This window comes from Eutrigla gurnardus, assembly GCF_963514095.1.
Source record: "Eutrigla gurnardus genome assembly, chromosome: 14".
Classification (NCBI taxonomy): Eukaryota; Metazoa; Chordata; class Actinopteri; order Perciformes; family Triglidae; genus Eutrigla; species Eutrigla gurnardus.
In genome coordinates, this window is record NC_139937.1 from 17,422,305 (window position 1) to 17,483,252 (window position 60,948).

At 43.0% G+C, this 60,948-nt stretch overlaps 6 protein-coding genes and 1 pseudogene across 7 annotated transcripts; 4 read left to right on the forward strand and 3 right to left on the reverse strand.

Annotated features, from left to right (window-relative positions):
- Positions 1-1,426: 1,426 nt before the first annotated feature.
- LOC311024565 (trypsin-1-like) lies at positions 1,427-2,813 on the reverse strand. The gene is made up of 6 exons (XM_084027021.1): positions 2,682-2,813; positions 2,356-2,506; positions 2,010-2,260; positions 1,769-1,905; positions 1,568-1,669; positions 1,427-1,489 (listed from the first exon to the last, which is right to left on the reverse strand). Exons 1-6 carry the CDS (start codon positions 2,719-2,721, stop codon positions 1,442-1,444), a joined length of 729 nt encoding a protein of 242 aa, XP_083883147.1. The 5' UTR covers positions 2,722-2,813; the 3' UTR covers positions 1,427-1,441.
- A 2,090-nt stretch (positions 2,814-4,903) lies between these two features.
- LOC311024818 (trypsin-1 pseudogene) lies at positions 4,904-5,485 on the reverse strand (annotated as a pseudogene). The gene is made up of 3 exons (XR_014599329.1): positions 5,345-5,485; positions 5,119-5,220; positions 4,904-5,019 (listed from the first exon to the last, which is right to left on the reverse strand). The product of XR_014599329.1 is annotated as a trypsin-1 pseudogene (transcript).
- A 1,874-nt stretch (positions 5,486-7,359) lies between these two features.
- On the forward strand, positions 7,360-8,627 carry LOC311024567 (trypsin-2-like). The gene is made up of 6 exons (XM_084027023.1): positions 7,360-7,461; positions 7,548-7,698; positions 7,794-8,044; positions 8,149-8,285; positions 8,385-8,486; positions 8,565-8,627. Exons 1-6 carry the CDS (start codon positions 7,422-7,424, stop codon positions 8,610-8,612), a joined length of 729 nt encoding a protein of 242 aa, XP_083883149.1. The 5' UTR covers positions 7,360-7,421; the 3' UTR covers positions 8,613-8,627.
- A 4,736-nt stretch (positions 8,628-13,363) lies between these two features.
- LOC311024566 (trypsin-2) lies at positions 13,364-14,694 on the forward strand. The gene is made up of 6 exons (XM_084027022.1): positions 13,364-13,465; positions 13,554-13,704; positions 13,800-14,050; positions 14,155-14,291; positions 14,391-14,492; positions 14,571-14,694. The coding sequence occupies exons 1-6, from the start codon at positions 13,426-13,428 to the stop codon at positions 14,616-14,618; spliced, it is 729 nt and encodes a 242-aa protein (XP_083883148.1). The 5' UTR covers positions 13,364-13,425; the 3' UTR covers positions 14,619-14,694.
- A 3,737-nt stretch (positions 14,695-18,431) lies between these two features.
- On the forward strand, positions 18,432-23,143 carry LOC311024860 (uncharacterized protein). Its single transcript, XM_084027435.1, has 12 exons — positions 18,432-18,488; positions 18,577-18,727; positions 18,823-19,073; positions 19,178-19,314; positions 19,414-19,515; positions 19,594-19,629; positions 21,556-21,631; positions 21,851-22,001; positions 22,090-22,340; positions 22,430-22,566; positions 22,665-22,766; positions 23,054-23,143. Exons 1-12 carry the CDS (start codon positions 18,449-18,451, stop codon positions 23,099-23,101), a joined length of 1,482 nt encoding a protein of 493 aa, XP_083883561.1. The 5' UTR covers positions 18,432-18,448; the 3' UTR covers positions 23,102-23,143.
- Positions 23,144-24,431: 1,288 nt separating this feature from the next.
- mrpl17 (mitochondrial ribosomal protein L17) lies at positions 24,432-26,099 on the forward strand. Its single transcript, XM_084027024.1, has 3 exons — positions 24,432-24,810; positions 25,448-25,516; positions 25,604-26,099. Exons 1-3 carry the CDS (start codon positions 24,637-24,639, stop codon positions 25,856-25,858), a joined length of 498 nt encoding a protein of 165 aa, XP_083883150.1. The 5' UTR covers positions 24,432-24,636; the 3' UTR covers positions 25,859-26,099.
- Positions 26,100-26,905: 806 nt separating this feature from the next.
- tmem145 (transmembrane protein 145) lies at positions 26,906-60,748 on the reverse strand. Its single transcript, XM_084027015.1, has 15 exons — positions 60,613-60,748; positions 49,523-49,597; positions 49,028-49,105; positions 47,331-47,417; positions 46,545-46,646; positions 40,409-40,493; positions 39,893-39,964; positions 36,849-36,917; positions 36,100-36,180; positions 35,726-35,804; positions 34,257-34,350; positions 32,360-32,532; positions 31,530-31,650; positions 31,020-31,208; positions 26,906-29,515 (listed from the first exon to the last, which is right to left on the reverse strand). The coding sequence occupies exons 1-15, from the start codon at positions 60,721-60,723 to the stop codon at positions 29,255-29,257; spliced, it is 1,677 nt and encodes a 558-aa protein (XP_083883141.1). The 5' UTR covers positions 60,724-60,748; the 3' UTR covers positions 26,906-29,254.
- Between the last annotated feature and the right edge of the window lie 200 nt (positions 60,749-60,948).

Here is a 60,948-nt window from a genome sequence, read left to right on the forward strand (position 1 = left end):
CTCAGCAGGGGGAAAAAACGAAGAAGCTGATGCAACACGAGCTTGAATCACACATTTTTTGAATCGATCATCTGTTACCAAAAAAGAAAAATAATCACGTTAAGCTATTTTCACCAACAGGATGATCAAAAACACTGCAATTACTCTTCAACAAGAAAGGACATAATGGACAATAATGGCTTCGATTTCTTGTCCGTGAAAAGTTTGTTGAAGCTGTTGGTTGAAAACCAGCGGTCAGTTGCAACAAGAAATAGTCTACCTGACATAAATCATTAGGTAGTTGCACAGGAAATATCTCCCATCGGTTTGGCCCAGACAGGAGTGTGGATTATCCCTCATCATCATCATCATCACCACCATCATCATCATCACCACCAGAGTGAAACGAGATGCAGAAAGAAATGAGATGATGAAACATGACAGAGGACATTATTAGTTAAATTAGTTAAATGAATTACTAAATGTAGAAAATTAAAGCCCCCTTTTAAAAAATCATTTTGCGTATGCATTCATAATTAATTTATTCATAGTTCAAAAACTGGGGAAATTATGTTGAATTATTTATTGGCAACCAGCACCACAGACATCTCTCCTCTGAGTTGTGAGATTTCTAGTGGGGTATAATGTAGAAGTACCTGCCGTCCGTCCACCTGGGGCTCTTCCAGCTTCTTAGAATTCCATTGGAATACTGTAAAAAAAAAAAAGAAGAAGAAGAGTTTAATCCTAATGTGGGAGGGGTTTATAGAGGGTAACACTCTTTACACAAGAACCCAGATCGGCAACATCATAACGGACTCAGTGGTACATGAATGTCATTTTCAATTAAGCATTGATTTGAAACACAGCAGCAACGGGAGTAACATGGAAAAAATTAAACCCAAAAATAATTCTCATTTAAAACTTCATCAGCGCAATCAAAATAACATGTAAATGTACCAAATTCAATGCGACGCTTCAACGCTGCGGTAAGTCTGCGGCAACAGCAACCACGATATTGTTATGGGAATAACCGAGAAGGCAGTGTGTGATACACACATTTGATATGTTTGTGTGTGTGTTTTTTAGCTGTTAATCAAGTATCCTGATATTTAATAGTAATTCATAAAACACATTTTAATGAAATCGGCAAGCAACAAATGATGCAAAGTGAATTCCATCTTAGGAATCTTTATCCATCATGTGACTTCAAACCGGATAACAGAGAGCAGTCAGTCATGATAAAACTGAAATACCACACACACACACACACACACACACACACACACACACACACGCTCCACCTTAGTGAACTATACTCTAGAATCTGTTATTTTTAATGATGTCACACAGCCCAAATACTTTGCTTTGAATTCTTTATTCGTCATATAGTTCAGTGCGATGGATGGAACATTAACAGCAGATGATGTTGAGCTGCTTGACTGAACTTGCTCGTTTGGATCACTTAGTAGGTGGCCATGGTGCGCTCCAGCCAGTCGTTGAAGAGGCAGACCTGAAATATAAGAAGACCAGAGTTAGAGGAGTGAATCGGCACAACAGTGGGGGAATAAACTTTCATTTTTAAAGTTACCTTGGCGTAGACACCAGGGTGGTCCCTCTCGGCACATCCGTAGCCCCAGGACACAACACCCTGCAGCTCACCGTTGCAGACCACAGGTCCACCAGAGTCACCCTGACAGAGAGAGAGAGTGTGAATGTGGAGGAAATTCTCAGTATTCCTGATTTGTAATTGAGGTGCAGAGGTCTGGGACAAAGTCCTCTTGTTACGTACCTGGCAAGAGTCCTTGCCTCCCTCCAGGTATCCAGCGCAGAACATGGCGTTGGTGATCATGCCGGGGTAGGAGTTATCACAGTCTTCCTCAGACAGGATGGGGATGTCCAGGCACTGCAGCTTGTTCTTGTCAGCGGCTACAATACGTTAAAGAAAGCTTTTAGAATAACACAGAGGAGAATAAATGTTGCAGAGGAATATTCTACAAATCCGATTTGCTAAAAATGCAGGTATGACTCACAGGCGCTCTGGGTGCTTCCCCATCCAGACACCTTGCACATGGTGCCAGCGGGGGCACAGCTGGTGGGCAGAGCCACGGCCTGCACGTACTGGTTGATGGTGGCGGGCTCGCTCAGCTTGATCAGCATGATGTCGTTGTTGATGTTGTAGGAGCTGTAGTTGGGGTGGCGGATGACGCGAGAGGAGCTGATGGACTGCTCGCTTCCCTCGGTGACCCTGAGGTTGTGCTCTCCGAGACGCACCTGAATGCGGCTGTAGAGGAAAGAGGGGCCAAGTGGCAGCTGAGTTTCACGACGCCCGTTAAAAGCAGATGAATTATCGTTTCCACAACATGACATGAGACTTACGACTTGTAGCAGTGAGCAGCAGACACAACCCAGTTGGCGTTGACCAGGGAGCCTCCACAGAAGTGGTAGCCGGAGTTCAGGGACACCTGATGGGCCTGGGAGTGTGGCGTGCACTCATACCCTCCGACGATCTTGTCGTCCTCCAAGGCAACTGAAAAACATCAGTGAGTTAGTTGTTTGCTGCAACAAAACAGTGTGCAGGGTGTCCTTTAATGTATTTCTATTCAAACCCCATCATCAGTGTGTACTGATGATGGGTGCAGATCAATCAGCTGATCTCTGATTAGAGAAAGGAAGGCAATCAGCTGGACAGGAAGTTCACTCACAAGCAGCTCCGATGAGCAGAACGAAGACGAGAGACCTCATGGTTGCTGAGTGATCCTGTCGATGATGTGACTTCACCTGCAGCCCTGGTTTATATCTGCAGACGGCAGAGCTGCCCAGTCTGCCTCCATCCTCATTGGTCAGCGAGGGGCCAATCTCTGTGGCGGGATGTTGGGGGTTAAGGGGTCGATTTCCAGAATTACGTAAAAAAATATTCTCATGGTAGATGTAAGGATCGCTTCATTGTCAGCAAATTTGGAAAAGCATGTTATGTATTTACTCGTATATTACAGTACAGGTAAAAGTTATTATTCAATTATCTCCAAATATCTAGAAAATGTCTTTTGTAACGTTATAAAGATAAATTAAAAGGATTGTGCCAAAACGAAACAAAGTAACATCATTACTTTGCATTTAATGGCCACATATGCTTGTCTCATAAGAGTAACACTCACAGCCCAATTCATTATGTTATTTATATTAGGGAGGCGGGGGGGGACTTTATCTTGATTAGTATGACGACGAGGTTGAACATTTTTCAATATAGTAAGTTATGTGCAGAAATACAGTAATAGCTTATATACCAGTCTAGTTTTTATATATATAACTATTACATTTCAGAGAAAAACTGTTTTTAATGCACTTCATTTAACTTTCAGCCGGAGTTACTCAGCAGAATTGTGTTTCAGATGCTAAACAAATGATAAATCAGCTCTAAATGATGACGTATTGCCATAAACCAGCATATGGAGTTTGACTTAGCACCACTTTGTCCAACTTAACTCTATAAAATCATCAATAAATTAACTGCAAGTCTGCAAAGGGGACATTTATTTCACAGCGAGTGGGGCTACTACCAATGCAGTTTCTCAAGCAATACTAATATTGCTTCGTTTATTTTGGTTAAGGTTTGAAGCCAACACCTGAAAGTTGGCTCATGTTTCTCTGGTCAGATTGTACAGGTACACAAGTCACCTCTATACTTAGATGGGTGTCAACACAGTATCTCACAGCTGTGGGATTCTCAGCACCTGTTACCTAGAAGCTAAATTCAGATACGAGGGGCGAGGGTACCTAGAAAAACGAATGATAATCTTCCCAATAAAAAGTGTTTAGATGCTCAGAATAAAGAATAAAAAACACTTTTCAATACATAGGTAGAAAGCAGTGTGGAAGGAGTGCTTTACTTAAAAGTGAAAACACCACAAATTAATTAATACTCTGTGGCAAGAAAAAGCTAAAAATCTGCATTTTAATCTGAAGTAGAAGTGGTGAAATATTAGTATTAAAGTATTAAATTGTAGCAGGCGGATAAAATGTAGCAAAGTTTAAAGCAAAATATTTGTCACTAAAATGCAGTGAAGTATAAAATGAATGTAATGGAAAATATTAAAATAAAGTAAATGTAGATTAACAGTGTACTTCATTAGAGTACTTCAGTAAATATACTTTATAAGTTAGATTTCACTGGTAGAACGAACGTTGCAACAATTAAATGTTATATTGTTTAGAGCGTGGGTCATTAAAAAAAAAAAAACAGAAAGTAGGCAGAACAGTTACAACACCAGCGGAATACAGCATGAATATTAGAAATAAAGACAAGTTAAAAAGAATATATATATATATATATATATATATATATATATATATATATATATATATATATATATATATACGTAAATATCTCATAGAAGAATTATTAAAGAAATGCCTACCGACACAAATGTGCTTTGAAAAATGATTTAAAAGATAACACGTAGTCGTTTCACAGAACATTTCTCATTTAATAATAAAGTTAATTTGTTTTTTCTTTCAGTCCACACTAGGCATATAAATCACCCAAATGGGAAAAAAACAAATATACTTTAAACGACTAATGACTTGGACTTTCCTGAAATTATATTAGACTTCTGTCCTGCTGGTTTCAGAGTGAAATATTTTGTCTTTTTAGGCGAGACATAGTGAAGTTAGCATTCATTTAGAAATAATAGCTTTTATAGAAACATTTTGGATGTATGTGACCAAATCGATAAAAATACTTTTCATAAAAAATTAAAAATCTTTGTTTACTTCCCCCCAAATTCTCTGTAATTGCTGAAAACCCTTGTCTAGATAAGTCCTCTATGTCACAGTTGCATTCATTAGACGCATCTTAATAAAAAGACAATCACACAGAAGAACCAATGATGAATTTCAAAAGACTTTTATTTGTTTTACTTCAACTCCAGCAAATACAACTTGGTATTTGGACAGTCAATAACGTGTGTCTGATGTGAAGCTTGAATGAAGAAGTTAATAGCTGGCCATTGTGTCGCGGAGCCACTCCGTCTGCACGCACACCTGAAAAGGAAAAGATATTAGTTTGTTTGTTGTACTGGAAAATTAAATGCATTAAGGAAGGCGATGGTAATATTTTTAGGTGATGCGGTGAAATGTTACCCTGGAGTAGACACCAGGGTTGTCCTTCACGGCACACCCGTAGCCCCAGGACACAACACCCTGCAGCTCACCGTTGCACACAACGGGGCCACCAGAGTCACCCTGAGGGAGAGGAAGTCATTAAACTCACAGCGGGAACCTTTGCAATACAGAAACCATTGATGGAGTTTTGAATATGAGAGGACAAAAAAAAAATCTGTTTGAAAACACAAAATCAGATGCACACCTGGCAGGAGTCCTTGCCTCCCTCCAGGTATCCGGCACAGAACATGGTGTTGTCAATCATGCCGGGGTAGGAGCGGTTACAGTCCTCATCAGACAGGATGGGGATGTCCAGACACTGCAGCCTTCGGCTGTCGGCAGCTGCAGCAAGACGGCAAAAAGGGGAAGTGAGCAGAAGGGATGGCGTGTTGGAGATCGCAGGGCAGATTTAAATAACTTTCACACTCACAGCTCATGGTGTTGCCCCAGCCAGTGACTTTGCACATGGTGCCAGCGGGGTCACAGCTGGTGGGCAGAGCCACGGGCTGCACGTACTGGTTGAGGGTGGCGGGCTCGCTCAGCTTGATCAGCATGATGTCATTCTCGAGGGAGTATGGGTTGAAGAAGGGGTGTTCGATGACACGGGAAGACTGAATGAACTGCTCGCTGCCCTCGGTGACGCCGATGTGGTGCTCTCCAAGACGCACCTCAATACGACTGAAAAAGAGAGTGTTTATTTTATTTTTTTAATGTTTGCATATTCCTTCATCAGATGAATATCTGACACCTGAAACTAGAGTGTACGTACGACTTGGCGCAGTGAGCAGCAGACACAACCCAGTTGGCGTTGACCAGGGAGCCTCCACAGAAGTGGTAGCCTGCATTCAGGGACACCTGATGGGGCTGGGAGTGTGGCGTGCACTCATACCCACCGACGATCTTGTCGTCCTCCAAGGCAACTGAAAACAAATGTAGGAAACGGTTGGTGAGTTTTGCAGCGGAATAGCAAACGTACAAAAGTGCAAACTGCATTAAAAGGCGACCATCACTAGAAGAACTGTATCACACTTACAAGCAGCTCCGATGAGCAGAACGAAGACCAGAGACATCATGGTTGCAGCGTTTGATCCAGTTCAGCTGAAGCCTTGTTTTTATATCCAGGCTCCTCCAAGCGGCACGATTGATCCAATAAATGCCAATCAAAATAAATACTTGATAGCGGGGTAGTGAGAAATGCCAAATGGGGGTTCATATCAGGTGACTGACCAACAGGTCGAGGTCTCACAGGCCTGTGAGTGATGCAATAATATTCAGCCCAATATGACTTGAACAGCTGCATTTATTCACAAAATGTCTTTACTCACTGATCTAAAGTAGCTGAGATACAATCAAGAGTCCATGAAACTTTACTTACAAGCGTAACATAATAACTGGAACATGATGGAGTTGTTATATTTTAGAATTAAATTAATACATTCACAGACTTTTTTAATGCGTGTTCAAAATAATACTGGAGTTAAATACATTTTTGAAGTGTTGCTTTACATTTATGATTGACATTCAAAAGTCACTGTTCAGAGTTTTTGATTTGTATGTAGTCAGATACTGCTTTATAGTGATTTCAATTGTTCAATATCCCTTTTAAATTGTAACAGTGTTATAAAAAAAATAAAAGAATGATTATTTTAAAGACACACTATTCTCTGAGAAGTGTCCTTACTCATGATTTCATATAGGAATTGTGCCATTTTGTTTCTCGGTGTCACTTGTCTCTTGCCACTTCACCGAATCACCTTTTATCTTATTTTAGGTGCTCGATCTTTCTTCCTGTGAAAGCCGCATTCAACAACTGTGGTTGTGAACAGAGCCATCTGCAGAGCTGACACACACACACACACACACCCACACACACACACACATTACTTAAGAAATATGCATCATGTAAACAAGTTAAATTTAAAAAAGGTATGCAGGGATTATGCACTCAAAGACAAAATGTGTTCGATGCATTCTGAAATACATTTAGTCTGTTGTTTCCCCAGTGTGCCTCCTTTACAACTGCATTTATCATGCTTCTTAAAAGACTTGCAGATAATAAATAATAAAAGAAATGCCAGCCATGCATATGAGAGTACAGAGCACCACATAGCCAACACAATATTTGACTTTCCTAAACCCGTTATCATTTCTTTTCCAGGTTTGACCCGATTGGTCAAAAGCAACCTTGGGGGCGTGTTCAACGAGGAAAACGGGAAAGGGAGCGCTCCATATAAACCAGGACTGCAGGTGAAGTCTTTCATCCACAAGATCACACTGCAACCATGATGTCTCTGGTCTTCGTTCTGCTCATCGGAGCCGCTTGTAAGCAATTCTTTCTGCCTGTGCTCTAATAACAGAATTTTAAAAAAAGCAACACTAGCTGACTATTTGGCCTCTTGTGTTTTCAGTTGCCTTGGAGGACGACAAGATCGTCGGAGGGTATGAGTGCAAAGCCCACTCCCAGCCCCATCAGGTGTCCCTGAACTCCGGCTACCACTTCTGTGGAGGCTCCCTGGTCAACGCCAACTGGGTTGTGTCTGCTGCTCACTGCTACAAGTCGTAAGTCTCATGTCATCTTGTGGAAACGATAATTCATCCGCTTTTAACGGGCGTCGTGAAACTCAGCTGCCACTTGGCCCCTCTTTCCTCTACAGCCGCATTCAGGTGCGTCTCGGAGAGCACAACCTCAGGGTCACCGAGGGAAGCGAGCAGTCCATCAGCTCCACTCGCGTCATCCGCCACCCCAACTACAGCTCCTACAACATCAACAACGACATCATGCTGATCAAGCTGAGCGAGCCCGCCACCATCAACCAGTACGTGCAGGCTGTGGCTCTGCCCACCAGCTGTGCCCCCGCTGGCACCATGTGCAAGGTGTCTGGATGGGGAAGCACCCAGAGCGCCTGTGAGTCATATCTGCATTTTTAGCTAATCGGATTTGTAGAATATTCCTCTGCAACATTTATTCTCCTTGGTGTTATTCTAAAAGCTTTCTTTAACTTGTTGTAGCCGCTGACAAGAACAAGCTGCAGTGCCTGGACATCCCCATCCTGTCTGAGGAAGACTGTGATAACTCCTACCCCGGCATGATCACCAACGCCATGTTCTGCGCTGGATACCTGGAGGGAGGCAAGGACTCTTGCCAGGTACGTAACAAGAGGACTTTGTCCCAGACCTCTGCACCTCAATTACAAATCAGGAATACTGAGAATTTCCTCCACATTTACACTCTCTCTCTCCGTCAGGGTGACTCTGGTGGACCCGTGGTCTGCAACGGTGAGCTGCAGGGTGTTGTGTCCTGGGGCTACGGATGTGCCGAGAGGGACCACCCTGGTGTCTACGCCAAGGTAACTTTAAAAATGAAAGTTTATTCCCCCACTGTTGTGCCGATTCACTCCTCTAACTCTGGTCTTCTTATATTTTAGGTCTGCCTCTTCAACGACTGGCTGGAGCGCACCATGGCCACCTACTAAGTCTGATCTTGTGGCTCTGCTGCTGTTCTTCTGTCATTATAACTCCATTTTTGTTGTTGATTTCTGAACAATGTGCAGTCGTTTTCCATATGAGCCAATAAAGTCTAACATCTTGACTTTCAAATTATGTTTTTTTCTGCCCATTTTCCTACATCTTCACATTTGCATCATAATACTTGCAAATCAAACTGATTTTTTCACAACAAATATTCGTTTTAACCGGTCTTCATAATACAGTATAAACAAGGCAATTACTTCTTGTCTTTTGACATACAAAATATTGAAGTAAAAGTATGCTTTACAATGTGTTGCATGCATAGAATGAAAATTGTTTTCACCAATATGTGACACCTGAAACTAGAGTGTACTTATGACTTGGCGCAGTGAGCAGCAGACACAACCCAGTTGGCGTTGACGAGGGAGCCTCCACAGAAGTGGTAGCCGGCATTCAGGGACACCTGATGGGGCTGGGAGTGTGGCGTGCACTCATACCCACCGACGATCTTGTCGTCCTCCAAGGCAACTGAAAACAAATGTAGGAAACGGTTGGTGAGTTTTGCAGCGGAATAGCAAACATACAAAAGTGCAAACTGCATTAAAAGGCGACCATCACTAGAAGAACTGTATCACACTTACAAGCAGCTCCGATGAGCAGAACGAAGACCAGAGACATCATGGTTGCAGCGTTTGATCCAGTTCAGCTGAAGCCTTGTATTTATATCCAGGCTCCTCCAAGCGGCACGATTGATCCAATAAATGCCAATCAAAATAAATACTTGATAGCGGGGTAGTGAGAAATGCCAAATGGGGGTTCATATCAGGGACTAGGGTTGGGCGGTGTGATGGTATTATACTGTGTGACGGTATAAAAGTGTCTACCGGTAGAGATTTTGCAATACCGTTTATACCGGAGAAAGCGCAGATGTCTGCAGCATCGCTCTGAGTCACTGTAATTACACCGCCTCGACACACGGGGCACTGCAGGCATTGCAGCAGACTGCTTGTATGGTTGCATGAGCACGACGAAGAAGAAACAGCTTTACCTGAGTAATAACAATCATGGCGGAGGCGGAGAGTGAACGTCACGAGGAAACGGAGGCAACGCGACCCACCCATGACGAAGAGGAGGAACTGAGAAGGGGTTGTAGCCGATTCCGTGGTCTGTCCAGGGACCATGGTCTCTGGCACGGACCAGTGGTCACAACCACTAGGGGCGCTAAAGATACTAGTCTGTCTTGTGGTCCTTGTCATCTGCCTGTTGTCTTACCGAGTGGTCTTTGGAGTAGTTGTACATTTAATACACCTTCTCCCTTTTCTCATTGTGTTGGCAACACTGTGCTGAATCAATGTAAAAATAATTATTTTGTCTGACAAATATTTTTACTATCAATAGAAATCATAACGGAATAGAAATAACTTTGTCCCCGAGGGGAAATTTGCCTTGGGCACAGTGCTATAATTGTTGCTTCACAGAAACAACACAAAAAACAATTATAAAAACATCTCAAAATATGGAACACAATACATTTTAACAGTTTAGTTGTTCAACAGCTTGGTTGAAGTCAGGAAAAATGATAACTTCAGTCAGTATGATTTCTATTGATAGTAAAAATATTTGTCAGACAAAATAATTATTTTTACATTGATTGGTTGTAAAAATAATGATTGGTTGTGACCACTGGCCGTGCCAGAGACCAGCTGGTCCCGACCACACGGATCTTCATAATCAATAATAATAACAATATTAATCATAATAATTCTATTTTATAGACAAAAGATTATGATCTCTGACATTTATCCAGCTGACAGTGCTGCCAAAACGAGTGTAAAGGGGAGAAAATACTAAAGCTGCTTCACAGACCACAGGTACCACAGGGCAGATCACTGAGGAGCTGGTCGGGACCAGTGTCTTTAGCGCCCCTAGTGGTTGTGACCACTGGCCGTGCCAGAGACCAGCTGGTCCGTGCCACAGAGCTACTGGTCGCGACCACTGAGGAGCTGGTCGGGACCAGTGTCTTTAGCGCCCCTAGTGGTTGTGACCACTGGCCGTGCCAGAGACCATGGTCCCTGGACAGATCACGGAATCGGCTACAACCCCTGCTGGAGGAACTCGTTCCGAAAAAGGGCGCTACGTCTGTTGTGTGGAACTTTTTCGGATTTAGAAAATCCGACAACGAACAAAAAGCGCTACTCTGCAAAGAGTGTCGCGCGACTGTTGCTACTGCAGGTGGAAACACCGGTAACCTCTTCCACCACTTAAAGCTAAAACATGCGAAGCAGTATTATGAGTCGTTCGCCAAAGGCACCCCGTATGACAATAAATCACATCGATGGAGGGAGATAACGGAGGCCATCACGACGCATACTTTTTCTCATTTGTTATTTTTATTTCTTATTAAGATGGAGCTTTGTGTTTACATTTGCACACACACTGTAGCTTAAGTTAAAGCTGGAGTTGAAATGTTTACCACACATTTGCACACTTTGTGGCTTATTATTTATTATATTATTATATTTTCTTTAAAATAATGTTATGCTACTGTGAGAAAATTAAAATAAAAGAGGAAAATGATCAAATGCGACAGTATGGTTATTTTTAAGCCATTAATTGAATTTACAGGGGCGAAAACCATACCTTGATATATACCGTTACCGTGATATGAAATTATTCATACCGTGATATAAGATTTTGCTCATACCGCCCAACCCTACAGGAGACTGTGGGTCACAGGTCGAGGTCTCACAGGCCTGTGAGTGATGCAATAATATTCAGCCCAATATGACTTGAACAGCTGCATTTATTCACAAAATGTCTTTACTCACTGATCTAAAGTAGCTGAGATACAATCAAGAGTCCATGAAACTTTACTTACAAGCGTAACATAATAACAGGAACATGATGGAGTTGTTATATTTTAGAATTAAATTAATACATTCACAGACTTTTTTAATGCGTGTTAAAAATAATACTGGAGTTAAATACATTTTCGAAGTGTTGCTTTACATTTATGATTGACATTCAACAGTCACTGTTCAGAGTTTTTGATTTGTATGTAGTCAGATACTGCTTTATGTTGATTTCAATTGTTCAATATCCTTTTTAAATTGTAACAATGTTATAAAAAAAATAAAAAAATGATTATTTTTAAGACACACTATTCTCTGAGAAGTGTCCTTACTCATGATTTCATATAGGAATTGTGCCATTTTGTTTCTCGGTGTCACTTGTCTCTTGCCACTTCACCGAATCACCTTTTATCCTATTTTAGGTGCTCGATCTAAAGAGACACGTGGGTAGGGCTGCAACGATTCATCGAGTTACTCGATTAACTCGATTATGAAAATTCCTCGAGGCAAAACATCTGCCTCGAAGCCTCGTTAAATTCCTATGACGCGCCTATGTGCAGGGATCCGATTGTTCCACACGGACCGTTGTTCAGGAAGCACCAGCGCGTCATACACGGTCATTCATTCTGAATTTAGTTGGCGCGATGGCGGAAAGTCAGACTCAGAATGTCCGTAAACGACAGAGAGTATCGGGGCTAAACAACGGTATCCTGCTTGTCCATGTGAGCGATTTATTTCTGACAACAAAACGAATGCGTAAAGTAGTAAAATGTGTGACTAGATGTCTCCTCGTCTCCGTGGCGCATTTCTCCGTTTTGTTGTATATCGATCACTTCTCATCCGCCATCTTGCGAGTGACGTATAGAGTTACGTTTATGCATCGGAGGCTCGTATTGGCTCCCGTAGCAGCTTTTACAGCCAATCGGAAAGCCTGATTTACGCTTGGCCGTGAGTTGTTGTGTTTGCCCAAACGGACGGAGGAGTTCAAAGCAGAGAAAAGAACGGTCAAACAGTTACTGTAGTGATAGAGAAAGCTAAATACATAAATGGCACAGAAGAAGTACACTATATACACACATATTTAGGGCAGGGAGAGGAAAGGGCCATTGCTGGCAAAACAAAACGTAAATTAAATGTTATCCATGTTTTATCCAAGTTGATTTAACTGTATTGTTGTTAAATTCTCACTGGCACTTAATAAATGGGCTTAGTTTTGGAGCCAGATTTTGGAGTTGGAATGAATACCTCTGTTTATTTTTTTTAGAAATGCTTGATTATTTTACAGCCACATCATTTTCGTTATGCATTATTTGTTTTGTTTGTTTAAAAACGCTATTTTTTTTTATCCGATTCCTCGATTAATCGATCGATAAAGTGCTAAATTAATCGATTACAAAAAGAATCGATAGCTGCAGCCCTACACGTGGGTGAGTTTTCCTGTGAAAGCCGCATTCAACAACTGTGGTTGTGAACAGAGCCATCTGCAGAGCCACACACACACACACACACACACACACACACCCACACCCACACCCACACACACACAGTTATACTTACTTACATATTACTTAAGAAATATGCATCATGTAAACAAGTTAAATTTAAAAAAGGTATGCAGGGATTATGCACTCAAAGACAAAATGTGTTCGATGCATTCTGAAATACATTTAGTCTGTTGTTTCCCCAGTGTGCCTCCTTTACAACTGCATTTATCATGCTTCTTAAAAGACTTGCAGATAATAAATAATAAAAGAAATGCCAGCCATGCATATGAGAGTACAGAGCACCACATAGCCAACACAATATTTGACTTTCCTAAACCCGTTATCAGTTCTTTTCCAGGTTTGACCTGATTGGTCAAAAGCTACCTTGGGGGCGTGTTCAACGAGGAAAACGGGAAAGGGAGCGCTCCATATAAACCAGGACTGCAGGTGAAGTCTTTCATCCACAAGATCACACTGCAACCATGATGTCTCTGGTCTTCGTTCTGCTCATCGGAGCCGCTTGTAAGCAATTCTTTCTGCCTGTGCTCTAATAACTGAATTTAAAAAAAAAAGCAACACTAGCTGACTATTTGGCCTCTTGTGTTTTCAGTTGCCTTGGAGGACGACAAGATCGTCGGAGGGTATGAGTGCAAAGCCCACTCCCAGCCCCATCAGGTGTCCCTGAACTCCGGCTACCACTTCTGTGGAGGCTCCCTGGTCAACGCCAACTGGGTTGTGTCTGCTGCTCACTGCTACAAGTCGTAAGTCTCATGTCATGTTGTGGAAACGATAATTCATCTGCTTTTAACGGGCGTCGTGAAACTCAGCTGCCACTTGGCCCCTCTTTCCTCTACAGCCGCATTCAGGTGCGTCTCGGAGAGCACAACCTCAGGGTCACCGAGGGAAGCGAGCAGTCCATCAGCTCCTCTCGCGTCATCCGCCACCCCAACTACAGCTCCTACAACATCAACAACGACATCATGCTGATCAAGCTGAGCGAGCCCGCCACCATCAACCAGTACGTGCAGGCCGTGGCTCTGCCCACCAGCTGTGCCCCCGCTGGCACCATGTGCAAGGTGTCTGGATGGGGAAGCACCCAGAGCGCCTGTGAGTCATATCTGCATTTTTAGCTAATCGGATTTGTAGAATATTCCTCTGCGACATTTATTCTCCTTGGTGTTATTCTAAAAGCTTTCTTTAACGTATTGTAGCCGCTGACAAGAACAAGCTGCAGTGCCTGAACATCCCCATCCTGTCTGAGGAAGACTGTGATAACTCCTACCCCGGCATGATCACCAACGCCATGTTCTGCGCTGGATACCTGGAGGGAGGCAAGGACTCTTGCCAGGTACGCAACAAGAGGACTTTGTCCCAGACCTCTGCACCTCAATTACAAATCAGGAATACTGAGAATTTCCTCCACATTTACACTCTCTCTCTCCGTCAGGGTGACTCTGGTGGACCCGTGGTCTGCAACGGTGAGCTGCAGGGTGTTGTGTCCTGGGGCTACGGATGTGCCGAGAGGGACCACCCTGGTGTCTACGCCAAGGTAACTTTAAAAATGAAAGTTTATTCCCCCACTGTTGTGCCGATTCACTCGTCTAACTCTGGTCTTCTTATATTTTAGGTCTGCCTCTTCAACGACTGGCTGGAGCGCACCATGGCCACCTACTAAGTCTGATCTTGTGGCTCTGCTGCCGTTCTTCTGTCATTATAACTCCATTTTTGTTGTTGATTTCTGAACAATGTGCAGTCGTTTTCCATATGAGTCAATAAAGTCTAACATCTTGACTTTCAAATTATGTTTTTTTCTGCCCATTTTCCTACATCTTCACATTTGCATCATAATACTTGATTTTTTCACAATAAATATTCGTTTTAACCGGTCTTCATAATACAGTATAAACAAGGCAATTACTTCTTGTCTTTTGACATACAAAATATTGAAGTAAAAGTATGCTATACAATGTGTTGCATGCATAGAATGAAAATTGTTTTCACCAATATGTGACACCTGAAACTAGAGTGTACTTACGACTTGGCGCAGTGAGCAGCAGACACAACCCAGCTGGCGTTGACCAGGGAGCCTCCACAGAAGTGGTAGCCGGAGTTCAGGGACACCTGATGGGGCTGGGAGTGTGGCGTGCACTCATACCCACCGACGATCTTGTCGTCCTCCAAGGCAACTGAAAACAAATGTAGGAAACGGTTGGTGAGTTTTGCAGCGGAATAGCAAACATACAAAAGTGCAAACTGCATTAAAAGGCGACCATCACTAGAAGAACTGTATCACACTTACAAGCAGCTCCTATGAGCAGAACGAAGACCAGAGACATCATGGTTGCAGCGTTTGATCCAGTTCAGCTGAAGCCTTGTATTTATATCCAGGCTCCTCCAAGCGGCACGATTGATCCAATAAATGCCAATCAAAATAAATACTTGATAGCGGGGTAGTGAGAAATGCCAAATGGGGGTTCATATCAGGGACTAGGGTTGGGCGGTGTGACGGTATTATACTGTGTGACGGTATAAAAAGTGTCTACCGGTAGAGATTTTGCAATACCGTTTATACCGGAGAAAGCGCAGATGTCTGCAGCATCGCTCTGAGTCACTGTAATTACACCGCCTCGACACACGGGGCACTGCAGGCATTGCAGCAGACTGCTTGCATGGTTGCATGAGCACGACGAAGAAGAAACAGCTTTACCTGAGTAATAACAATCATGGCGGAGGCGGAGAGTGAACGTCACGAGGAAACGGAGGCAACGCGACCCACCCATGACGAAGAGGAGGAACTGAGAAGGGGTTGTAGCCGATTCCGTGGTCTGTCCAGGGACCATGGTCTCTGGCACGGACCAGTGGTCACAACCACTAGGGGCGCTAAAGATACTAGTCTGTCTTGTGGTCCTTGTCATCTGCCTGTTGTCTTACCGAGTGGTCTTTGGAGTAGTTGTACATTTAATACACCTTCTCCCTTTTCTCATTGTGTTGGCAACACTGTGCTGAATAAATGTAAAAATAATTATTTTGTCTGACAAATATTTTTACTATCAATAGAAATCATAACGGAATAGAAATAACTTTGTCCCCGAGGGGAAATTTGCCTTGGGCACAGTGCTATAATTGTTGCTTCACAGAAACAACACAAAAAACAATTATAAAAACATCTCAAAATATGGAACACAATACATTTTAACAGTTTAGTTGTTCAACAGCTTGGTTGAAGTCAGGAAAAATGATAACTTCAGTCAGTATGATTTCTATTGATAGTAAAAATATTTGTCAGACAAAATAATTATTTTTACATTGATTGGTTGTAAAAATAATGATTGGTTGTGACCACTGGCCGTGCCAGAGACCAGCTGGTCCCGACCACACGGATCTTCATAATCAATAATAATAACAATATTAATCATAATAATTCTATTTTATAGACAAAAGATTATGATCTCTGACATTTATCCAGCTGACAGTGCTGCCAAAACGAGTGTAAAGGGGAGAAAATACTAAAGCTGCCTCACAGACCACAGGTACCACAGGGCAGATCACTGAGGAGCTGGTCGGGACCAGTGTCTTTAGCGCCCCTAGTGGTTGTGACCACTGGCCGTGCCAGAGACCAGCTGGTCCGTGCCACAGAGCTACTGGTCGCGACCACTGAGGAGCTGGTCGGGACCAGTGTCTTTAGCGCCCCTAGTGGTTGTGACCACTGGCCGTGCCAGAGACCATGGTCCCTGGACAGACCACGGAATCGGCTACAACCCCTGCTGGAGGAACTCGTTCCGAAAAAGGGCGCTACGTCTGTTGTGTGGAACTTTTTCGGATTTAGAAAATCCGACAACGAACAAAAAGCGCTACTCTGCAAAGAGTGTCGCGCGACTGTTGCTGCTGCAGGTGGAAACACCGGTAACCTCTTCCACCACTTAAAGCTAAAACATGCGAAGCAGTATTATGAGTCTTTCGCCAAAGGCACCCCGTATGACAATAAATCACATCGATGGAGGGAGATAACGGAGGCCATCACGACGCATACTTTTTCTCATTTGTTATTTTTATTTCTTATTAAGATGGAGCTCTGTGTTTACATTTGCACACACACTATAGCTTAAGTTAAAGCTGGAGTTGAAATGTTTACCACACATTTGCACATTCTTTGTGGCTTATTATTTATTATATAATTATATTTTCTTTAAAATAATGTTATGCTACTGTGAGAAAATTAAAATAAAAGAGGAAAATGATCAAATGCGACAGTATGGTTATTTTTAAGCCATTAATTTAATTTACAGGGGCGAAAACCATACCGTGATATATACCGTTACCGTGATATGAAATTATTCATACCGTGATATAAGATTTTGCTCATACCGCCCAACCCTACAGGTGACTGACCCACAGGTCGAGGTCTCACAGGCCTGTGAGTGATGCAATAATATTCAGCCCAATATGACTTGAACAGCTGCATTTATTCACAAAATGTCTTTACTCACTGATCTAAAGTAGCTGAGATACAATCAAGAGTCCATGAAACTTTACTTACAAGCGTAACATAATAACAGGAACATGATGGAGTTGTTATATTTTAGAATTAAATGAATCCATTCAGACTTTTTTAATGCGTGTTCAAAATAATACTGGAGTTAAATACATTTTTGAAGTGTTGCTTTACATTTATGATTGACATTCAACAGTCACTGTTCAGAGTTTTTGATTTGTATGTAGTCAGATACTGCTTTATGTTGATTTCAATTGTTCAATATCCCTTTTAAATTGTAACAATGTTATAAAAAAAATAAAAAAAAATGATTATTTTTAAGACACACTATTCTCTGAGAAGTGTCCTTACTCATGATTTCATATAGGAATTGTGCCATTTTGTTTCTCGGTGTCACTTGTCTCTTGCCACTTCACCGAATCACCTTTTATCCTATTTTAGGTGCTCGATCTAAAAAGACACGTGGGTGAGTTTTCCTGTGAAAGCCGCATTCAACAACTGTGGTTGTGAACAGAGCCATCTGCAGAGCTGACACACACACACACACACACACACACACACACACACACACACACACACACACACACACACACACACACACACACACACACACACACACACACACACACACACACACACACACACACACACACACACAGTAATACTTACTTACATATTACTTAAGAAATATGCATCATGCATTCTGAAATACATTTAGTCTGTTGTTTCCCCAGTGTGCCTCCTTTACAACTGCATTCATCTTGCTTCTTAAAAGACTTGCAGATAATAAATAATAAAAGAAATGCCAGCCATGCATATGAGAGTACAGAGCACCACATAGCCAACACAATATTTGACTTTCCTAAACCCGTTATCATTTCTTTTCCAGGTTTGACCCGATTGGTCAAAAGCAACCTTGGGGGCGTGTTCAACGAGGAAAACGGGAAAGGAAGCGCTCCATATAAACCAGGACTGCAGGTGAAGTCTTTTATCCACAAGATCACACTGCAACCATGATGTCTCTGGTCTTCGTTCTGCTCATCGGAGCCGCTTGTAAGCAATTCTTTCTGCCTGTGCTCTAATAACTGAATTTAAAAAAAAAAGCAACACTAGCTGACTATTTGGCCTCTTGTGTTTTCAGTTGCCTTGGAGGACGACAAGATCGTCGGAGGGTATGAGTGCAAAGCCCACTCCCAGCCCCATCAGGTGTCCCTGAACTCCGGCTACCACTTCTGTGGAGGCTCCCTGGTCAACGCCAACTGGGTTGTGTCTGCTGCTCACTGCTACAAGTCGTAAGTCTCATGTCATGTTGTGGAAACGATAATTCATCTGCTTTTAACGGGCGTCGTGAAACTCAGCTGCCACTTGGCCCCTCTTTCCTCTACAGCCGCATTCAGGTGCGTCTCGGAGAGCACAACCTCAGGGTCACCGAGGGAAGCGAGCAGTCCATCAGCTCCTCTCGCGTCATCCGCCACCCCAACTACAGCTCCTACAACATCAACAACGACATCATGCTGATCAAGCTGAGCGAGCCCGCCACCATCAACCAGTACGTGCAGGCCGTGGCTCTGCCCACCAGCTGTGCCCCCGCTGGCACCATGTGCAAGGTGTCTGGATGGGGAAGCACCCAGAGCGCCTGTGAGTCATATCTGCATTTTTAGCAAATCGGATTTGTAGAATATTCCTCTGCAACATTTATTCTCCTTGGTGTTATTCTAAAAGCTTTCTTTAACTTGTTGTAGCCGCTGACAAGAACAAGCTGCAGTGCCTGGACATCCCCATCCTGTCTGAGGAAGACTGTGATAACTCCTACCCCGGCATGATCACCAACGCCATGTTCTGCGCTGGATACCTGGAGGGAGGCAAGGACTCTTGCCAGGTACGTAACAAGAGGACTTTGTCCCAGACCTCTGCACCTCAATTACAAATCAGGAATACTGAGAATTTCCTCCACATTTACACTCTCTCTCTCCGTCAGGGTGACTCTGGTGGACCCGTGGTCTGCAACGGTGAGCTGCAGGGTGTTGTGTCCTGGGGCTACGGATGTGCCGAGAGGGACCACCCTGGTGTCTACGCCAAGGTAACTTTAAAAATGAAAGTTTATTCCCCCACTGTTGTGCCGATTCACTCCTCTAACTCTGGTCTTCTTATATTTTAGGTCTGCCTCTTCAACGACTGGCTGGAGCGCACCATGGCCACCTACTAAGTCTGATCTTGTGGCTCTGCTGCCGTTCTTCTGTCATTATAACTCCATTTTTGTTGTTGATTTCTGAACAATGTGCAGTCGTTTTCCATATGAGCCAATAAAGTCTAACATCTTGACTTTCAAATTATGTTTTTTTCTGCCCATTTTCCTACATCTTCACATTTGCATCATAATACTTGCAAATCAAACTGATTTTTTCACATCAAATGTTAGTTTTAATTGGTCTTCAAAATACAGTATAAACAAGGCAATTACTTCTTGTCTTTTGACATACAATATATTGTAAGTAAAAGTATGCTATACAATGTGTTGCATGCATAGAATGAAAATTGTTTTCACCAACACTAATAAATAACCATTGTCCAGTGCAGTTAAATCATGCACAAATAAATAAGCAAGCTGAAAAAACATTGATCAGTGTGAATAACTTAAAAGTTCATCCTGTTAGGGATATCTGACTTTAATGCTTAACTTGGTCTAAAAGCTTAATTTGAACCAATTTCAACTTCATTTCAGATTCAGAAATAGAACCTTTCAAAAGCCTTATAAATGTCCTTCACATACATATCGTGGCTTAATGTGGGCACTGGGCAGTACTTATATTTTGGCGTGTTTTTCTTTTTTTACTTGTTTTACAGAATGAGGCAGTCTGCTTTTTGTAGATAATACCCTATGACTGAGTTTCTATTACATTTTAATCACAATGACCTCAACCCTTGTCAAATATAATCAGCTCTGCAAATAGCCCACTTAGTGTGAGAGCCACCTGACGTTAAGCCAATTTATTTATGGAGCAAACAACATCCCAGCAGAGGAATTAAATAGATAAACAAACACAATAGACGAAACAACATCACTGTAGTTATGTTTGGTAGTAATACGTTTAACTGTAGGATATAAAGCAGCAGAACATCATTCCAAAAGCTGAGATAGAGCTGATGAAATTACAGACTGAGACATTACGTCCCTTAAAATATGACAAATGCAATCATATTGAATACTGCGGACATTATATTTAGCAGCAAACTATGTGACTGTATTTCATAAACCGTCTCAAAGAACATCTGAACTCACTGTGCTGTATTACTATCATTTTTAAATCAGATGCATTATCATATTCAATGTAATGACATTTTTTATTTAACAGCATTTTACCGATTAGTAAAATCCTTCTGCTTAATTTATCTGAATGGGTTTTTTCTCTTGCTTTCTCATTCACTTTGACGATATTGTTCTTAATACACGACACATGAACACACCATTAAGATTGCCAAGTGAAACTGTACCGAACTAATTTCATATATACATTTTGAAGCAGTTCTGTACAGAAAAAGCATTCCCTGAGGTTTGAAGTCACTCGGCGAGTCTGTGAGAGAAGCTCCACCTGGCACTGCGTCTGGGACCGAATCAAGGTCAGGACGCTGATTACAACCTGGACACAACATTCTGTACTCAAAGCAGCCTGGTGCAACTACAGATCAAACCTAAAGGAATACAGTGTCTACAGCATTTTTGTGACCGAACTGAACAAAATCCTTAAACCCGAGTCACAATTTTAGTCTTAGACAGTTAGCTGATTAATGGTTTGTTTTAAATTTAGTCCACCATAGTCGAGCGGTTCTTACTGTTTTGTTTTTTTTCATGCTGAATGATGTATTTCCAAGAATACAGCACATATCTGATGACCAAGATTCACAGTGTTACTTTTGCATGATACTGGGTTTTACAGATCCATCAATGAAATAAACGTATCAATTAGTCGACATATTATATGTTAGTCGACTAGGACAGCCCTAAGTTTTCCCCATCAGCACTATTTGAGGGTTTTGATTGGCTAGCAGCACCCGGGGGTGTGTGTTTCTCAGCAGTTGGCATAGGTTCAAGCGCTCGATAAAAACCCTGGCATGGAGCGAGGAAAATCCGTGCATTTCCAAGTGTCATCAAGCAATCATGAGGTCTCTGGTCTTCGCTCTGCTCCTTGGAGCCGTTTGTAAGTATGGAACGCATTTAGAATAGATCGCAGAAAACCAGAAACACCATTCCTTTCAGATTGTTGATTAATTATCTGCCAAGAAGAAGCTAGGAGATACAAAGATGGTGGGATTTGCGCGGCAACATTTTTGTAAATATTCTACTGTATTTATTTTTGCTGATATATATATATATATATATATATATATATATATATATGAATACATTTTCTTTTCAGTTGCCATCGACGATGACAAGGTCGTTGGTGGGTATGAGTGCACGCCTCATTCTCAGCCCCATCAGGTGTCTCTGAACTCCGGCTACCACTTCTGTGGAGGCTCCCTGGTCAACGAGAACTGGGTGGTGTCTGCTGCTCACTGCTACAAACCGTGGGTGCTCCTCAACCATCTAAACCACTACTCTCCCTCCCTTCCATCATTCCCTCTGTCGCACTCACAACTTTTTCCTCCCTTTCAGAAAAATGGACATCGTCCTCGGAGACCACAACCGTTGGTGGCTGGATGGCAACGAACAGATCATTTCTGCATCCCAGGTGATCCCTCACCCCAACTACGAGTCCTGGCTGGTCAACAATGACATCATGCTGATCAAGCTGAGCAAACCGGCCACCATCAACGACTATGTGAAGCCTGTGGCTCTGCCCACCAGCTGTGCCCCCGCTGGCATCACATGCACGGTCTCTGGGTGGGGCGTGACCATGAGCTCCTGTGAGTATGAAAACACATCCTCCACACGTTCACTACACGTTATTCCATCCTTCATTTGTCATTGGGTCTCTGGTTCTGCATCTCCGCAGCTGCTGATAGTAACAGGCTGCAGTGCCTGGAAATCCCCATCCTGTCTGATGAGGACTGTGATATGTCCTACCCCGGCATGATCACGGAGGCCATGTTCTGTGCTGGATATGTGGAGGGAGGCAAGGACTCCTGCCAGGTATGCATATCTGCTGTTGTGCAAAGTGCACAAACTATAATGACTTATTGAGCACCCTATGGAGCACTCAATTGAGACCTCTTGTTAAATGCTCTCAGGGTGACTCCGGTGGACCCGTTGTGTGTGACGGTGAGCTGCAGGGTGTTGTGTCCTGGGGCTTTGGGTGTGCGGAGAGGAACCACCCAGGTGTCTATGCTAAGGTAAAACTTTTTTTTTAAGCTAGGGATGGGATGATATAGAATTTTATCAGGAATCACAATTAAAAAACACCTACAAAATTGTTTCACACACATACAAAAGATGTGCGTTTTATCAGTGATGCAATAAAAAAAATGTTTTAAGCATATTTTGATGATCATGAATTATTTTGACCAGGATAATCATGCCATAACATTTTCATATCGTCCCATCATTTATTTCTCTTATGAAACAGAAATATTCACAGAGCCTGGTGTGACATAACCTTTTCCTCTCTTTCTTGCATCAGACATGCATTTTCACAGAGTGGCTGCAGAACACCATGGCCGCTTTCTAAATCCGGCCCAATCACACCTCTGCTACAGCTGCAAAACCGTGTAAATGAAACTCTGCTTGTTGTCATGGATTTCAAAATAAAAAAACTACATTTATAGTGTGCTTTTCGTTTGCATCTCTCTTTTGTCTCTATATCCTTCTAATCTGCCCGGAAAATCCACATGATACACAAAATATTAACTCAATGATGACGGAATACACTGTGAAGTTTTGTGCTGAAATTGAAATAAAAACATGGTAGAAAAATGAAGGAGGGGGGAGCAAAAACTAGAGAAGCAAAACCAGAAAAGTACACATTGTTTCGGGTGATAATCCGGGTGTTCACATACCTGTTCTCAACGCGCTGTTCCTCTGATTGATTTCCGGTTTGCACGGCTAGCAGTCGAGTTAGCATGTTAGCTCCGCCGAGCAAGGCCGTTTGTCCCGCTGCTTCCATGTTTGATGTTTGGTAATCCACTCAAAGAAAATAAATGCTTGACATCCTGAAAGCCTGTTCTTGACTAGGAACCACGAACCAGAAAAAACCCCACCCCGAATAAACGCGAAGCGAGTAGTCTTCTCTGACAAGCTAACAGTTAGCCGTTTAACCGGAAAGACACTCAAAACGTAAAAAAACGTTAGGTTACAAACATTTTGGTTTGTACCATTATTCCGCAGCTGGTCGGCACCGAAAGTTGTTTCATCTTTTCTTCAAATTTATCATGTTTTATAGACTATAATCCACAGCGTTCATTACGTACAATTGACTATAACAGTACAACGTAAAATTAGCCAATCAAATTGCAGCATGGCAGCAGGTAATCAGCCCACGTGGTATTAATTTAGCCACCAGTTTGGCTATACGCATGCGTTTAGTTTTCCTCACAATACAGCAATTAGGATTTAAAAAAATATTATATATTGTCACTGACCTTAAATTGCAGCAATTAAAATGTTTTGTGACATGCATTATTCCATGATTTTAGACCTTTCTTTTTTTTCTGCTGCCACCAATTGACCAGGGGCCTCAACATATTATATAATAGATCAAACACAATAGAAGCATGAAGAAATGTTATTAAAAATAATTAAGCAACGAGTTTTTAGAAACTGGAAAATACTGAATAAAAAATAAAAAATATATACAGACGCCCCAATTTCCTTCCTTGACTTAATTTAAATAATAATAACGGTTATTATTATTGTTATTATTATTATTATTATTATTATTATTATTATTATTATTATTATTATTATTACATCGTCATATTTTTTCTTTGGTTATTAGTTTAATCATTTTCGTTTGCAGTGAATTCAGCGGAACTATTGCTCCCCAGTTCCGTGAGCAAGTCGGACGTATTTGGCGACGCACCGCCAATGTCAAAAACGGCAAACTTCGCATCGACTTCGCTGACCTCAAAGATTCGTTATTATATCGAGGTAACCGCCTTATAAAACAGACAGGGGGTCGTTTGAAAACATTACGCGCGTCCCAGCTCGTCATTTATGTAGTTTGTCTGTCGCGGATTCACGCAGGCGACTCTTAACCGGTCAAAGATGCGCCTCACGTTGCAAGCGTTGATCTCCCACGGCCGGGTGGCCCGGAAGATGGGTCTCGGTCCGCGGTCCCGAATCGACATGCTGCGGAACCTCTTGACGGGACTGGTGCGACACGAGAGGATCGAAACCATCGCGGCCCGGGCAGACGAGGTCCGCTTCTACGCCGAGAAGGTAACGACAACCTGGACGATGCTGCTAGCAAGCTAACTAGCTTAGGGGCTTGCTGTATAAAAGTGACATAAAATGCGTATTTCGTTCTGAAATTGTAAATGTGTGGAGGATAAACAGTTAATGGTTGGGAAATATGTCACTGTTTGCTTTCAACAACACTGGCATGATTAAATGTTGAAATTAATATCTGTAACAAGGTGAGTTATGAGACAAGTAATTAATAAGATAATTAAAAAGACAGCTATCACTCGCATCAAGGAATATGAAGGCACATTACGTTTATTCATATTCCCCAATGTCTATTTGCAAGTTACACCGTTTCTACAATGTTCGATAAACACTAAGCAGCACATTGAATATACAATAAATACAGTGAGATAGAATTTGCAGAGGTGGATATAAACGCTGTGTAAACACCAGGCCTTATCAAACAGAGCAAATGGAATCTGTTTACCTTTTTCCATCTCGAAATCCTCATTAAGAGCCAGTGATTGCTCCTTAGGGGCGGATACTAAACGGCTCTCTCTGGCCTAATCTGGCGTCAGCACCATCCCCCTAGACATGCATGTACATTCTGATGTTAATTTTCTTTGGCTCTGACTGTGTGTTTTCTTGTTTTTGTTTTTGTTCCTGCCAGCTGGTTGACTACGCCAAAAAGGGGGACACTGATGAGAAGGCCATGAAAATGGCCAGTTTTTGGCTGACGGTACGTGTGTGCAGCTCTCGTCGTCTCTGAATGCCAGTCGGTTGTCGTCAAGTTGTTTATTTTGAGTGTGCTTCTCCTCCTCCTCAGGAAAAGGATCTGGTCCCAAAGCTCTTCAAGGTCCTCGCTCCACGGTTCGAGACTCAGTCACATGGCTACACGCGGATGGCACGCCTCCCCAACAGACAGAACCTGGACAGAGCCAAGATGGCCGTCCTGGAGTACAAAGGCAACCCCTTCCCGCCTCTTTATCCTGTGAGAAAAGAAAATGAACTGACACTCATCAACCAGCTGCTCAAAGGCTACAGAGAGGAGAGGGCAGGACAGATATCTGCTGAAGCTTAGATAGAAACCATGCTGGTGCCGGAGCCGTGATCGTGGTCGCTGAAGGAGGATGGTCGACTGCTGAAATGCCACTGAAGAGTCTTTTGGCAGATGCTGCAGATTGGTACTTATAGACGGTGATTTATTTCTTCACGAAAAAAAACCCACTTAAATTCTCCAGTGGTGACTAAAGCCAAGGACATTTCTCTAAATGGACATTTATGAGTGATTATGTATGAATAAATATTATTTCTTAACAGAAGAGATTTTGCTTTATTTTTTCCAACAAGAATTGGCCAACAACAGCAATGCGCAAGATGAAAAAAAAAATAGCTTTTCTGGAAACACATGGAAGGGGAATTTTATCAAATTTCGTATTGCACCTCCAGTAAGTTAGGAGGCTTAAAAAAGTGGACAAAAAATGGAAGCAGCAGATGAAGAGAGAGCCTGACTTTTAGGCTTCGGTATGAGTCGATGTGTACGATACTACAGTTTTGTTATTGTCATCCTGATGGACAAGAAAACATCTGACAATGTGATTTTTTTTTTTAAAGGAGCACATAAAGTAAAATACAGTATTAACATACATATTGAATTGTGTTGCATTACATTTGAAGTGCAGATCAAGACTGATGGAAAACATTTTATCACTTAAATTACAATATAACTAAACTAAACATCAAATAGTTGCAGATTAATGTAATTTGTTTGTGTTTTTTTCCCTGGAAAGACTGAGGAAGTGCTTAGCCTGAAATCCATTTACAAATTCATACCATTAATGGAGAGCAAGCACAAGCGGGAGCAGTTTGTTGCACTTCTGCACGTCAGCAGTCGGGGAGCAGGGACTGAAATAATTAGGCTAGCCTACATCAAATTGTGACCAGCCTGCAGTCTGTCCCTGCGGTGTTTTACTCAAATGGAGTCGTGTAATGAGAACACATTCTAAATATGATTTGCGGATATTAGATCGACTCCTTTGGCCACGCGCCCTTGTCCTAAACTGGAACACAAGACACTCTCGCTCGTTAACTCGGCGGCAAAAAAATAAATACACACCCCCAGATGAGCCATCTAATAAAAACATATTTTTTTTATTATTATTTTGGCAAAAAGTGTATATGTACAGCGTATTTAGAATTGTCATTTGACACCATTAAAATGCATTTGAACAGTGCTTCAGTGATGTGCTCTTAAACGGGTCGCTCTGAGTAGCCTAGAAGCTGTGCTGTTTTTCTGTCATGCATACAATAATCTCTTTTCGTCAACCTCTCTCTCTCTCTCTCTCTCCGCTAAGTGTCTCGGTCCTGTAACTGTACGTCGATACACACCAGGTTGAAACAGTCATACAGTATCAGTCAGCCTTCGGCCTGTTCAAGTCGAGTCATGGCAACCGTAACAATAGGCAACAGCAGACGAAAGAATGGCAGACGTGCCAAATATAAACCGGACACAATCAGAAATCACAACTATTACTCTAATTCAAGTATCATTCTGTTTCACAGACTAATAACACCTCCGACTAGACTCTTTACACGTCACACACCACAGTCCTAACACCCTACGGTACTCCATTACAGCGAGATTGCCATTGATAAATCTGTGGACTACAAGCCGAGTTCTACCATTTTTTTTGTTTGTTTGTTTTTGTTTTTTTACAAATCAGAAATCAAACGCAGTGGAGATACAAACTGAATTTGATGGTGTCCTTTTCCACCGTTTTAGTGTTTGGATTGTCAGGAAGCGAGCGGCTAAACTCCACTTCTGTGACACTCAAAAAATGATTTAGAAACTCGGGGAGCAATTTTAGCGTTTAAATTACGTTGACTGAGCGTAAAAGTGTCCCGACGGTTGATTTCAGACTGTATTTACAGGTGTATGCGTTTGGAATACTACTCGATAAAAAAAAAGGTGTGAATACAGGTTTCAAAGCAGTCGTATAAGGTGACATCATCACGGGTAAACAGACTAAGACCAGGAACATTAAAGTGCTCCATGCAGGACAGACAAAATGTACAGTTGTGTTGCCGTTTTTTCACAGTTCATCTACAAAGCTTCTTTTTTTTTGTCTGTGTCGTAGCTCAATATTAAGGGATAGAAAACTAGTAGTATTTGTTCAGCTTGTTCCGCACGGTTTAAACGTTAAAGTGAGATAAAGCCAACGAATATTCATGTTTCAGGTACTAGACAGGAGTAAGGATGAAGTTACTCGTTTGTTTTTTTTCTTAAAAGGCAACCCCCTGCTATTAGATCATAGATGTGTCGTAGCTGAAAGCCAAAGACGGATAAGAAAATTTGACAAAAGGTGGATTATAATATTCCAGTAACTTGAAAATCACCCCTGTCCTTGTGCTGTATTGCATCAGTACATTCACCAACGTCTACATACACTGAAATGACATTTCTGAGCAGGCATATTCTGCACTCCAGTGAAAGTTCAACTCAAAACCCGACAGAGTATAATACTGGTTCCATGTTTCAGACAAGTTTTAGCATTTAAACAGAATTTATCCAGTCAAAAATATACTAAAGCCTATTGTATGTATTTACAAAAGTATAGATTTCAATACACACAATAAGCAAATATCGTATGGTCACATGGAGTTACACGTATCAGCTTTTTTTTGGAACGGGAAAATTACGATACAAACATGCGTGTTTTTACGAGTACCTAGAAGTGCCCACAGTAAAACGCGACATTTTTACATTTACACATCAGCATATCAATCCGGAATAACCAGCTGCAATGACGGCGTATAAGAATAGAAATGAACCCAACAAACTCCATATAATATCTATGTTTTATCAAAATGTGTCAAACATAAAAAAAAAAAAAAGAAGAAGATTCTTTTCGGATAAATGTAATGGCATGATTTCTTTTCTGATGGTCACAACTCCAAATTAAATGATGTGGAAAAAACAAAAACATGAAAACAAATGTCCTATTTTTGAAATAAAACTATATAGAGTGGTAGCTCTCTCCAGTTTCCGCTATTTACAAACTCCCCCAGACACACCATCAATGCCTCATGAATGTTTGAACAGAAGTATTTCAAGGATTTTGTTCATTTCCGCACCGTGCACAGCTATCATCCTATTGCTCTGGCTACATCCACTTTGTCATCTTTCTCCCCGTGTGCCTTTTACTGGTCAACATCAAATATTTATTGCTTCTTTATTCTTTAACAAGCTCCTATCTCACAGCCATTTCCTCCCCTCACTCCTCCATTCAGGAGATTTCCATTCACAGGTGAAAAGGGACCATTTAGGGATTCACTTTTCTGATGATTACTTTTCTTCGTCCATCCAAACATTTCTTTTTTCTGCGGCATCGGTTACACCTTCATTCCCCATGTGCCTCTCTTTCTTCACTTTGTATTGTCATTCCCTCCCTCCCTCTGCCCTGCCCTCTGTTCTGTCTCATGCCTTCGTTCCAAACCCACCTCCTCCTCCTCCTCCTCCTCCTCCGCCTCCCTGCATGCTGAAATACTCTGTGAAGGAAGGGAGCCGGGGCGGCAGCGGGGGTGAGCGGGTGGCCAGGCGAGGGGGGATCGGAGGAGGAGGAGGCGGGGGCAATATCGCCGTCAAGTCGGCAGCGGTGGTGATGATCTTCTGCTCGCTGTTCCTCGCCACCTCGGGTCCTTTGCGGGCCACCGTCTCCTCCACGGTCTTCACCGGGTCCTGGAAGCAAGAAGGGGATGGTTTTACACCTTTGACCTGGTCCTGGATGTAGGTCACTGTGTAACGTGGACCTGGCAGACACAGTGTCAGTAACACCGACACTATACATCATATTCTGACAGCTTCCTCTCCGATGCTGTGGGCGTGATGTAGGTCGGAGTAGACCTACATCCTGGGTTTCCTGACCTCACAAACTGACGTAACTCTATATTAGTGTTTATGAAACCCGGGGAGATAGGGTTGGAAATGTAGGGCGGCAAGTAATGGGAATTTTCATTATTTATTATTAACTGTTTAATCTTTAAAAAATATCAAATAAGGAAACAGTGGGAAGTTTTGAGCTTTCAAGCTCAAGGTCACATCATCAAATGTCTTATTTCGTTTAAACATATTAAAAGTAGTGATGATTAACTAATTATCAAAATGTGTTAATCTTCTGCTGATGGACCAACTTTTGCAATGAACTGTAAAGTATTCCAGAGTAGGAGATCAACATTTTAGCAGATTGCTTTTTTAGTTGTTAATTACAGCTTGCTGTTTATTATTAATTTGGTTACCGCTCAGATTGACTTTAGCTCGATTCTTTGCAGCCACGTGCTTGCATGGTCTTCCCTGTTTCTTCCAAATAAATGCAACAAATGGGAGGTTTCTAACAAGAACCAGGAGAATTAAGCACATTAATCCTCTTTGCACCATCTTCCAGGAAGTCAGACAATTCATTTCTAAGGGAGGATACTAGATTGTAAAACACTTAATGTCTTACAACAACTTCCTTCAACCAAATGCAAAAGGCCTTCTCGTTTCCCCTACATCACGTTTATTATTGCTTTTTAAATTAATGAATTAAAATGGCCTTTTGAGTGAAATGGCCTACTAGTGTCTGCATCAGTGTGGTTGAAGATTCAGAGTTCTTCTTCTTCTGTCGGTCATTTTTGTGCAGCCGGGAAAAAAAACAACAACGTCCACAGATTTGAAAAGTTCCCCCCGAGCTTGTGATTCATCACGGCAAACACGACGCCTTAATTTGCTCTCGTCAAAGTTTCTATTTAATCATTATTTCCTCGTGCCCCAGTGTTTTCATATCAGTGCGGCGCTGTGTCACGCTGTGCTAACCGTCAGTCACCACAGGAGGAGATGGCAAGGAATAATCCTCAAAAACACGTCCTCCACCAAACTGTGCCGTTACACTGATGCCTTCTGATTGGAGGCATCTTTGTTAGATGGGATGGCAGTGAATTTCAAGCTAGGTTTGACACTGCATTTAAAAAGCATTAAATAATAAGTCCAACCTTGGTTTATCTAATTGCATGATGCTGTAAAAATGATGTTTAAACAGGATTTAGACATTAAGTCTACAGTTCTCGCTCTAATTCTATTCAACTCCAACCTGTTTTCTCTGCCATAATCTACTTCACAGCACTTAGACTTGTGTGTTTTCTGCTTCAACGACTTCCGTGCGGGATATTAAGCATGCATCCGAAAAAATGTGTAAAATTAGACTCACTGATTGGATGGAGAAGAGTTCAGTGAAGTTGGGTTGAGAGTCTCCCAGGAAGGAGCCGTTCCCGTAGGCGTGATGGGGGAAGCTCTCCGCCCCCTCGCCTGCTTTGGGACTGGACAGCAGGATCCCGATCTGTGACGTCCGAACGTGATACGGGAAGTTCTTATTGGCTGCCGAGGGTCGCGTGATCACCTGAGGGACAAAAGGATGAGAAGATATGCTGCTGATTTGTTTTATTGTATGTATGTAGAAATGTATGGTATCTAACACATAACAAGAGCATATAAGGAATTGGAATTGCAACGCATGCAGGAATATAGAAAGGATATGTGTGTGAGCATTTCAGCCCATTAGTAAAGATCAATGTGTCAAAGGTGAGGAAGGAGTAGATAATGACGTGTGGGGGAGACAATCAGCACGAGGCAGTTATGATTCAAGGATGGTGAATAATTCATGACTCTGGCAATAATGAATAATGTGAAAGAAGTGCAAGGGTCCGTGTGTGTTACGGACGAGGAAGACGATGTGAGCGTAGAGGTGGATGCCGAGCTGAATGCCGTTGACGATCTTCTCCCGGGCCCAACGAGGAATCCCAAAGTTGGCGATCAGAGCCATGACGGGCACCGCGAAAAACCTGGGCGGGGAACAAGTGAGCGGATTTAAGATAGCGAAATAAAACCTTGTGTGAAGAAGAAGATGAGAAAGGTTGATGTCGAGAAAAAAAAAGGCGAGGCGGGGAAACGGATATAAAAGCACACGAAAGATAAATATGGAAAGTGAAGGAGAGACGTAGATAATGAGGCAGGAGATAGCGGCGGCAATGAGAGGGAAATACAGAGATAATATTAGTCTTTGTAGTTCATTTGAAAGCTCATGATATTACACCCGGTGAGTGAAGGGCAGAGGAGCTGAGCGCCGCATATAGAAGAGTTTTTCACAGGGTTGTTTAAACGGGAAAACACTTTCCAGTACAAAGCTTGAAACTATCGAACAGGGGAGCGTAATTTATTCTAATAGAAGAGACCTCATCAGCCCAGTAAAAATAGATGTTTTCCCCTAGCAATCATTCACTCCAGCACAATTATCTTATCTGTTAGTGAAGCACAGAGGTTGGGCACACAATGCCGGGGAAGGGTGGTGCAAAGTAAACAACTTTTTCACTCCCCGGCTGCTAAAGCATCGGCTATCTGGGCGCACGCTTTTACAGTCCGGCATAAATTATTCAAATTGAAGAGACCTCAAACAGAGAAATGTGGATTTTTTCCCCCTACTCCTGCAATCTCACTGAGGTGCTATTATCTGCAGAGTGTGTGTGTGTGTGTGTGTGTGTGTGGTGGTCTCACCATAGTGTGTACGTGGTGAAGAACGGGACGTAGAAGGGCTGTTTCTCGGGGTAGTGTTTCAGAGAGACCAGCACGGCGTAGCAGAACCACACGTAGGCCAGGAGCTGCAGGCCCATGAGTCCGTAGCCGGCGGGGCTGTCGTAGGCGTACAGCACTTCACCTGGGTCAAAGAACTGGCACGGCAACACCACGAGTTATGCCAGGATGAAGACACGAGCTTAAACTTTCCTTCTTTTTTTTTCACACAAAGTGGAAAAGAAGCATCCTTTGGCTGGGCTCCACGTCGTCGCCCGTGCCCCTAATTACCAAGATGGATGGCTTGTGCTTCCGCTGATGCACTGCGACGGCCGAGCCAAAAAAGCTCGGCTTGTTGCGTGCTGTGTGAGAGTCTCTGACATTGACACTCCACAACTGGGTCATCGGTATGCGTGCGTTGCATCTGCGGACACTGGATAGCATTTCAAACCGTCCAGCGACTGGATAGCGTTGGCCGTACAGGGTTACCCCCCCTCCTCGCTGCATAATGCATAGGTGAGGTGAGCCTGTGTGGAGCTTTCTGGGATCCATCCAGCAAACCTGAGCCTGGCAGATTCCCCGACTGCAGGCCCGGTACCAAGAACACATCTTCACCTCTTTAATTCACTTCCAATTCTAACCTAGTTTGGTGTATTTTTAGCAGGAGGTCCCCCCAGAGTTTTGAGCTCTTTAACAGCAGGGACCATGTAAGAGGGCAGGCGGCAGATAAATCACACCGCTTTCAGATCCACCATATTGCAGTGTGAGGAATGGCTATAGGCTCCAGCATTAAATATAGCACGGATACTTCCACCGCACTATTCCCACCGGGTCATTAAAAGGCTGTATTCAAAGATTCTAATCCCAGAATGGAGCATCATTACATCAGGACCGTGCTGAAGCCTCCGCAGCACGCACAGATGTATGTAAGCGCAACACTGCCGAGCCTCTAATTAATTCATGAGCTCGTACGCTCACATGCTATAAGGTTGGAGCTGCTGAGATCCTCTTCCCGTAGACGCAGAGACACAGTATGATTCATCTCAGAGCGGAGATCTCCGTGTGCTGATTAGTGAGTCGAACTTTCTAATCAGGAAACCTTAAAGAACAGTAATTGATCTAAGAGGTTTTATCTCAGGTGCAGTAATGAGCACCGCAGACCTCCGAAGTTGTGTTTGCCTCGTTGAATTTGTAACTCATCAAGGAATTTTTGTTTTCTCTCAAACAATCGATGTTGCATATTCATAATTTGCAGTGCATCAATGTAATTAAGCGACTTGATGGAGGAATAAAAAAGCCTTTGCAGCCCACATTGATCTGTGACTCCCACGTTCATATTTATGAGATTGTTAAAAAAAACAAGAACCAAACGTCCGGGGTTTGCTTTTCCTCACATCTGTACAGATTATTTTTTAAGACTGTCACTAAAGATTATTTTCACTGTTGATTATTGTCTCAGCGGTTTCCACAATCAATCGAGTCATCTTTTCTATGGAGTGCACTGAAGTCTTCATATCCTTTGTTCTGGCAAATCAATAGTCCAAATATATATTAATATAATGGACAGCATACACAATATATCAGCAATGAATCTTCAAATCACATTAGAGAAGCTGAAACCAGTGGATACATGGACATGAAATAATTGGTTATCAAAACTGTTTGTCTTGTGAAAATAACTGGTTATTTTAATAAATTATTTATTATAAAATTGTATTAAACATGAACAAGCAATAGAGCAAAACAATTAATAATTTGGGATTTGCAGCTACTCCATGTTGTACATTACTGTACAATTAATATATCTGGGTTCGAAAGAGGGTGTTTTGGGTAATGTAGTGTGTGAGTGTGTGTGTGTGAGTGTGTGTGAGTGTGTGTGTACCTCTGCCTCGTAGATGAAGAGGATGACGTAGGTGATTGTGTACACCGTCATGTAGATGCTCAACTTCACTGAGCCGCTGTGGCTGATCCTCGCCCTGACACACACCAACACACACACACACACACACACACACACACACACACACACACACACACACACACACACACACACAGGGTCAGAGGTCACACACAAGTTAGCAGAAGATAAGAAACACACACACACACACACACACACACACACAGACAGACAGACAGACAGACAGAGGGAGTGATATAGAAACACACACACACACACACAGACAGACAGACAGAGGGAGTGATATAGAAACACACACACACAGATTGGGTTCTGTAAACACCAAGCAAAGACAGTTAATCTAAAAAGCGTCTATTCAACATCACACGGTACGGAGGGATGGCGTGCCGGGCTCCAACCGTCAGAAATATAAAATGGCTGTAGACTTTTTCACAGAAGGCTGTGTGAAAAAAAAAGCTTTCCAGCACCGACAAAAGCAGAAATGAATGCTTCCATATTTGCATTTGACAAATATCACAAGCATCAAACATTCTTTTGCTTCGATGCTAATTCAACACCAAAGAAAATATATCAGAGTTGTTATTTTCTGTCTGTTTTCTGATATACAGCCATGGTTTTAAGCTGGATGGTGATGTCGTTTTAAGTTTATTCACCGGGGTTTTAAGAGGGTTTAATAAGTCCCAGAGATCACAGAATCTTCTGAGCCCAGAGGAGGATGTAATCCTAGAGTCGGCCTAAATCTTCCACGCTCGGTTTTCAGACAAGAGTTCAGTCTGGAAAACATCCACGGAGATTCAACGGAGCCCGAAGCAGGGCCGGTCCTGTGAAGCAGTGGTTTAGACGATGATTCGCCATGAATCACAACTCCAAAACCCTTTAATTTAGCCTTTCCTCACATGCAAGTGACTCAGAAACCAACATCTGTGGATATCTCGGAAAGGAAATCCAGCAATTTTTCAAGAACAGCTGGCGCGTTTGATACGCGGACGGTGGCGTTGTGATTGGAAAGCGTGAGGGAACTCATAAATCATCTATTGTGCAGGTTATCTGAAACGCTGCCTTGCCAGAAAAACACTGAGTCAAACTTAAAAGTTGTCAGCTGGCTTCGTGGAGGGGCAGAAATGTAATCCCGCAGCTGACACAGGAAACACAAAAACAACATGAAGTTTCGCAGCATCCGTCGATCACATCCCCCCCCCTGACATATCGGGGGTTCATCCGCACCATCACACCCGGCATACTAACCGACTCTTTGACTGACAGCGAACATTGTCATGTCATGAGACGCCGTTACGAAATGTGACAGCTGCAGCATAACCACACCTGCACAGGGTGACAGGCTTGGATAAAAAGAAACACACATTGAAGACACACACACACACACACACACACATGCAAAAAAAAATAACAATCAAACAAGTGCAAACCCCCACCTGGTGACAGTGAAGCCTTTGCCCAACAATATGAGCATCAGAAGGAACACCAAGAAACTGACGGAGAACAGTAATTTCCCTGGAGACGGACAGAGAGGAGGAAGGAGACAGAAGGTGAAGAAAGAAGACACAGAGGGTAATTAGGTTGTGGGTTTTTTTTCTTCACAAATCTATGATATGAAGAGGGGGAAGATCAAAATCAGGGATCATGCATGGCGCCCATCAAACCAGCCACTGCACCTCTTCACTTGCACACATCCATCATTCCCCACTCATTCATTCTGCTCGGGCAGTCAGACAGTCAGTCAGACAGTCAGTCAGACAGTCAGACAGACAGTCAGACAGTCAGCAGCGGATGCATGAGAAGAACTCACCGAGTATTTTCAGGCTGCCGTTGCCAACTCCGTCTCTAGCATACAGGCCCCAGTAGACACAGTGGAACAAGAGGCTGAGCACTGCCAAGGAGAAAAAAAGATGCAGGGAGGAGAGTAACGGGTGAAATAAGACAAAAACGCATGAGGAGGTTAAAAAGGGGGAGAAGAAGGAGATGTCAGAGAGAAGAAGTAAGGAAAAGATAAAGAGGAAGATGGGGGAGACGGTTAATGAGGAAAGGGGGAAAAGGGCAGGGGGAAGGAGAAGGGGAGAGAAATGGGGGAGTAGGGAAGCGAGACAGAAGAGGAGAGGGATTGATCAAAAACGAGATGGAAAAAAGGAGCAAAAGGCTTGGGAGGAGAGGGAGGAGGAGAATGGAGGGGCGGCGGGACAATCAAAGAGGGATTTGAAAAGGGGACAAGGGAGCGAGAGGGGAGAAAGTGAGATAAGAGAGGAGGGGGGAGATGGAAATGGAGAGGACAGGTTGAGGAGAGTGAGGGGGTGTTCGTCAGTAACAGCATGCTCCACTGAACACTGCGGCGCGGCGCGGCTGTTTGCAAAAGTTCCTATTCAAAGGCTAATAAGGCGATAATATCTCGGCTTTTCAAGTGGGGATTAAGGTATGAGAAGCTGCAGCCGTGCGAGAGGCTCATTGTTGTCTCGAGCATGGGCGTGTGTGTTATATGGCATCAAGTGTGTGTGATGGTATATGCATGTGTGTGTGTGTGTGTGTGTGGACAGAAGCACTCACCCTCCACACCTGCCGCCGTCATAAACATTTTGTAGGTTGTGTGAAGAAGCTGTCTTCCCTTCAGATTGTCTGCAGGGAGGAAAAAAAAACAAGAATGAGATGAGGTGATTGAGGTGTGTGTGTGTGTGTGTGTGTGTGTGTGTCTGTGTGTGTGTGTGTGTGTGCGTGTGTGTGTGTGTGTGTGTGTGTGGATAGAGATAAAAAGGATGGAGATATGCTAACAGATGGCAAAGCGAGAGGCACAGAAAGCGAGAGACAGAGAGGAGAGAAAAAAGAATGACCGCCTCGCGGCGTTTGCCCCTGCCAGCCGGTTAAACTGCAGTTTTTATACCCCGTCCTAAATGCCACAAATCACTTCCTTTCATCCTATTAAACGTGTGTGAAGTTGTCACAACTAGCACATGAATTCGTGAGTTACGAAATTTTTTTTGGGAGGTCACAGTGACCTTGACATTTGACCAGCAGTTCATTACGTCTAGGTGGACATAAAGGCAAGATTTGAAGAAGATCATTTTCACCAGAATGGTACGGATATGAAGTCCTTGACCATCAATATCTTATTAGTTCACCTCCAGTTCTGTAAAATGAAGCCAAGGCGGAAGTGCCTTAAAGGTACATTATTTTCAATGACCAGCAGGGGGCGGTGACACTGGTTGAAAAAAGATGATTCTAAAGAAATCTACTAGAAAATTATCCAAATTCTCACTTAAACAAACAGTGTTAACCTGCCTTTATGGTCTAGTCTTAATCAATACAGAATAATGCTCATCACGTATATTGTGGTCCTGTTTAGAGAAAGATAGACGATAATGGAGATTCTGCTTTAGGGCGTGGCTATCTTGTGGTTGCAAAAATGGCTAAGTTAAGGCTTCAAAACCACTGTCCTTGATCAATGTCTGACGTCATGGTGACCACGTCCACTTCGTAGATACAGGCTGTGGTTGACCCTCGAGTCCAAGAGGATGTCTGTGCTAAATTTGAAGACTCTCCCTGCAGGAGTTCCTCAGATATCACATTTACAAGAAGTTGGACAGACAACCTGAAAACATGGCGCCTCCGGCCACGGCGGCTATCACCGGCACTCACGCATTAAAAACAGGAACCAGGGAGCAGATACGTGGGAGGAGCGGCCATTAGTGTGCATCCACGTTATGAAGCCCTATACATCTCACTCACTCTCTCCCTCCCGACGCTGTGAGGAGAGATTTTTAATGCGCATTTAACAAGACAATTTTACTACCAAAACACTTCTGCAAACAGAAGTGTCCCGGGGGAATATTTACAGGGGAAGGAAGGGTCATAAACACACACACACACACAACCACACACACACACACACACACACACCTGGATCCTCCTGCGACTTCCCAACGGTGGCCGTTAAAAGGAACATTCCGCCCCAAAAATGACAGTCATCTTCAGTGTTTTATAACCTTTTCGCATCTTAAATAATAATCTGTCTTTGACATTGTGAATATTGTTTTTTTTAGGCCTGTTTTTGTTTCTATTTGTACAACGCTCTTCGTCGTTGTTTGTGAGTGCTTTGTTTGATCTTAAGAGGCTGAGGAACTAACAGTGTTTACCTGAGTGGGGGACCGAGATCGGGGGGATAGAAACCGTCTATCGGGACGCCGTTATCAGATGTAACCGCCGCGTGAGTGTAGCGCAGAGCGGCGGCGGCCGCGAGCTAGCAGGACACGCTCACATGCACGGAAATCAGGCGGCCTGATTATGTCGACAGAAGCCAGGAGAAGCTCGTCTTACAACAAACGGAGAGCGACTTCATTCTCTCCTCAGGTAGACATCCCTCACTATATCTTTGCATATAAATAGGTGCTTGCCGTTGTATTGATGCTCTGAATATAGAATCTTTAATGTTTTATTCATCTAACTTCGTGTTAAGTCATTTTATTATAATGAAATACGCACAAGTCGCATTAACCAACTCAACAGTAGATGAGTCGCCTACTTCCTTCCTCACTCTCGGACGCATCATCTGGTGTTTTACTGGAAGTTAGAGCAACTAGAAAGGGTAAAGGGTATCATATTTCATCGGGTAATCAAATAAAATGTGATTTATATGGGTTTGATTGATGAAAACATTTAATGTGAGTTCCCAAATGTTACATATTATACCTTTAAGGCAGAGGTCTTGGCTGATAGTGACACCGTTGTATGAAATAATGCTGCTTATTAAGCCAGGCCAATAATTATAATGTGTAGTACAGCCTAGAGTGCCATGTATAAAAGAAAATATGTAAGTTTACAATGCTAAGCCATTAAAATAATAATTGTTGACATTCATATATTTATAGAACATATTTTAAGTATATATTGGCATTTTTACATCACAAAACGTAACATTTAACAAAAAGGAAGATTTATATTTGATTATTATAGGTTGTTTTCATGGTAATGTGTATTTTTGGACAAAAAAAAAGTTTGGATCAAATCATTTCGGGGTTGAAGATCTCTGCTTTGAGGTGTTACAAAAAAAGAAGAGGTGGGGAACGCTGCACTAAATGACTGAAATGAGAAAATAGATTTTTCGTGATTTAACTGAATTAATCCTGCACACGAAAACCTTAACAGTGCATGAAGAGAGCAGGGATGACGGAGTTTTCACCGACCGGTAAGTCGTTTCCTGGAGCTCTTGGGGGGCCTCTCTCGCAGCTTCGGGTTGTTTGAGCTGTGACCTTCATGGGACAAACTCGCTTCACTAACCTTAAAGGCTGCTGCCACCTTTCTCCATTCAACCGTTCACCTTTACACGAAAACCAAACCCCACTCTCTCCATCCTGCCTTCTACAGTGCTCCTGCTCCGTTCTGACAAACTCCCGGCCTCGAGGTAAAAAGAGCAGGAAGCACTCTCCCTTTTACTTCTCAGAGGAAACATGAGAACTTACTCCTATCCCATCATGTAGATTTTATAATAGATCCGGAGAATAAAGGGCAGTTAATAACTGCTGGGGGCTTCTGAATGTCTGAATAAATTGGCGTGTGAAAGAGGGAAGATACGGTTAAGTGGAAAAAACTGTACTTACAGGCAAAGTAGCACGAAAGGAGGAAGACCAAGGAGAAGATGACGAGGAACGTGATGTCGGTCTCCAAGATCCCTGTGAAGAGGAGGTTGGGGAGGTAGAGAAAGGAGAGAAAACAACAATTCATGAGGAAAAAAAAAAGACGAAGAAAAAACAGAGGAAGGCGGAATCAAATGAAGAAAGTAAAGAAGTCAGAAGATATCAAGGTGAAGAAAGGAGGGGCGGTAGAGGAAGAAAAAAGGCAGAGAGAAGAAGGGATGGCAGGTACGTGATGAGGATATTGGATTAGGTAGGAACCACAGAGTTGGAGCACAGGAGATGTAGGAATAATTAATTTAGAAGATACTTCTATTCATCCCCTCCTCTCAGTTCATCCATCATCATTAATTCATCCAGCCGTCCCTTCATTATTGTAATTTGTTCAGTTCAGCGTGCTTTATTGGCCGTGCTAAGTGGCGTTGGCTTGTGCCGTTCGCAATTCCGTCCATAATCTCTCTCTTTCCGTGTAATCACTCTCACCAAACTCATCTGCAGAGAAATGCTGCGTCCAGAAAGACTGGCCATTGGTCAGTTTCATCTCGTACTCCAGCTGCAGGCCATCGCCCTGGGAGAGGGAGGGAGAGAGGGAGGGAGAGAATAAAAAATGCATTCAGGCTTTGTGATCTGTACAAAATCGACATAAAAACTTAATGCTGCACCGGTCAATTCTGCAGGGCGAAATAGCAGGAAGAGGAAACCATTCTTTAGATATATTTTTAAACATCCTTCCGATGACATTTTGACGTTTTATTATAAATCTGGTGATGAGACCGACAGGACTTCTTGGGAGAGAACGAGTGGACTTTAAATCAGCACGTCCAATTCAAATTTCAGATTATTTTTTTTCTGCTACAGCTCTGTGAATCACATTCTATATTCTTCTTAAAAAATAATGAACCAAAAAGGAGTAATCTATCTTTTGGTTTCATGATCGGAATACTTTTAGTTTACGGTCTGGTACCAACACCAATAATCAACACTCTTCCCTCACAAGCCTTTTTAGGTATTTATCAAAAGTTTCAAGGTTTTCTCAACTTCCAGGACAGAAAAAATCTGAAATATGCAACAGATTAAAGATTGACTGTTAGTCTCTGCTTGAGATCAACACCCAGCCTTATAAATAATGTTGATGTGATGACTAAGCCAGTAGAAGCCTTTATTACTCGGCACTCAGAAGGATTAAACACGACCTCAGGAAAGAAACTATCTAAACTATGCAACAAAACTACGAGCCACAACGTCGACACATCACCCTGCTTTTCACTTCTGCACCCAGAAACCGCTCAACGTATCCGGATGGAAAACGCCTTACGTGGCTCGCTTGCCAATCACGAGACGGTTTCGCTGATTTTCAGGAAATTATTGATTCATCATTTTCTGCTGCAGTCATTTTCCCACTGACGTCCATTCTTGATGAATGTGCTGCACCTGACTTTGTGATTTAGTTTGGATGAGACGTGTGTCTGCAGCAGCTTTAAGAGGGGGGACATGGAAAGCCTCTTTTGGCAGAGACACGCTGTTTGTCAAGCTGATCGGTGTAATCGTGCCACGTCGTCAGTCGGTCCCCCAGCTGGTGCTAAGAACCCTGGGACCCCCCAGGTTCCTGGAAGGATTTAGTGGGAGGGAGGGAGGGAGGGAGGGAGGGAGGGAGGGAGGGAGGGATGGATGGATGGATGGATGGATGGATGGATGGATGGATTTATGGATGATGGATGGATGGATGGATGGATGGATGGATGGATGATGGCTGGATGGATGGATGGATGATGGATGGATGGATGGATGGATGGATGATGGATGGATGGATGGATGGATGGATGGATGGATGGATGGATGGATGATGGATGGATGATGGATGGATGGATGGATGGATTTATGGATGATGGATGGATGGATGGATGGATGGATGGATGGATGGATGGATGATGGATGGATGGATGGATGGATGGATGATGGATGGATGGATGGATGGATGGATGGATGGATGGATGATGGATGGATTTATGGACTTATGGATGGATGGATGGATGGATGGATGATGGATGGATGGATGGATGGATGGATGGATGGATTTATGGATGATGGATGGATGGATGATGGATGGATGGATTTATGGACTTATGGATGGATGGATGGATGGATGGATGGATTTATGGACTTATGGATGGATTTATGGATGGATTTATGGACTTATGGATGGATGGATGGATTTATGGATGATGGATGGATGGATGGATGGATGGATGGATGGATGGATGGATGATGGATGGATGGATGGATGGATGGATGGATGATGGATGGATGGATGATGGATGGATTTATGGACTTATGGATGGATGGATGGATGGATGGATGATGGATGGATGGATGGATGGATGGATGGATTTATGGATGATGGATGGATGGATGATGGATGGATGGATTTATGGACTTATGGATGGATGGATGGATGGATTGATTTATGGATTTATGGATGGATGGATGATGGATGGATGGATGGATGGATGGATGGATGATGGATGGATGATGGATGGATGGATGGATGGATGGATTTATGGATGATGGATGGATGGATGATGGATGGATGGATTGATGGATTTATGGATGGATTTATGGATGGATTGATTTATGGATTTATGGATTTATGGATGATGGATTTATGGATGGATTGATGGATTTATGGATGGATGGATGGATGGATGGATGGATGGATGGATTTATGGATGGATGGATGGATTATGGATGATGGATGAATGGTATCAATATTCTCTGCTGCATTAAAGCAGAGAAAGCTTGCTAAAAATCATTAATAGTCAGTGACGCACTTATCAAATATTTGTGAGGCTCATTCAACTTTTATGTTGATCTAAATGTTCTACATTGCAATGTTATGAAGGAGCACAAAAAGGGAATATTTGGGTGTGTAAACACGCAGTAAAAAGTAGAAAAACCGTGAAGGGAATCAAACGCACCTGTGTGTTAAACCCCTCGGTGGAATGATATTAATTTTTGACAAGTAACACAAATAAAAAGTGAACTTGGATTGAAGGTGGGAGAAGTGGGATCGGGAACACAGAGAACAAGGCTGGGTTGACAATCAGAGCACAGAGAGCTCATTTCACACACACAAGTTCAAAGTCGATGGAGTTACGCCTGTTGCAGTGGAGAAAGGGAAGAAGAGAGAGAAAGGTGGGGACAGGGGGGGAAAAAAAGACTTTGATTTCATTTGGCAGCCTGAGACTCCATCTCACTCCCTCTATCAAAAAGGGTGAGAAGCATGGAGCATGCACTGCCATAAAATCAATACAGACACAAAGAGCAAGGAGACGGAGGATAAAGAGAGTGATAGATGTGGGGGGGGGGATAAAAACAGGTGAAATTCAGAATGAAGAGAAAGGAGAACATGAGAGAGAGAGATGAGGGAAGAAGAACTTGGCACAGCGGAGGATTATCTCTTGGTGGGACTGACAGGATGATTCTGGGGGTGCTTGTTGGTGAACTTGTAAAAAGGTATCCACTTGTGATTTACTGTACCAGTATATCACACACGTCTTGTACCCTGGATGCTGATAACTGCATTCAAAGAAGGCCCGTCAGAGTCTTTTGAGTGTGTGAATTGTTGTGTCGCATTAAAAAAAGCTACTCCGGCAATTTGTTATTAAACTTCCCTGAAGTTGAGGGACTCGCTGTCAGGATTTTAAAAATAATGGTCAATATTTTCCTGTCTAAGTCCCAGGCATGGGTTTACTGTCCACAAATACTCTATTCGACATTTCCTATGATGCGACTTGACGAATTATTTTCCATTCGACCCTCCTCGCCCCCGGCATTTCTTTAAAAAGTCCACACTTGTAGATTGAAGAGCGGGCTCTCTTTCTCAGACTTGACAAAGCTCCTCCAAAGCCAAGTGTCCCTTTAGTATGCTGCTATCACAGCCTCCGCTCCTCTGCCGAGGCTTTTCCAAAAGATTTTTGGAACCTGGCTGCAAAGGATTTGCACCCATTCAGCCACGAAAGCATGAGCACCGATCGCCGTGGCTCGGGGGGTCGGTTTGTGAAACGTCTGGATTTTAAGATGCGGACGTGAACGCCGCTCTGGAGAGACGACACCGCCGGTATCAGCTGCCCGGTTTCCAGCTTCGAGTCAGGAAAAGGTTGCATTCGAATAATCGCCGACAGCTGAAACGTAATTGGATGGAATGAAAAGAAGCTGGTGAAGTTTCACACCTCCGACGTTCCAGTTCATTCTGAAAGTGTTTGAGGTCGGGTCTCTGCGTCAGAGCCGGTCATATTCTTCAACAACAAACTCAGAAAACCTGCTTTCTGGACTTCACTTTGAACACAGAGGCATCGACGTGGAATCAGTGAGTTTTAGTAATGCGATTCGAGAAAATAACCTCCCAGATTAATAATAACTGGAGTTGTTGATGGCGAATAATTAGTAAATTGCAGCCCTGACGGATTGCATTCTGACATACAAATCACACTGAGTATCGCACTCTGTGTTGCTCACAGTGTGAACACAATCTACAAATCACCAGGTGTATTCATGTACGATAAAAGTCAGCACCTCCAAACGCTGCCAAACGCTGCTGTTATTGTTTCTTATGCATCACAATAACAAAGCGCAACCCGGGCCGCCCATCTGGCAAGGACCGACATACGGATCCGTCTTCTGCATGCGACTGTATTGAAAGTCTTTATGGGAGCTGTAGTTTATCGCGTTGGGAAGCGTTTCTCCACTAGAAGAGTCGGCCAGCCTACTCCCTGTGCTTCCTGGTTCCCCACTGTGGTCATTTTGCTCCATTAACCGGCGGTTCTGCTCAGCATAATAAAATAAGAGGTTGATTACAGCCGTTCTAAGCTTTCCATTTCCCCACTTCTGCTTCAAAGACCACAAGGATAAACACCTCATAAACTAATGCTCAGACAACAGCTGCTGGCGAGCTTTGAAGCCATGTTATTGAGTTTTTTACTGTTTATTCCCAAATTAATGCTATAATTGGCTGCAGCATTAATGAGTTATATTACTGTAAATCATCAAAACAGCTTCATGGAAGGCAACAACTGAGAGTGAAAAAAACAGGTTTGCCTTATGAAAACTTTGTGTGGACGGACGTAATTAGAGCTGTACAGGACGCTGTTAATGCACGTTGTTGAGATTAAATTATCAAGCGAAATGCTATTCATGCAAATACCAAATAAATATCTGCAGGAGGAAAAAAACTAGTAAGACTGAACTGGCTAATAAACTGACTGCCAGAGGTCCTCTGTTTCCTGTGTATGTTGATGATTTTTTATTTATATTAACCGTGCCCTTTTTACCTGATGAAATATTGATTATTTGCAGCCTTGAGGTTTCCTGCTCTAATTAAACAAATGAAATTGCCTGGAAACGTCTGATACCGATCAACCTTGCGAGTCTCGATGTGGGGATTGAGAGTAGACGTCCTGTGGTTTTAAAGGGGGCTTATGAGCCGATATAGATTTAGACTCACTTCAGCACAGGTGGGGATGGAGAGGTAAACTACATGAAATTGAGGAGCTGGATAAAAGAGAAAACGGGGACACGGAGAGAATAAAAAGCGTGTGGAATGAACAAGAGGAGAAGAAGAAATGAGACCAGTGAGACGGGGCGTGACGTAGAGGGAAAAACACAATTAGAGCCAAGGGTGACGTAGAGGAGTGGCAGGAGTGGCTTGGTGAGTTGAAAGAGAGCAGGACGCAGCCAGCGATTGTTAGCGACACAAGGGGGAAAGACGGGGGAAAGGTGTGAGAAAACGTGGAGAGGCTCGACACTAAAGCACTCTCCATGGGAAGCATCCGTTCTAATCATGTCCCTCTTCAACCGACAGCACACACAAACAGACAGAAACGCAGGGATTCATCCTTGACTGAGGCCCTCTTCACCGTCCAAACTCACCTCAACAAACAACGCACCTCTGTTTCTCCGAGCGCACCATTAGCAGCAAACCGAGTCTCATTATAAAGTAACACAGTGCTTAAAGGTCCGTGAAGTTACCTACCCGACAGCACCGGGGCCTCCTTGTAAGTCATGTTTAGCATGGGTAGGGGAATACAAAAAAACACTCTCCCTGCCGCAGCTTTTTGCCTATTTAGATTACTGCGAGAATTTAAAATGGGGACAGAAATTATGCTTAATCATAGTTGATTTAAAAATTTATAGCGAGAGACAGCACAAAATATTGCCCCAAAACATCCAGAGTTTCACAGAGTCTCCCCCAGGGTATGCTGGTGTGTGTGTGTGTGTGTGTATAAATATAAATATATATATATATTGCCTGAGCTTTCTGATGGTGCTGCTTTATTGCACTACAATTTGTTCATCAAGTTGTTTTGCTCGACTGCAAAAAAAACCCCATAAAACTACAATTTATTAAAATTCATTAAGCAGCTCTTCATGGGGGCATTAAAAAAACATCATACATTGTTATCCGTTATGACAAATGACTGAGCTGGGGGGTGTTTGCGTGTGAGCCCTCCCGATTCTGTTGCTGTGATGAAGGTGGCGAGTCACCATGGCAACCGCCCAGTAGCACACCTGTTCCTGCAGCGAGGAAGAGCCGACTGGGTCGGGCCAGAGAGTCGGTGCTTACCCCACACTTGCTGAGAGCGATGTACCACCATCTCTCCCTCACCGAGCGGAAACTACGGCCACCCACGCAGCTCAGCACCTCCTCGTTACCGTCTCCCTCCACCTGAGAGAGGGAATACATGGAAGAGGGGATGTTGTTATCCAAAAAAAGGCAGCCTGTTTCACCTCAGAGAGGCATTATCACAGTAGAGTGAGTCTCCTGATGTATCAAGATATTTCACACCCCATTATAGCCTGAAATGTGGCAACAAGAGAGAGAGAGAGAGAGAGAGGCCGCCGCGGCAACACTCACAAGAGTCAAGCTGGCAGTCACACGTCCTAATGTGATAAACAAAACATTTGGCTTTGCTTATTGAAAAAGAAACAAAAGGAATATTATTATTATTATTTTTTGTATTAAGGTGTTTCAGGAGAGAACGATCTTTTAAAGCATTTCTGCTCGACTGGGATTCATCATGAGATGTTTGAATCTCACTTTACAGGCCGTTAGTTCCCTCTCTGTGCATTTGTTTACATATTTATGTCCCTTTTTTGCATCACAAAAGAATATGCAATAGGACAGACGGAAATAAGTTCTCCAGGCTGGTTATATAAAGGAATAATGTGATACGATCTAAAAAAAAACACACACAGAGAGGTCTGGGTCACCTTTAGCATGATATGCCGTGTCTTTCTCAGAGACAGGATGCTGCTCAGTACAGATGTGTTTGTGTATATATTTGCATAAATTGGTGTGTGTGTGTGTGTGTGTGTGTGTGTGTGTGTGTGTGTGTGTGTGTGTTCTTACCACACAGCCTGACCAGGTGTAGCGTGTTGTGAGGTTGATGACCTGGTTGTTCTCGGGTCTCAGCACCGCTTCCTTCTGGTAGCAGTTCTGACGGGGAGACATTGAGGCAAAAATCGAAATATGGAAAACGTTCAAAACTGCCTGAAATGAAATGTCTCACATTTCACAAAATATTGTTATGAAACTCAGGAATCCCTGCTGTGTGCAGCTGACATGCAGTCTATGGTTAAACCCATGTGGAGCTGAGAGCACAGGAAAGCATCAGGTGCCGCTTTCCCTGTCCTGAAAATACAAGGTGCATTAAATCAAAATGTAATTAAAAGTGTGGTCGCATTACCCGCTGCTCTATTGGAGCTGCTGTAATTTTTTGTTTCTCCCTGCGTGACTGCTGAATAATAGTGCATAATGATCAGTGTAGAGCGAATAAAATGGGCTGAGAAATGGTGTGCTGTTTTGTAGCTGTGCTGGAAATATCTCAAGATAAAAAAAAATATATATATATTAAAAAAAAAAGATGTGAAGCAGAAGGTTTCACCAGCAAATGACTTCCTGTGTCTAGAAATGCAAAGGTATTAGGTCAATGTTAATCTGTTTTCCCCAACAGTGCTACAACCAGTTCTCCTGAAGAAACAAAACAACAGATAACCTAATAACAGTCTTTATCGGAAGCTCACAAGGAACACAAGGAACCGTCTGATGCCGAGTGCTGATAAAACAACGTCTGGCTGGTTCGGCGGGTACCGACGTCTGCTCACTGTAAATGGTGGCGTTTATTATAATATTAATTATAATAATTATATATTATTCACTGGTCGTGAAAGCAATTTAATGTCGATTTTATGGATCATGTTGTATCTCATAGTATCGGCCGGCTACGGATTCATGCATGCTATTCCTATACCCGAGGCCAATATGACATTAAAAGCCAGAGATCTAAGACCTGAGGCTTGAAATTATGGAATCAACCAGGTGTTAAATGTACATTCAATGGGCCTGTGCGTGGGAAAATAAGTTTGTGAATGCACCGAATAATAGGGATTATTGTGAATGCAAACAGTGTGTTTCTATTGTTTAGCCCTGTACTCGAGCTGATTGGATTTTAAATACGACAATGACTACCAGGCTAAAGTGCTGACGTTCAGTTTTAAGGGTAAACATCAACTCCCCCAATTTAGAATAGTGCAGCGCTACGAAGACAGTGTTGTAATTCCTGAAATGTTCATGCAGCTTGCTATCCTCATTTGTAAGCACTTTACTCAAGAAATGGACAAAGAATAATAATTTTCACTGTCTGAATTTACTATAAATGGCAGTGTTATCGGGTTTCCGAACCAGAAAATAGACATCTATGCAGAAAATGTCATTTATCTTCTGTGGAGCAGCTTCAGTTCAGGCAGAAAGTCTCTGGTGTCTCATTGTGTTCACAAATATGGATCGTACCATCCTTGATCATTGCGTGTATCATCAATAAAATATCATCGGCTGTGAATGAAAAACAAGCCTTTCAAGAGCGGAGAAAGACAGCTTTGTTTTAGTCTGAGCAGCATGACCAGCGGGTGACTTTAGTTCTAGTTAAAATGTGCAAATTAGTACATCGGAGGCGAGGGGCTTCTTTATTACAACAATGACATGTGGATTGGTGAATGGAGGCTTTGTTTCTCTGTTAATAGTGATTCAGATGGTCGTCATTGTCTCACCTTTTCGTGCCTCTTGTACACAGCTGGCCACTGAGAAGTGTCATCAAAGTAGAGCAATATGTTCTGACAGCAGCGAGACTGAGGGGAGAGACGCAGAGAGCACAGATCAGAGAGGAGGCAGCGAGACGGCTTGAGATGCACACGACAAAAACTGTTTCCAAAGTCTGCAGGCTACGACAGTAAAAAGCAAGGCATGGGCGGAATAAGACGGAGAGGAAGAACCAAAAGACACGCGTCGAAAAAAAGACGGAGGAGGGGATAGGAAAAAGGGGGGACGAGGCACCGGGTAAAGCAGGAACAGCCGGGGGGAAGGAGGAGCGATGGCATCAGTTTGGATTAGGAAAGAGGAAGGATAGGAGTAGATACGTAAGTGGAGAAAGAAAGCAGGAAGAAAAGGACTCATGTTGCCAGAGAAGAAAGCGTGGGCAAGCTAAGGCAATGTGGGAAAAACTGATTAAAGTCAAGTGATGTAAAATAAATGAGGACACAACCTACCTTTGCATAGCGGAACCGGAAGTCCAGACGTCCAAAGTCGGTGAGAAAGCAGAAGCGAGTGAGGAAAACCCAGTCCTGGAGAAAAGACACAGCGAAAAGGTCAAACAAAAAACAGTAAAGGTGGATGAGACAAAAACAAAAAAAACAAGATTAAGTGTCTAGATAAGGTAGCATACCTGTGCTAAATCCCACGTTTCCATGGTAACGCTCATATCCGCTAAACTAGCGGCACCAATCAAACAACATAGAAGAAAAAAACATGGCTCAGGATATGTGCCATGCCAACAACGTGGAGGCAGAAATGAGAAAGGAAAGAGGTTTTAGATACAGATGTGAGGAGATGACCGCTGAGTCAGCAGAATACCACGTTAAGAAGCAACTCAGCTCGCAACAGGTGGACAATGAGGATTTTATGCTAACGGGGGTTTGTCAGTTACATCCTACAAATGTCCTTACTATTGAAAAGGCAAACACAAGAGAACTGCTCGTTTAGCCATGTTTTTTAATGGAAAAATGTCTTAATTTATGCAGAATTTACAGCAAATTAGTCGTACATAAATAATAATAGATAATCAAGAACTAAACAAACTTTGTGCAAAGGATGAATTTACAGCTATCGGATTATTGGCTTCATTGAAGTCGGTCTTTGGGAAAGTGGCCCCTGATGTTGGTGAAAAGTCAACAAATTACAAAAAGTTTTTTTCGACTCATCCTGAGAAAAATGTGTCTGCACCAAATGTCATGGCGATCCATCCAACAGTCGAGGGGACGTTTCACTTCAAACCACAAAAGGTCACGCTGCCCCTAGAGGAAAAGTCGGAGGACTACTAAAGCCAGTACCCTTTATTGTCCGAGGACTATAAATGTCTGGCGTTGGGAGCATGGGATTCATTCTCTGGGCGTCATGGTTACCTGTACACATTTTTACAAAAATAATAATAATAACTTGATATTGTGCCTTTCATGAAACCCAAGGACGCTTTACACAAATAGAAAAAAAAATAATAAATGGAATTTCACATTAATCCATCCATACAGATGTATTTAAGTTTACCCATCATTCGATATTTGTATAGGAAAAAAACATTAATTGTCACAGTTTATGTAGAATGTATAATTTCATTATCACTATGGACTTTGATTTTATCCCCCAAAAATTAAAACCATAAGAAAGATGGGTTTGTATTTTTTCAAAAGAAATATATAGATCCGAGAAGTAGGGTCATTTTCTCATGCAATCTGACTTCTTTTTGCACCCGGAGGAGTCACCCCCTGATGGTCAGTAGAGAGAATGCAAGTTTAAGGCACTTCGGCTTTGGCTTCACTGCTCAGAAGCGGAGGATGCCGCCTGTTGAGCTGCTCTTCACTCAACACAGTCGGAGGCAACCCGACACTGTCTATGTTTCAGCTTTTTAAAAGACGGGCAGAATGACAGACTAACATCAACATCCAGGAAAAAGAAATGCTGAAGTTGTGGGGAAGCATTTGATTTAATATGTAAGTAAGTCAGTCGTTTTAGTCAGATTCCTCCAAGGTTGCGTTATGAATAGAGTCAGGTGTGCTTCTAAAAGGCAGTTAACGACTCGCCCTTCAGAGCAAACCTGATTCTTTCCCAGTTACGTCAGTGCCGTACCGAGAGGGTTTCTGGTGTTTTCTGATGCTGGAGCAGCATCTTTTTCTTCTACAGTTATGACGCAATAAGTTGTCTTTGAAACTTGAAAGAAAATAAAAGTTGAGGAAGACATTAACTGGCCATTAACTGAAGAAAATGAGAAGGGGAGTTGAAACAGAAGGGGTGTTTAAAAAGAAAAGTTCAAAAAGAGGTGGAGGCGGAGTAAAAGGAAAGGTTAACTTCCAGAGAGGGTAAACAGAGAGGGTGTTAAGGGGCTGCTGAGCACATTAATAAAGGGAGAGAGGTGGAGAAGAGGGAAAAAATATATCCGTTCTTAAGATTATTCAGCCATAAGCTTGGCAGCATGAGACCAGATAATAGTGCTGATGGTGTATTTCATGGCGCTTACATAAGGCACTGCAGCAGCATCGGCATGGCGGATCAGTCAGTCAGTCAGTATGGTGTATATGTATGTGTGTATTTATGACACACACACACTCTGTAGATATGGATCATATTGCCGAGGCCGAACGCTACATCACTTATGATGTTTACACACAGTTGCTGTCTCTGGAGGACTGCCCGGCGTGCAAAGGTCCAACTGAGGCAGGCTGGATAAATGAACCAGAACAAGATAGCACAGCCGGAAGGGAAAGTAATAGCTAGTCTTTAAAAATTAGTACAACAAATGACTTTTATTGAGACAAATGACAACAAAGAAGCCGAGGCTGGACACTTCCTCTAAAAAATACTACAGATTTGTGGTAAATGCCCTTTGAATCGATATGATTCCCCATTAAGTGAACCAAGTGCTTTGTCAATTATTTGGTTAGCCGTGTAAAGCCTCAACGTTTTAACAGCGAAGGACTAAATTCAGGTTACAAATGGGCCGGTGTTCTCATTATCAGATCTCTATATCATCTATTTAAGTACCAACACCTGATTTTCCCCCGCAATATGTTTATGTTTAAGCCACAAAAATTGAGTAAATTTTGATTAATGTCCGAGTTTAAGGTATATATTAGCTGTTATATGTTATATATGCATGGTTTGATAGTGGACTCATTTTATTTTGGACTCTTACTCAGACAAAAATAAGCAATTTGTCAACTTGGGCTCGAGGGAAATTGTGCAAGCCAACGTTCAAAAGCCTTTTTTTAATACTCACAGTTCGGTCCATATTAACAAAAGTCCTGAGCTTCAATTCTCCGTCCTGCTTCAAACTGTAATAACTGAATGTATTGACTACTTTCTTGTAGAAGCAGAGTGGAGGTTCCTCATGTCTTTCATATAAGGAAATATATGATATTGATGCATCTCCCCTAAACTCGATATTTCTGCTCGAATGTTAGACAGACACATCCAAAACAGCTGCACACACACACACACCATGTTGTGGCTCGTCCAACTCACACACATTTCAGCTTCACAGGGGACAACTGCACAGTTCTCCTCTCCTTTATTAAAACTGGCCTTTCAGGTTGGTTGTTATGAACTCTTGATCTCCACCCAAGCAGCAAAACTCCCCATGTACCATTACACTGTAATTACCTCTGCCCTGCGTTCTCCCTACATAAACAAGCACAGTAATTCCTGTGCCGGGGAAATAAAGTGCAGCCGGAGCAGCGTAGCGTGGCTAGCCCCGCTGCCTCCATATATCACAGCAAACAAAACCGCAGCCATATTTTAGCCGCTGCCAGGCAGCTCCGTCCCCTGGAGCCTCCGGGTTATAATTCATGGTAAACTCCAAAAGTCACTGGAGCCTGAGACTCACTCCCACCCGGGTGCGTTGTCCTGAGTGACGCTTAAGGTTGTGACCATGGCAACCAGGGCAAGCAGAGGGGAGCACTGACCCAGAGACGAGTCCCTGGGGAGAGGCGAGAGGGGTGGTTGGGGTTGGTTGGTTAGGGGGGGGATCATTTAACTCACCACAGGCCAGGACTGTGAAAGACACCCTTACAGCACGCCAAGGGTGGTCTGCATACCTACACCCCCCCCCCCCCCCCCACTATTATTGTCATAGCAACCACAGCATGCCTTAGTTTGCAGCTGCCATAGAAACATCAAAAGGCCAAGCTGTTCATTCAAACACTTAGTCCGTCACACACCCATACACTCGTCCTTCAGACCCCCTCCTCCAGAAGCATGGAGAATACAGCTCTGATTGCAGATCATTGGTTATGTGAGCTAATTCCTCGAGCTTGACACACACACACACACACACACACACACACACACACACACACATTATGTATTACGTAATAGTAACTAACGATGACCAACCAATAAGGCTTCAACAGCATTGTCAAATGGTCAGTACTGTGATTAAACGGGACTATCATATCAAAAGTGAGCCGACCACGAGAAAGGAAATGAGATGACACCCAAACACTACACCCATGGGATTCTGTGAATTTGATTCCTCAGCCCACGGACGTCAATATGCTGCTCTAACAGCCTTCATACGTGACGGAAGGCTTCTGGCTGCAGGGCTTTTCTGTCTTTCAGCCACAGCAGCGTCGGTGAGGTCAGGCACAGATGTTGACTGAGATAAGTTCTGGCCTCGCGGTCGGCGTTCCAGTTCATCCCCAAAGGTGTTTGATGCTGTTGAGGGATTTGGGACCGAGCAGCGTTGCATTTCCTCAACAAAACACAGCGAACCATTTCTTTATGCAGCTGGCTTTTGGAAAACGAAGGCATCAGCACGTTGAAAACGGGAGAGAGTATTCCCCAAACTGTGGCCCCAATAATGTCAAAAATAATGATTGTATGCAGCAACAGATTCCTATTAATGGCTCTACAATGCTGGAAGGAAATCAACAGAAAACGAATTGATACAGTTTTGAATCATTTGTTATTTTTCAAGCATGCGTTCGTTGATTCCAGCTTCAAGGTTAAACAGACAGGATCACTTTCACTGTTGTCTGTCATCGTATTCGACAAACAAACTATTTAGAAACTAACGATTATGAAAACAAGTGTGAGTTTAAGCAAGACACAGTTTAAGTCAGTGGCACGTTTAGTTTAAAAGAGATCTCCACCAGTTTAGCTTAAAGAAGTTTTTTTTAAAGAAGAGATCAAAATTGATGTAGCAGAACCAGAGACATTAGCTATTCTTGTTTTTTACCCACATTGCAGCTCGACCATAAGCAGTTTGGTGAGAGATTTAAGTGTGTAAAGCTAGCAGGGGCTAATGTAGCCTGGAGTCTCAAGCAGATGAGCAGCGGGCGACAGAGGGTATACGATTTTTATGTTGCCCATTTTCAAACTTATGTGTGTTTATCAGATTTCACACAGATCCATAAAAACGCTTCACACAACTTTTGACTCTCCAAGACAAACTTTCATCTGTAAAATCTGTGGACTCCTCCTTTAAAAAAAAAAAAGTTTAACAAAGCCAAGATGGCATCAACAAGCCGGGATGCCGCTCAGACAGCTATTAGCACATTTCACGGCGGGGATCGAGCGATCCCACCGACGTCAAGGACCGACCCCAAGTGGCCACTTAGCTTTGTGTGAGCGTGAGAGTCAGCGGAGAGCAGAACGGAAACCGAGCCCCAGAGAACAACAACGGCGGATGAGGTGTCTACCTTAATCCCCTTTTAGTCTTATTTCCCCGTGGCCACTGCATTGTGATGCGGAATCACTCAGCCACCTCCCCGTGTGTGTGTGTGTGTGTGTGTGTGTGTGTGTGTGTGTGTGTGTGTGTGTGTGTGTGTGTGTGTGTGTGTGTGTGTGTGTGTGTGTGTGTGTGTGTGTGTGTGTGGACACCCCATTAATCAAGTGGCTTGATGCAGTATCCGGTCAAGTCAGCTCCTCTCCGGCTCTTCTCTCTCCTCCCTCACAGTTTCTGAGTCTTCTTCTCTGTAGATTCACCTCTTTTTCTCGTTCTCTCCAGATCCCCGTTTGCTTTCTGAGCCTCATTAACAATTAATTACCAATCAGCTCGTCAAGTCACCCCTGGACCGCTGGGCTTCTTAATGATTCATTAGTCAGGCTTACACAACGACCGCGACGCATAAACACACACACGCACACACACAGTCAAGCTCTGTCCCTCACTGTCGCCCTGGGTGTTTCACATGAACACACACAGACTGTGTAGACACGCAAAACGCACAGGTGCATTAAAGGAAGCATATGGGCAGTGTGAAAACACCTGCACACACACACAGACACACACACACACGCCGCCTCTACCTGCAGCTCATCACGTGTCCTCATTAAAAAGGAATGCAGGGAAACGGATTGGAGTTGGAAATTCCACACATGCAGGGTTCCCAAAACTTACTTCAATGTCAGCTTGAAGGATCTTTCAGTGACTTTTAAAGTCTTGTTAGCAAAAAAAAAGAATTTAAAACGGGCATATTTGAAGACAAGACATGGCATTAATTAAAATAAGACGTCACATACTGGGCCTCTTTTGCTTCGTGATCCTATTAAATCCAGAAATCCTTTTTAAAAAACTGCTGCTATATCAACCCCCCAAACAGCCATCACATTGTTTTTCCTCCGGAAGTTAGATGTTGATTTTAGGATGGAGAAAGGCCTAGCAGGCTCAGGGACACCGCTGGATTTTAAATTTAGGGGAAAAGGGAGCTTTCAAGGGCATCTGTTCATTTTCATTAATTTTCAAAAGACAGAATTTTAAAGGCCTTTCCGGTCTAATCCACACATTTTCATTAACTGTGGAAAACCAAGGACCTAAAACATTTGAACCCGTCTACAGCCTTAATTTTAATAGAATAAGTATTCAGTGGTTAGTTTCTAAACCTCAATTCCCAAGAGAATACAGAAAACGGGGGCCGAATGATAATGATGAAGATTTTGTATATTAAAGTCAGTCGTTTTCATATTGCAAGAAGAGCTTTAAATTTTGACTATGAGTTATATACTCAACAGCATCTTAAGAAGCTGCAACTAACTTTAAGCTGCACTGCTTTTACTTATTGTACATTCTTTAGTTTGCTAAACAAAATAAACCAAATCTCGCCTGTTGCATTGATGTAAATGTACTTAAATCTAGGTAGATACTGTGAAAAACACATGCAGATGTTACTGATGTTCTCTTGTTCTTCTTCACCCTGATGACGTACTTGGGATGAGCTACTCTCAGCTTTGGTAGCCGTGAGGCGCAATATTGCTAAAAAAATGTTCTTGTTCATTTTCTAGGGGTGGGTAAAAATATCGCCCAATACAATATCGTTTTTTCAACTCCAAAGATCGATTTAAGAAAAAAAAAAAGATTCATGTTTAGACGCGTTGTGAATGCAGTACTTTATCCTTTTTCATTTTATTTTCAATATTTATTCCAGTGAATTTCATGGGAATTAATAAAATGGAGAGGCTGTTTTGAATGAAATAGTTTTGACTCAATTTGTTCCCTGATCAATATAATCTGATGTACATATACTTTATTTATATCGCAATATCGTGATACGTATCGTATTGTGACCAAAGTATCGTGATACGTATTGTATCATGAACAAAGTATCGTGATACATATCGTATCGTGGCCAAAGTATCGTGATACGTATCGTGACCAAAGTATCGTGATACGTATCGTATTGTGACCAAAGTATCGTGATACGTATTGTATCGTGAACAAAGTATCGTGATACGTATCGTATCGTGACCAAATTATCGTGATACATATCGTATCGTGAGGTTCTTGCCAATACTCACCCCTATCATTTTCACTTGTTTAATAATAATAATAATAAAAAAAGCAACCCAAAATATGAGTGTAGCGGATTTAATGAGATTTACTATGCAATAAAGTTTTCCCCAGTAAAACAGGTGTGCTTTGGGATCCCAAAGACAAAGTGGATAATCAAGACTAACAGGGACATTTTTTGGCTTTGCATTTTTTCTAATTTACTGGTCCGCCGCCGAAGGAGGAGTAAAAGCCGCCAACAAGCAGCGTCAGCAGTCTAGAGCCGGCATACTCACATCTTTATTACTTGTTATATTATTTTTATTTCAACCACACCAGAGTTGCTGATTTATTTTGTCTCTATATGTATGTTTCTATAAGTATGTTTTACAGTGAGTTAACACAGCACATTAGACATCCACATACGGTATGAATTTCCAATGGATTTGACCCATTGCCCTGATATCCAGGTATTTTAGTAAGAATCGCCCTGATATCTTATTATCGGTGCATCCCTACTAAATGGGGCTACTTGGTGGGCTTATGTTTTCTATAGATCACTTACTAAGTTCAATTTTATGATTGGAAAGAAGAAAACTGACAGAAGGGTGGGGCTCAGACGAAAAATTTGTCATTAAATCCGTCTGCTCCTTCAGCACCAAGGACAGCGCCATGGCTTTATCAGTGCAGTCAGGCTATTGGTGTTTCAGAGCCACGATTCCATCTCCCACCAACCTCAGTCAGATACACGATCAATGAGTCAGGCAGACTAGACTTGGATAAAACTGCATTTTGGTCATTTTGCTATGGCTATGCAAAAGGAGGTCTGATTGCATAGAAGTCTGTGAGAAAATTTCCCAATTTCTCACTTGATTTATCACCTCAGTAAACATTGAAAAAATGAATTTATGGCCCTCAATGGCTATTTTCAAGTCTTCTTCAATACAGCATGTTGTTGATGTTGTAAAACGTGGTCTCATTTGGAGTGAAATGGGAGATAAAACAGGGAACGCTTGAGGCCGTGTCTATCTTGTGATTGACGGATCACTGACGGGGCGTTGTCCGGTCTCTCTGTTGTCGTGTTATTGTCGTCTCAGAACTTTAACCCTTTAAACATTTTGTAATACTATAAAACTGAGGTTTGACACCTGTTGTGTATGTAAACATCTCTATGGACACGGGGGGAAAGAGGCTGCTGAAGGAGTGCGAGGTTTTTCGTTTCAGCTGGATTCTAAACGGCAGAACTTCCTCTGATCTTAAAGCTTTGGGATAACTTTGCTTAATGTTTCTCTGTATTTCTCCAGACACTCCCCAGTTCCCGACAGTGCAGCCCTCCCAGTGTGGTAAATAACATTTGTCAATTTGCAGCTCTGCACAAAATCTGCCTTCAGACAACTACAGTGTTTAGAGTGTGTGTGTGTGTGTGTGTGTGTGTGTGTGTGTGTGTGTGTGGGAAAGGGGATGTGGAGTTAGAGGGTGACCTTGTGGCAAAAATGCAAGAGCAAGACTGATGATGTGTTAAACTAGAAACCACACACACACACACACACACACACACACACACACACACACACACACACACACACACACACACACACACACACACACACGCTATCAATATGTCAAGGCCGGTGTTTCGTTTGCCGAGGTTGTCATATGTTCCCTGACGGGTTCAGAAGCACAAAAGCAACACAAGAAATCCAAACTTGATACGTGATTTTGTCAGTTTGTCTAATAATGGAGCAAAGCTACAACAATCGCTTGTTAACTCATTAAATCGATTACTCCATCAACAGGTAATCCATCAGCAAGCACCATTTCTTTTCCTCTGATGTTTTATGATTATTATTTTATTTTTAGCCTTTTCAAACAGACTATCGAGGGACTTTTGAGTGTTGATTAGACCATCACACATCCTTTGCCAATGGGAAATCATGTCATTTTATACACCAAAAGATTAATCGAGGAAATAATCAGATCCCTCGATAATAAGAATAATTGTTTCAGCCTACAATGCAGCATACATTCATGTCAAACCTTGTATTTATGGTTATACATAGCAAGGCTGACTAGATCCACACTCTTATTTACTGCAGAGGACCAGAAAAGTAGGTGCCCTTGTTGTCAAGAGCTGGAGAATCTCTCTCTCACACACACACACACACACTCTCTCTCACTCTTGGAAGTTGCCCAGTGCAACCTATTGCCCGCCACTGTGCAGCTCCACTGGAGCAGGTGCATATTCAGCGCTACGTTCAAGGGCATCACAGCGGCAGTGATGGATGGATGAGTACCCCTTGTTCAATTTATCCCTTCAGATCCCGTTCCTCATCCTTCAATCAGTTCGTGGTGCATTTTTTTTTAAATTTACTGTAGAAGAGTTCACGGGTGTGTGAGCACAACAAGACAACGTGACATTGTGAGAATTAAAGATTGTTGACTCAAACTGCCTGCCGGCTGATAGATTCTGTTCTTTAGTTGTTGTTGTTTGTTTTTTTTACATATAATACAAGTAAGGGGATATAACACCCGAGTGCAACATTAATGCCGTGTTTTCCAGTGGAGGGACACTCCTGAACATGCACGCTCTATTTTTCCGACAGCGCCACCCATCACATCGTGACACGAGCCAAACAACATGGTCCCGTCGGTGTTGGTTACTGAGCAGCTGTGCAACCATGAATATATATATCTAAGATAACAATACAATGTGTTGCCTAATCAATAACTTTGATTAATTGTCGCTGGTTCTAGCTTCTTTTTTTTTAAGGTTTGTATTATTTTAAAGGGGAATTGTCAGGCGAAACGTTCATTTTCTTTTATCTCCAGCCACAGACGACCTCGCAGGCTGAAAGGTCAAATGAGTCCTCGGTTGTTTCGGAGAGATAAACACTTTGACCTCCACGGAGCAGTTTTTGGCAAGAAATTCCAACATTATTCCCACAATGTTCTCGAAACAACCATGAATCATGTGAATTAAAGCAGCTCGGCCAGTCTTAGTTAGAAAGGTTTGTCTGCATAGTAGGCTTTTTGTGGAGCTTCCGACAAAATAACAGTCATGGCACACACGCCTTACTGATGTACTGTAACGTCAAACTTGATCCACAAACTCTGAGGATACGAGGCAGAGACGTGGAACAGCAGGTGGTGGTCTCCTGAATCACAAACGGCCCAGAGCTACACGGTGTCGGCTCACACTTTACATTTTAACTGGGATCTTGTCAGGGCAGCGACGGTGTCGATCTGTCTGATCAACACACACACACACACACACACACACACACACACACACACACACACACACACACACACACACACAATGCGACCAGGCTGGACTGAGCCCAGTTTCTCCGAGGATCACCACGGATCCTGCGCTTCGCGCCAGCAGCCATATGACGCACACCTGTAAACGGGTCCGCTCGTCACAAAACAGAAACTGCTCATTTACATTTTAAGAAACAACCAGAAAAACCGTCACACCGGGTCTGGGCTCAAAGATGAGTAATCACTACCGGAGGACCGGGTTGGTAGCAGTGGACCGGCGGGATGCCGCTTCACGATGCCAAATGAGGGGGAATGATACGCCACAGACGAGTCGAACATGCGAGGCGGAATGGAAGGTGAGCGCGTTGACGGTGAAACAGGACGCGGACATGTCCGAGGCAACTTAACCGGCGGTGGCCTCCGTCAGTCCGCCCGCCACGGAGACACCTGCGTGCGGAGACGCAGTCCAGTCCCTTCCCCGTAGCTGCCGCCGTCATTGACGCAAGTGGCAACTAATTAAAGAGGCGAGGAAGAGCAACACAAACAAACCGCGCTCACCTCCTTGGTGTTCACGATGCCTTTGACGTATTTCCCGAGGACCGAGTCCACGAAGAAGACGCTGGACAGCACGGCCAGGCACAGGAGTCTCTCCCCGACCCTCACCTCCATCTTTCTCTCTCTCCCCGCTGTCGCTCGTCTGCTCCTCGGGCTCCCCGAAGCCTGTCTCTGAGCGGGAGCGCGCACAAAGGAACGGCTCGAGCGCAGGGCGCGCGTGTATGTGTGAGAGAGTGAGAGATAGAGAGAGAGTGAGAGAGGGACCGGGCGCGTTCACGCTGGTCCCTTCAAAGCATGTGCCCCCCCTCTCTCTCAACAGCAGTTGAAGCTGGATGGTGG

Excerpts from the sequence above, each read along its gene's own strand:
- LOC311024565 (XM_084027021.1), bottom strand. The coding sequence starts at position 2,721 with ATGAGGTCTCTCGTCTTCGTTCTGCTCATCGGAGCTGCTT. Across the intron at positions 2,507-2,681 it reads TCTGCTCATCGGAGCTGCTT|TTGCCTTGGAGGACGACAAG; the intron begins GTGAGTGAACTT and ends GATGTTTTTCAG. Across the intron at positions 1,490-1,567 it reads ACCCTGGTGTCTACGCCAAG|GTCTGCCTCTTCAACGACTG; the intron begins GTAACTTTAAAA and ends CTTATATTTCAG.
- LOC311024567 (XM_084027023.1), top strand. The coding sequence starts at position 7,422 with ATGATGTCTCTGGTCTTCGTTCTGCTCATCGGAGCCGCTT. Across the intron at positions 8,286-8,384 it reads GAGGCAAGGACTCTTGCCAG|GGTGACTCTGGTGGACCCGT; the intron begins GTACGTAACAAG and ends TCTCTCCGTCAG. Across the intron at positions 8,487-8,564 it reads ACCCTGGTGTCTACGCCAAG|GTCTGCCTCTTCAACGACTG; the intron begins GTAACTTTAAAA and ends CTTATATTTTAG.
- LOC311024566 (XM_084027022.1), top strand. The coding sequence starts at position 13,426 with ATGATGTCTCTGGTCTTCGTTCTGCTCATCGGAGCCGCTT. Across the intron at positions 13,705-13,799 it reads GCTGCTCACTGCTACAAGTC|CCGCATTCAGGTGCGTCTCG; the intron begins GTAAGTCTCATG and ends TTTCCTCTACAG. Across the intron at positions 14,493-14,570 it reads ACCCTGGTGTCTACGCCAAG|GTCTGCCTCTTCAACGACTG; the intron begins GTAACTTTAAAA and ends CTTATATTTTAG.
- LOC311024860 (XM_084027435.1), top strand. The coding sequence starts at position 18,449 with ATGATGTCTCTGGTCTTCGTTCTGCTCATCGGAGCCGCTT. Across the intron at positions 19,630-21,555 it reads ACTGGCTGGAGCGCACCATG|GAAAATCCGTGCATTTCCAA; the intron begins GCCACCTACTAA and ends GCATGGAGCGAG. Across the intron at positions 22,567-22,664 it reads GAGGCAAGGACTCCTGCCAG|GGTGACTCCGGTGGACCCGT; the intron begins GTATGCATATCT and ends AAATGCTCTCAG.
- mrpl17 (XM_084027024.1), top strand. The coding sequence starts at position 24,637 with ATGCGCCTCACGTTGCAAGCGTTGATCTCCCACGGCCGGGTGGCCCGG. Across the intron at positions 24,811-25,447 it reads TCCGCTTCTACGCCGAGAAG|CTGGTTGACTACGCCAAAAA; the intron begins GTAACGACAACC and ends TGTTCCTGCCAG. Across the intron at positions 25,517-25,603 it reads TGGCCAGTTTTTGGCTGACG|GAAAAGGATCTGGTCCCAAA; the intron begins GTACGTGTGTGC and ends CCTCCTCCTCAG.
- tmem145 (XM_084027015.1), bottom strand. The coding sequence starts at position 60,723 with ATGGAGGTGAGGGTCGGGGAGAGACTCCTGTGCCTGGCCGTGCTGTCC. Across the intron at positions 49,106-49,522 it reads TCCGGTTCCGCTATGCAAAG|TCTCGCTGCTGTCAGAACAT; the intron begins GTAGGTTGTGTC and ends CTCTCCCCTCAG. Across the intron at positions 31,651-32,359 it reads TTCACCACGTACACACTATG|GTTTTTCGCGGTGCCCGTCA; the intron begins GTGAGACCACCA and ends TTCCCCGCCCAG.